The sequence below is a fragment of the Talpa europaea genome (genome assembly GCF_964194135.1).
Source record: "Talpa europaea genome assembly, chromosome: 10".
Lineage (NCBI taxonomy): Eukaryota > Metazoa > Chordata > Mammalia > Eulipotyphla > Talpidae > Talpa > Talpa europaea.
In genome coordinates, this window is record NC_140077.1 from 74,975,805 (window position 1) to 75,047,624 (window position 71,820).

At 43.5% G+C, this 71,820-nt stretch overlaps 3 protein-coding genes across 6 annotated transcripts in view; all 3 read left to right on the forward strand.

Annotated features, from left to right (window-relative positions):
* Window positions 1-1,573, forward strand: part of ADIPOR1 (adiponectin receptor 1) — a gene marked incomplete at both ends in the record, with an annotated part of 8,166 nt that extends 6,593 nt beyond the window's left edge. Inside the window, 2 exons of the mRNA XM_084245304.1 lie at window positions 896-1,089; window positions 1,445-1,573. Coding sequence (XP_084101430.1) covers window positions 896-1,089; window positions 1,445-1,573 — 323 coding nt within the window. The remainder of the gene's footprint in view (window positions 1-895; window positions 1,090-1,444) is intronic.
* Window positions 1,574-16,787: 15,214 nt separating this feature from the next.
* KLHL12 (kelch like family member 12) lies at window positions 16,788-45,061 on the forward strand (the record flags this gene model as incomplete). Of its 4 annotated transcripts, none has more annotated exons than XM_084244862.1 (11): window positions 16,788-16,982; window positions 21,969-22,122; window positions 23,164-23,381; window positions 30,003-30,152; window positions 32,519-32,633; window positions 40,898-41,004; window positions 41,805-42,000; window positions 43,081-43,239; window positions 43,531-43,629; window positions 44,572-44,758; window positions 44,935-45,061. In XM_084244862.1, the coding sequence occupies 11 exons, from the start codon at window positions 16,788-16,790 to the stop codon at window positions 45,059-45,061; spliced, it is 1,707 nt and encodes a 568-aa protein (XP_084100988.1). The 4 variants fall into 4 exon arrangements, with proteins under 4 accessions (XP_084100988.1, XP_084100989.1, XP_084100990.1 ...); XM_084244863.1 differs by having other exon boundaries at window positions 44,653-44,758; XM_084244864.1 differs by lacking the exons at window positions 40,898-41,004; window positions 41,805-42,000.
* Window positions 45,062-48,937: 3,876 nt separating this feature from the next.
* RABIF (RAB interacting factor) lies at window positions 48,938-57,469 on the forward strand (the record flags this gene model as incomplete). The annotated part of the gene is made up of 2 exons (XM_084246149.1): window positions 48,938-49,063; window positions 57,224-57,469. The coding sequence occupies 2 exons, from the start codon at window positions 48,938-48,940 to the stop codon at window positions 57,467-57,469; spliced, it is 372 nt and encodes a 123-aa protein (XP_084102275.1).
* Window positions 57,470-71,820: the final 14,351 nt, after the last annotated feature.

Consider the following 71,820-nt stretch of genomic DNA (forward strand, 5'->3'; position numbering starts at 1 on the left):
TGTCATTTTAGTGGCCTTAGTCCTAAGTATTCAAACCATGGGGTTAAATTTAAAACACCCAGAGTTATTTTACTAAGGGAATGGAATGCTTGGGTTGGTGAATAAAATACCTTGAGCATAAACATTGGTTAACGACTAAGACTATAGCTATAAGCATAAACATCTTTGTGTTGTCCAATCTAGACTCTTATTTTAAACTTTATTACTTCAAACAAAACACGAATTAAGTATTAATCTTCTACGCTTTAGGCTTTTTAATACCTGTTGTGTTTTACCCTTCAATGAAAAGAAATATTTATCAAAGACCATCTTCTAGGCATTGTGCCTACCAGGGGCTTCTACAGTGATAGAGAAGGTAGTCCTTACCTCCCTTCATGTAGAGTGTAGTGACATGGAGACAGGTGCCCATTCTTCCCTCATGCTTTATCTGTGTGTACCAGCAGCCACGGACACCTTGTGGATTGGGTATAGCTATCTACTCAGGAGGTTGGGGTCCTGCTTACTTAAGCCTACTACGATCTTAGCGGGAAACCTGTCCTACTCCTCACTGGCTTGCAAGACACCTGAAGCTTTGCCATCTAAGTTCTGTATCCAAGTCAGCACTCAGAGGATTGTGACATATTATTTTCGCCTAGGCTTCTTAACAGATAAATGAGAGTGGGAGATGTTTGTTCTTGGTGATCTTTAAAAGGTAATCGCTGTATAAGCCCTTATCCAGCCCTCTCCCCATTCTGGACGTTGAAACAACATCTGTTACCTATCTAAATTTCCTTAGCACGTTCTATTCACCGAAATGTAGCTAATTACCATAAACATTTGAATTCTGGAGTAACAGTGTCTTCCAGATAGTCTTTTCTATTTCCTTGCTTGACAAGCTTACCTTGGCTTTGTTCAGGAGTGTTCCTGGGACTTGGCTTGAGTGGCGTCGTGCCCACGATGCACTTTACTATCGCCGAGGGCTTCGTCAAGGCCACGACAGTGGGCCAGATGGGCTGGTTCTTCCTCATGGCTGTGATGTACATCACCGGAGCTGGCCTTTACGCTGCTCGGATTCCTGAGCGCTTCTTTCCTGGAAAATTTGACATATGGGTAAGAAAGAACTCCCCCCACAGGGCCCGTGATGGTGTGTGAGCTGCCCAAAGTTAAAGGTTGGGATAGAAGGTGGTGGGAGACGCAGGGAAGATGCATGTTGGGGGGTACACATGTATACATAGGGAAACGGAGGGAGGGGGGAAACCAATAGTAACATTTTGTGTGTCACTGACAAGCTGTCTCTGTAAAATTTTCTACAACAAATATATCACGTTTACAATGTAAAAAAAAAAAAAACACACATTTTAAGGAGAAACTAGAAGAGGTAAATACTTTCTCTGATTTATTTCTCCAATTATTCTGATCTCTCCTTGCCATTATTCTAAAGGCTCTTCTCTTGTTATTCCTACAGTTCCAGTCTCATCAGATTTTCCACGTCCTGGTGGTGGCGGCAGCCTTTGTCCATTTCTACGGTGTCTCCAACCTTCAGGAGTTCCGTTATGGCCTAGAAGGTGGCTGTACTGATGACTCCCTTCTCTGAGCCTTCCTACCTGAGAGGTAGAGGAGGAACTTCCCAAGTGCTTTTAAAAATAACTTCTTTGCTGAAGTGAGAGGAAGAGTCTGAGTTGTTTGTTTCTAGAAGAAACCTCTTAGAGAATTCAGTACCGACCAAGCTCTAGCCCACTTTCACACCTTGCCCAGTGGGTACTGGGCAATAAACTTTCCATTTTCCTAGCTGAGGAGAGTGGGAGTGGCCAAACTCAGCCATCCTCCCCTTAGCAGGCCCCCTCCTCGGCAAGGCAACTGCTGTCCCCTTGCAGAGACAGTACATTGAAGCTCATGTTGAGATTTTAGACCTCCAACCATTTTGGGGAAAGAATGATGGACTGGGACTCTTCAGAAGTTGTTTCTGGAGGAAAATGTCCCTTCCTTACCCCATCCTTACTTTGTAACCTGGCTTATAACAGGCCATCCATTTTTGTAGCACACTTTTCAAAAACAATTATAACCCGGTCCCATTCTTTCTAGAGCCTGGATCTGCTCACACAGCAGGAAGAACAAAGCCACCAACTTTTACATAGCCCGGCTAATCATGGAAGTGTCTCCAGGCTTCAAATAACTTGAGTTTTAATTTTTTTTTTTCTTGGCAGAGTAATGTAAAATTAAAATGGGGAAAGATATTTAATATTTAATACTAAGCTTTAAAAAGAAACCTGCTATCATTGCTATATATCTTGATGCAAAGACTATGATGATAATTAAAGAAAGTACAGAAGACACTTGGCATTCAAATATCTGATGTGTGGCCTCAAGTATTTTCACATAACACAAAGGATTAAGACCAGTAAAAAATTTCTGATTCTCTGAGGAACAAACTTGAACACAGGCATCGACAAGCTGACATGCACAGGCCAGTGAATAAGTCTGATTGAATACCTAGCATCTCAATATAGCTTTATTTTTCTCTGCATATTGCAGACGTTACAGAATTTAGAGTTTAGTGCTGTTAAAATGGCCTTGTGTAAGGTGGTCTCATAAAGGGTTACTCCATGCCTTTCTGTTCCTTTATGGATTGTACTCAACCTCACATGAGTTTTGTTCATCAGAAAGTATAAGGCCCACAGTAATCAGTTCTGAGCTAATTGGGTACTTAGGTGTCCTTTTGAGTTATAAAGTCAGGTATACTTCAAGGATCAGGTTTATTCAACTGGAAAAACAAAAATCCTCCTGAAAAACAGTCCAACTAGGCCAACAAAGGAAACATTTCTCAACCTCGAGTAGTAATCAGGGAGATGTAACTTAAAACCAGAGCGATAAACCATTGCACACCAACCAGACTGGCACACATTAAAAGCTCTGATACTGTGTGTTTGTGCGGGGGTAGGGGGTGGGGAGGGGCGGGGCCTGCACTTCAGCAGGACCACCATGTGGATGGTGGACAAGCGCAGAGCAGATGCACATGTGGCAATACGGTTCGTGAAGCAACACAGTGATGTGTATCTGAACTCCTACAAAAATGCTGGTTTTGCCCCACTACATGGTTTCATAACTCACTCATGGATCACAATTTAGACTCAAAAACACTGCCAGTGAGAAACCTGACTTGTACCCAAAGATCCACTGCAGCTCTGTGGTAGCAGCATTCTGCCAACAAGCCAAATGTCCAAAAGGGTTGAGCAGAAAAATCTTGGTTTATTCCTAGACTGAAACACTACCAGTGAAAATGACCTCATGGTAATAAGCAACAAAGGGAGGGAAGCAAGTTACTGAAGAATACATCTGCAACTGCATTTATGTGATGTTCAGAAATTTGCAAAACTAATGATAGTTTAAGGATACAAACGGTAAAAACTTTAAAAAGGAAATGTTAATTCAGAAAAATGACTACTACCTCTAAGGGGTAAGAACAGGATGGGAGCAGAAGGGCATGCTGCCTGAGGGTTCCAATACTATGATTATTTTTTCTTGTGTATAAGCAATGAGTACTTTATTCAATACCAAACAATCTTCCATTTTAAAAAATATTTCATTGCTGACAACAAACATCACAAACTTGTGACTTCCAGGTTGCAGCATTCACACATGTGTTTTCTTTGGCCTGCACCCTGGGGCCAATCAGCTGCAGCTCAGTAGCAGCCATGACCTTCACGGGCCTTGTGCTTTCCAGCTTTTAAGTCCCTAGATAGCTTGCTTCCCTCACTGGAGTCAGCTGCTTAAGCCCTGGAGGCATCTGCATTTGCAACCACATGTATAGGGCCAGAAAGAAGGGACTACAATGGACCCAACTCCATTTTCTACATGAGGAAATAAAGGAGATTCATAGCAACTGGTGAAACAAAGTGTGTAGGATTCTTCATTTTTCAGTAGTAGACAGGACCAGAGAAAGAATCTAAGAGGGAATGTTCATTGAGCATCTACTTTATACTTTTGCCTCACTTTTTCTTTTTATCTTTAACCCTGTGAATTAAGTAGCAATCCATTCCACAGATGAAATGGAGTCAATATCTGAATCCAGATTATTCCAATTTAAACCCCTGGTTCTAAAGTCTTGGATCACTTAAAATTTCTTTTCACTCCTGATTTCAGTATTTCCCTTTATCGGAACTGCTGCTTTACCAGAACAACAAATAAATACTAGCTTCTTTCTCTAACTGCAAACTTAAAAGTTGATTCACTTATTCCCTAAATCCAGGCCCTGCTGTATGCTAGGCACTACAGAAGAAGTAAACAACAAAAACAATGATGTGTTGTTGGCAAATAATATCCAAGAAGAATAAAAGCAAGAATCTGACTCTACCCCTTTCTATCAATAAATTTAAAAGAGACTAATTTATCTTTACCTATACTACATTCATCTTAGATTTAAAATATATAACTTTGGGAACATTGGTAAACTCTTAAATTAGCACAAATGGGTAATACAGTACAAAGAAATTATTGAATGCTGAGTTAGTCCAGTCCTCAGAGAAGATAAAAGTAAACGTGCAAGGATTTTATTAGGGGAAATGCTTACATGTAAAGGAAAATAGGAAGGGAGTGAGAGAAGTTTGGGACAGTGTTTAAATGAAGGAAAGGAAAAGTAGAGGAAAGTGTCCTGGACAGTCCTGTAGTCTAAGAAAGTTCGAGTAAAGCTCTTGGTTTGGAGGAGTCCTTGAGCCAAAGTCAATTAACAAGACTGCCAGGATCTGCTTAATATCTCCGCTATCCCAGTGAGCGGCTGGAGCCACCTCGGGAGGCCTGACTTGGGTCTGGTGCCAATTTAGCTGAGTCTCAAAGCTGCAGCCAGGCCCTGCTTTGATTACAGTCAGCAACAGAGAGCCGCATGCTTCTTGTTTACACTCTGCTGGTGTAAAATGCAAAGTATTCGGCCTGGCTGGTGTACAGATCAACATGTCCTCTACGCACTTGACGTAGAGTTACCAGGCAAATTCCCTGTTTTCCCTCACTGAAGCTCTCCAGTAACTGTGAACACCTATAATCACCCTGGGTGTCCAAATCATAAAGACGATATGATATCTAACCTTATCGAGACCCAACTCCAGAATGGACCTAGGAAATTCTGAGTAAGTTTGGGCTGTAAGACTGAGTCAAATATCCCAATGACTGGAAGTATTCTTGTTCTTGTAGGGAAAGGAGTGTCCTCATAACATAAAAACCCAGAACATGCTGGGACTGTAACCCTGAAAAAAAACAAACAAACAAAAAAAAAAAACAGAAGAAGCCTAAACTAGTTGTCTCAGTATGCTGACTTTCTAGTTAGCAGTTTCTTTGTCCTTTATTCTTTGGAAAAGGGGGGGGGGACATAGTTAAACAAAGCCTCTTTTATTAAGTTCCATTTCATATTTGAAAAATTTCTTGATTTAGCAGCCAGGAATTAAGCAATATCATTAAAGTGATATTTTACATCCAGAAAACAAGCGGTGGTTTTTACTTTTTCTTTAAATTGTACATTTTTTAATTCATAAGCTGCAAAGTTCAAAAGGTACAAAAAGATAATACGAGAAAAATCTCCCTCCAGCACTATCTCCCAACTAACCAGTTTCTCTCTCCAAGGAAACCAGTGTCAATGTTTTATTTTGTATCTTTCTAAATGCTTTATATATATTATATATATATATATATATAGTATATAGTGGATATATACACACACACACACAAATACAAAGAGTTAAGTATTTTCCCAACCTTATGCAATAGCCAACTACACACAATTTTCACAGATGCATGGTATGAATTGTATGGCTGTACCATACTTTACTGAACCAGTCCTAAGTCATGGACATTAATCGACAAACAACCTTATGCACATAAAATTTTAAATGTATACAAGTATATATGAAGAATAAATTTATAAGAATTGCTCAGTTAAAGGATAGCTGCAGTCATAGTTTTCATGAACTTTTCCAAAATGCCCCCATTTGTACCAATCCTGCACTCAATTTTAGATGGGAGATGAAAGGAAAGATGGAATCCGTGTCAAATTAGAAAGCTACCACTCAGCTATCGCTTTATTATCCCTAAAGAATCAAAAGTCCCATAGAAAACAGTATAATCAAACACAGTGGCTTGGACAGTCAGACAAGTTGATCACGCACCCATTGCCCCTTATAAGCCACTAAGATAAATGCTCCAAGATCAATTAGAAGCAAAATTCCCTAAACTGAAGGCTCAGCACCCACGAGCTGGTGGAGTCAGCAGAAGAGGAATAGGAGAGATGAGAACAGCTGAGACTTCTAAGAATACCCATTGCAATCTCCCTCAGTGTCCAAATACTGGTGAACACAAGTTCCTCCTACTTAATTGTTCTGGAGTGCAGGAAGCTGGGGAGACTCCCTCCTGAGGGAGTCAGTCCCCATTATGATGCAGAGAATGCTGAGGTCAGTGAATTGCAGGGTTCAGAGGATTTACCAGAGAGAGTCTGAAAAGGCCTCTATAGACAATGGACTTGTTGGGGGGTTTTGTTTTTATTTTTTGACCCTTTCTCCTTCCCTTCTGCATAACTTCAGAAACCTCATTTCATTAGTGCTCACTAGTCCTCATAAGTATTTTGTTTGGCCAATATGTCTGCTATGTAAATGTCCAGTATTTGTCTTTGTCATTCTGCCTTGCTTTATTACCACACATAATTCCCTTGAACTTCTTCCATTTATTGTAAATGGCAACACTTCCTCTTTCCATGGGACCAGAGAAACTTCCATTGTATGGCTATCCCACATCTTCCGCAGTCAATCCTCTTCTCAGTGGGCACTTGGGTTGTTTCCATGCCCTAGCTAGTATAAACAATGCTGCGATAAACATTGTAGGATGGTTTTAAGTTCTTTAGATGGACGTCCAGGAGAAGAACTGCTGGGTCATACAGTATTTCCATTTTTAGTGCTTAAGGTAAATCCAGATTGCTCGCCAAAATGGCTACACCATTTTACATTCCCATGAACAGTGTAATAGGTTTCCTCTCTCTGATTCCTCTTCAGATTGTTGTTGGGAATTTTTTAAATGGGTGTCATTCTCACGGGTGCGAAATGATATGTCATTGTGGTTTTGACCTGCATCTCCCTTATTAAAAGCAGTGATGAACATTTTTCCATGTATCTATTCACCTTCTAGATATCCTCTTTGGTGAACTGTCTGTTCACATTTGCTGTCCATTTATTAATTGGGTTGTTTATTGTTAAATTGTACAGGTTTTATATATGTGTGTGTACATATAGATATACAAATATATACGATATTAGCCCCTTGTCAGTTGTGTAATGTGTAAATATTTTCTCCTATTCAATAGGATGTCTTTGTGATCTATGTATATCTTCTTTTGCTATGTAGTTTTTTAATTTTTTATTTCAATTGTTTGTGCTTTTATTTCCCTTGCAGGAGAGAGAGATAGTCTCCAAAAACACTTTTATCATTCAGTCAGAAATGTATCACCAACATTTTCTTCTGTATAGTTTATTGCTTCTGGTCTTAATTCTAAGTCTTTAATTCATTTGGAATTTATTTTTGTGTACTTTTTAAAATTTATTTATTTATGCATACAAGAACTGGGGTGTAGGCCAGAGGTGTGGGGGATGAGAGGATTCACCAGAGACAGAGTGGGGAACAGAACAGGCAGATCTACTGAAATACACTGCTGAGAGGAGCCGCGGACAAGTTAGGAGAGGTCTGTAGTGCCATGTGGGTCACCCCCCTGGCCAGGGATCAAACTTGTGCTCCAGTGGCTGGCAGTAGCTTGATAAGGCTGAGTTTAACCCCTGCACCACCAGGGAGGCCCTTTTTGTGCATTCTTTTACATGTGTCCTTCTAGTTTTCACAGGACCATTTTTTTGTTTGTTTTATTTGTAGATTTGGTTTACATCACTGTTTTAGGGATTATAGGTCCAAACCTCTACAAATGTATGTTTCACAGCATGTCCACCACCAAAGCCCCAATAATGTTCCACCATGTTCCACTGGGCTCCCTTTCCCCTGCTCTTACCCCACCACCCTTTCCTTCTGATTGTCTCAGTTTTATAATCAAAGCATTTGTTATTGGTTTGGTTTTGTCTGACCCTTTCTTTTGTTTCTCTGCATTCCACATAGAAGTGAAACCACCTGGTATTTATCTTTCTTCCTCTGATTAATTTTGCTTAGCATTATCCTCTCATGTTGTCACAAATAGCTATAAATCTTTTTTATAGCTGAGTAGCTTCCCAGTTTGTGTGTGTGTGTGTGTGTACCTACATAAACATTTTTTCTGATCTACTCTATCTTCAGGCACTTAGGGTGTTTCCATAACTTGGCTATTGTAAATAGGGCTGCAATGAACATAGGCGTTTATATATCCCTCCCAATTAGTGATTGTGCATTCTTCAGGTAGATACCTAGAATAGAATTGCTGGGTCATCTGGTACATCTATTTTAAATATCTTGAGATATTTTAAACTATTTTCCCACAGGGCTCCCAGCAACATTTGTCAAAAGCTCTCCTAGTTGTATGGTTGTGGCTCCTTTATTGTGAATTAATATTAATGTATACATGAATCTACTTCTGGGCTTTCAATTCTCTCTCACTGATCCATGTGTCTATTGTTATGCTAATACAATATTTTAATCACTATTTCTTTGTAACATAATTCAAAATCAGTTAATGTGTTGCTTCTGTTTCCCTCCAATTTTTCTCAGGATTGCTTTTCCTGTTCAAGACCTTTTATGGCTCCATATAAATTCAGTCTTTTTGCTCAACTTCTTTAAAGATATTGTTGATATTGTGGTAAACATAACATTAAAATAGTGTGTTTCTTCTGGTAAAATCGTCATTTTGAATACACTGAGTCTCCCCATCCAAGAGCATGGAATGTCTTTCCATCTCTTTATGTCTTGTTGGTGTCCTTTAATACTTTGTAGTTTTCATTGTATAAGTTCTTGATCTCCTTGGATAAGTTAATCCTTAAGTATTTCATTGTTTTAGAAGTAACTATGAATGAAATTATTTTCTATTTTTTCTTTCTCATTCCTTGTACATAAAAATGCAGCATATTTTTGTATGTTGATTTTGCAGGCTGCCACATTGCTATAGTCATTTATCGTTTCAATAGCTTTATGGTGGCATCTTCAGGATTTTCTATATATAGTATCATATCAGCAGCAAATAATATTTTTGTTTCTTTTCCAACTTGGATTCCTCTTATTTCCTGTTGTTTTCTTATTGTTCTAGCTCAAACCTCTAATACTAAATTAAACTGAAATGGCGACAGTTAGAATCCTTGTATTGTTCCTGGTCTTAAAGGGAAAGTGTTCCATTTTTCACCATTTGATAATGGCCTTTGAATGTTGAGATAGTTTTCTTCTCATTTTGTTTGGAGCTTTTATCATAAATGGATTTTAAATTTTATCAAATGTTTTCCCTACATGGACAGAAATTATCACACGACTTTTATCTTTATTTTTGTTGATAAAGTATATTTTTAATACATTGATTTACACATATTAAACCATCCTTGCACCCCTGAGATAAATCCCACTTGACCATGATATATATTTTGTGTATTGATGAATTTGATTTGCATTTGTTGATAAATATTTGTATAATATTTATCAGGGAGATTGGTCTGTTGTTTTCTTGTGGTGTCTTGATCTTGTTTTGACATTAAGGTAATATCATTGTCAAACGTATTAGGGCACATTCCCTCTTCTTGGATTTTCAGAAATAATTTGAGAAGATGAGCCCAAGATCTATAAAGTTTTGATAAAATTACCCTGTAAAGCCCTGGCCCTGGCTTTGGTTTGGGAGGACATTTTTGTTGCTGTTTTAATTTCTATGAGTGTGATTGGTTTTTCAATTCTTCTGTTTCTTCCTGGTTTAGTCTTGGGAAAACTCTATTCTAGAAATCTATCCATTTCTTCAAGGTTATCAAATTTATTGGCATTAATTTGAGTTTAGAGTAATCTCTTACAATCTCTTGTATATCTGTGCTATTTGTGGTAATTTCTCCTTTCATTTCTTTTAATGTTTTCTCTCTTTTCTTTGTTAGTCTAGCTAGAAGCTTATCAATTTTATCTTCTCAAAAAATCAACTTTTAGTTTCATTGATATTTTGAATGTCCTTTTTTATTTGTATCATTTACTTCTGCTTCTTTATATCCTTTCTTTTACTACCTTTAAATCTGATTTGTTCCTCTTTCTCAAGTTGCTTTACTTAGTCTATGAGGACACATAGTATTATTGTGCTGTTGTCAGTATCTCTCTTTAGTTCTATTAATAATTGTCTTATGTATCTTGGTGCTCCGACATTTGGTGAATATATATTTATGTTACTTTTATTTTTTTTTTTAAGATTTATTTATTTATACAAGCACTGGGTACACTCAGAAGTGCAGGAGGATGAGAGAATTCACCAGAGCCAGAGAGGGGAACAGAACAGGCAGACAAAATACACTGCTGAGGGGAGCAGCGGGAGAGATAGGAGAGGTCTGCTGCGCCATGTGGGACCCTCGCCAGCGGCTGGGAATCGAACTGGTGCTGCAGAGGCTGCGGGCATCTTCACAGCCCAGTGCTCAACCGCTGCGCCACCAGGGGAGGCCCTCTTTTTTTTTTTTTTTAAAGATTTGTTTATTTATGCATACAAGAACAGGGGTACAGGCGCAGAGGTGCAGGGGGCAGAGGAGGTGAGAGGATTCACCAGAGACAGAATAGAGAACAGAACAGGCAGATCTACTGAAATACACTGCTAAGGAGAACAGCGGGTGAGACAGAAGAGGTCTGCTGTGCCATGTGGGTAGCTCCCTGGCCGGCCTGAGATCGAATTTGTGCTATAGTGGCTGTGGATTGCTTCATAGTGCTGTGCCTAAACCTTCGCGCCACTAGGGAGGCCCTTGTGTTACTTCTTCTTGTGTTAGATCCTTAATCACAATGTTCATCTCGCTTTTTTTAAATTGCAAAGCTATTTTATCTGATATATGTATAGCTATTCCTGAATTTGATTGCCATTTGCTGGTAGGATTGACTTGCAGTCTTTAATGTTAAGTCTGTGTTTGTTTTGTTGGTAAAATGGGTTTCCTGTAAACAACAGAAAGTTGGGCTTTGTTTTGAAATCCATTCCGTCACTCCATACCTTTTCTTCCCAAGATTTATTTATTTATGCATTGAAGAACTAGGGGGTAGGCCAGAGGTGCAGCAGGTGAAAGGATTCACCAGAGACAGAGTGGGGAGCAGAACTGGGGGGCAGGTCTACTGAAATACACTGCTAAGGGGAATAGAGGGTAAGACAGGAGAGGTCTGCTGCACCATGTGGGTTAGCCCCCTGGACAGGGATCAAACTCAGGCAGAAGTGGTGATAGCACAGAGACTTAACCCCTAGGCCACCAGGGAGGCACCCACTCTATACCTTCTTAACTAGTATATTCAAGCCATTTATATTTAAGGTCATTATAGAGATATAAGTGCTAATTGCCATTTTGTTACATTTTAATTTATTTTTAAGTTTGACCTTGTCTTTTTATTTGGACATCTTTTATGTTCTGTTTAGGTTCCATTCCTATTGTTTTATGTGATAACTGTACTGATTTTTGTATGAAGATTATATTGAAGTCACTTATGACGGACTATTTTGGGGTCTGTTGGACTGTCTGATTGCAAACTCATTCTGATGGGCCACATGTTTACTCTTCTCCAAATTGTAATTTAGGTTCAGTTATCTCTTGCCTTTCTTTTTGGTTGTTGTTGCTTTTATAACTCCTTTAGGGCTACTTTCATGTTTGGCTTGGAGCTGATACATTCTTTTAGTTTCTGCTTTTCAGTGAAGCTCTTTATACTTCCTGCTGTCTTGAATGTTAATACTCAAGTAAAAGATCCTAGACTGGGTATCTTATTCTCTGAGTACTTTAAATAGCAGGACACCAACCTCCTGCCTATAAAGTTTCCATGGTGTTCAAGTCTAATTAATGTTTAGTCTAATTGGTATTCCCTTATAGATTACTCTTTTTTCTCTCCATACTTTGTCGCTGATTTTCAACAGTTTTATTATAATGTGTCTTGGAGTGTGCAGGTTTAGTTATTATTTGTTTGGAACTCTTTGGGCCTTTTAGATCAGAATGTCTGGTCTATTTCCCACATTCCGATGGTTCTTAGCAATTATTTCTTTTTTTTTTTTAAGATTTATTTATTTAGGCATACAAGAACTGGGGTACAGGCCAGAGGTGTGGGAGGTGAGAGGATTCACCAAAAACATAGTGGGGAACAGAACAGGCAGACTGACTGAAATACACTGCTGAGGGGAGCAGCGGGGAGTCAGGAGAGGTCCTGCTGGGCCATATGGGTAGCTGCCTGGCCGGCTGGGGATCAAATTCATGCTGTAGCAGCTGTGGATAGCTTCACAGTGCTATGCTTAACCCCTTGCGCCACCAGATAAGCCCCAGCAATTATTTCTTTAAATAAATTTTTATGTCTTTCTCTTTTGTTCCCCTTTAGGGGTCCCACCCATAGAGATGTTATTTCTCTCTAGGTTATCTCAGAGAGTTCTTAACTCTGCTTTTTTTTAATTGTTGTTGTTCTCCTCTTTGTTGTTCTATTTGTCTGTTCTCTGCCACTGTGCTTTCAAGTCCACTAATTTTTCCCAAGACTATTTGTCTACTCTACTGCTTTCTTTATTATTGTTGTTCTTTCTTCTCTTTGTTGTTCTATTTGTCTGTTCTCTGCCACTGTGCTTTCAAGTCCACTAATTTTTCCCAGGTCTGCATTTGTCTACTCTTAAAGTCCTCCATTTTTTAAAATTTGATTATAGTATTTTTAGGCCACTAGTTCTGGTTGTAGCAGTCTCATATTGTATTGATCTTTGTTTTGCCCTTATTTTACATCATCCATTGTTTTTCTTAATTCAGGAAGCATGGCTCTAACTAAAACCTTAAACCCCTCTTCAGGCATATTCTACAGTTCTGCTGGATTGAGACTTCTTTTGGGGGTGTTTTGCTAGAGCACTTGTAATATACTCTTCTTTCCCTTCATTTTTACTCTTTATCAGATGTAAAAGAGAATTTCCTTTTCTTATCTTAGTAAATTGGCTTTATACTCCCCCTTAAGAAGCTAGGTATAATCTTCAATATTTTACCCAAAATCTTTAGGTGTATATTATTTCATTGACTTCTGCCTTTGCATTTAATTAGATGGTTAAGGCTCTGTTCCTGAGAAGAGGTAATAGGTAGAAGGCATTTAGGACTGTAACACACCAAAGGGTCACTTCCAATGAGCATTAAGGTCTCAAGCTTTCTGCTGCTCAGATACTTGAGTTATGTGTGGGGGATCCATAGTGACCCTCTCCCCTAAGATAACTCTGGTAGTCTCCTGCTAGCCTCAACTTTTAGGCTGCAGTTAAGCACGCTGCAGTGCTGGGTTTTAGCATTATAGTGGAAACAGTGCAAAAAGCCAGGAATTGTTCTCTTTGCTATTCAAGTAAAGGTTTACTCAGGGGAACTTGCTCTTGTTATTAAGGTCTAGGTACTTAAGCCTTGCATTCAGTTTTGGATTTGGTTTGGCCCACGGTGGAGTGGGGGTGGGGGTGGGGGGTAAGATAAGTGATTTGGATATTGAAAGGTTCGGCGCGGTAAAGACAAGGAGAGCCAGGCTACATTTCTCAAAGGGGGGGAAAGTTTATTGGGCCCGGGCGGACCTCACAGACCCAAGGTGGGGGTCAGTGAAGCCGCGCACGTTGTTAGGGGGAAGCAGGGTTTTATAGGGTGAGGAGAGGTCAGGTGGGTAGTTGGGCTCGTACGGCGGGAAAAGTTTGTAGGGCAGGTAGAGGTTCTTTGTCTGAGATGAGACTCTTAGTGGGAGGGGGGAGGCTCATTGTCTGAGTCCTCCAGGCAGGTATCAGCATTCCTGCCCCCCAGGTGGGCTTCCTGGTTGGCTCCTGCATTCCGGCCTGCTGCAAGGACCTTTCAGATATCATAGCCTCAGACTGTAAACAGTAGCCTAAGTCTATGAGCACACACTGGTATGTGGCCTGGTTCTCCCTGCTGGTTCAGGTTCCAACTATTCTAGATTGAGAGCCTCAGACAAGCTAGTAAGCATCAGCCTGCAGCCCTACTCCTAGAGTTTGCCAGTAGTACATCTTTCATTCAGCACAGGAATCTGTGCACACCCTTTTCCAGCACAGTGCCAGAACTTCAAAGTCCCCCCTGTGGGCATGGGCAGCCAAGTCAACACTAGAAGGGCTCCATACAGCCACCTCCCCTCCCTCTCCTGAGCTGTAGTGCCGCTATGGGGGCAAATAAAGTTTAATCACAATTTTTCATACCCCTTTCCGCCAGGCTGTTGCTCCTGACGTATGAGGCTGTCATCTGTTTATCTTCGGGGTTGTTATCTTTGCTCCGCCACAATATAGTCGTGACTCTATGGAGGTGGGGAGCCCAGCGTGGTCCCACTAGCACCCTCCTGCTGGACTCTCGGTTGCGGACGAAGACATGAGATGTTTCCCGAACACCTACCAGGTAAAAACATCTCCCTACTTACAATTTTTATCCTCTTCGGAAGCTGGAGAAAAATCTCAGCCTCACCAACCTCGGAGCTGGACAGCTGTACACCCTGTCCCTCCCTGAGCGACCCAGCCGGCCCTACCTTCCTCTTTCTGGCTTTCTGGAAGTCTACGGAGGCGCAGGACCCGGTACCTGCGGGTCACGTGACGCGGCCTCCACGCGCGAAGCGGCCCAGGCCCGGGAGGGGGGCGGTGCTCGGGCTGCATTACGTCATCACGTCGCGCGGCCGCGGGGACTGGAGCCGGCACGTCCACGGTGACGGCTCCAGAGCCTCCGGGTCGGGGCGGCGGCGGCGCTTCGGCTCGTCCTGAGCCGCCTGCTAGCCCCGCGCCCCACCCCGTCTCCCGGGCGGGGGACGCCCGGGCAAGGATCACCCCCGCGCGGCCGGGTGGGCTCGGAGCGGAGGTGAGTTGCACGGAGGTGGTAGCAGGCAGCCTTTTCCTTCCTATTTCCCAGCTCCCGCTGGTAACCCTGCCTCCCCACTCCCCCTCCCTACCCCGCGCTGGAATGGAAGAGGCGCTCAGGAGAGCTGGGGAGCCCCGGCCAGGGGGCCATCTGGCGTCGAGCGCCCAACCTCGCCCCCACTACCCCCACCTGGTAATAGAAGCCAACTCTATTGCTGGTGTTGTCAGGGGAGGTGACCTCCTTTCTTGTTCTTCTCCCACCTGGGATTTAGCCCTTCCAGAATTTGACGCCCCTTCCCCGCCCCACCCCGAATCTTCCGTGGTGGAACCCCTCTATTTGGATGTTAACGGAAGTTCTAGAATAGATCATCTCAGAAAGGTGAGGGTCTTAGAGGATGTGGCTGAGACTTTGCCTGATGAAGCAGGAATTCCCCAAGGAAGATGACCATCCTGCGATAGGGCCACTGTCATTTTTTGATACGGAAACCTTAAGACCCAGTCTTAGGCTGAACCCTGTGTTAACGCCCCAGAAGATCTTCAGAGTAATGGACCTTTATTCAGACGTTTCTTGCATCTCCGGAGTTTTAAAACTAAGTTGACTTTAGGAAAATTTTTTCTGAAAAACATCATTTACTTGGATGAATCACCTCCTTTTCTGAAAAATAGATGTCACACAGTTGGTGGGGTTATCTAGGGTGCTTATGAAATAATATGCAAACTATAAACAGAAGTAGATCAAAATTAGAGTCTCGATTTTGCTATTCAAAAGTTATGGTTGTGAGTCGTGGACTCTTGAAGACCAATTTGATTTTTTTTTCTTGGACCATTTCTAAAAGTTTTGGGTTCCAAATAATATAGACGCTCAAAACCACCCCCATTTCATTCCCCAGAAATTGTTCTTGGAGCCAAAAAAAAAAAAAAAAGTAACGCGGATAAAGCTTGTCAAGTCAAGAAAATAATATATTGATTTACTGACATATAATCTCTTACTGAGTTAATTGAATGCCACTAACTATAGTAGTAAAATTAGTAGAGGAATGAATTTTGACAGGTTTCTATCCTAGTAAGACTGTGTCATTATAAAAAAATTACCAATATTGATTTGTTAACTTTGATAGTCAATTACTAATAATGTAGAGTAGGAAAGCCCTTCTGTAGAAGAGCTTCAGTAACTTAATCAAATGGAAGTTTGTAGATAGCTGGTTTCCATCATTCATTGTAGGTATTTGCCCTCGCTTGAGGTTTAATTTTAAAAAGAAATCCAGATGTCTTTGGAAGCCATCATAATTCTTTGCATACTGATTTAGAAAAAGCTCATTTTCACTCACTTGGCCTCTCTTGCTCTAAGTTAAATACACAATTTTTATTTTCTTGCATTCAATTACTAAACATGGTTTGTACACCTGCTAGGATAGAAAAATATGTAAACCAGGATTCCCACCCTCTAAATATCTACCTGTTTAATCTACTATAGGTATTAAGTAATAGTGATATCATGCCTTTAAGAAATTTTAGATTTGAGACAACGGCCTTGTGAAGATATGCAAGATATGTACAGTTTCTACTTACAGTACAGTAAAGTATTGATTGTAACAAATGTCAAGTGGTAAAAGCAGTCAGTATCAGAATTCAGAGGAAAAGGAGATCATTTTTACTTGAAATAGTGACTAGATTGTGGTGATAATTCCAAGAACAAGAATACCATCTGCTAGTCCATGTTTTGGTCTGAGGAAACCTTAATTTGTAAAACTAATCAATTATGTTCAGTTTCCCCAGCCCTTTATATATGTTCATGTTTCTCTTGCAGTTTCAGAGTCCAAGGACTACTTTCATTCTTTCTCCATATTGCTTGATGGGAGGCATTATGGCCCCCAAAGACATAATGACAAATACTCACGCTAAATCCATCCTCAATTCAATGAACTCCCTCAGGAAGAGCAATACCCTCTGTGATGTGACATTGAGAGTAGAGCAGAAAGACTTCCCTGCCCACCGGATTGTGCTGGCTGCCTGCAGTGATTACTTCTGTGCCATGTTCACTAGTGAGGTAAGTGCTAGGCCATCTCCTCACATGTAACTAGTACTGAATAAAATAATCGAAGTTTGATATGACTGGATATCTGTAATATGGTGGCTAACTGCACATACTGGATAAGATCTGCCACCTGACTATACCTTAGTTTCCTCATCTCTAAATTTAAAAAAATATAAAGTAGCATGTAGTTATTGTGATAATTATATGAGAAGTGCTTAGAACTTCTAGCATGTAGTCTAGCATGCTTCTGTCTAGCATGTCGTAAAACACTAATGCTAGCTGTTGGATTTTACTTGTTGTTTTCTTAAATTTGTTTTCCTAATTTTGTCCTAAAGTTTCATACTTTCAAGTGAATACCAGGGAGATAGGGAAGAGGGGAAGGAAACAAAAGTGGGTATTAGCCCTCACCCCACTCCTAATAATATGTGAAGAAAGTCAGTATTCATTCTACTAATGTGGATTTTAGAGTAAGTGAAGTGAGAGCAAGAGGACTTAACAGACGATTGTGTAAGAATATGGAATATAACTTGGAAGAAGATGCTGCCTTTGGAGTATAGGCAGTTAGCAAAGGGAGCTGGGGAAAGACTGGCTTGACAAGAGAGAAGGTAGTGCTCATGAAGTATTAAAAAGGACCATTGCAGTAATTGCCTGGCAAAACACTTGAAATGTGGAGTGAAGTTGTTGAGTGTGTTGTGAGTTACTCTTAGAGAGCCGTGCAGAAGAGAGCTTTACAGCTGTTTACTTTCCAAGATCTCAAGTCTGATTTTCAAAATAGATTTAAATTATTTTGACTTTTAAAAAATTTGAACTGATGAATACATCAGCTTTTATTATATTTATTATATTTATTATACATTTTGATGTATGCCTGAAACATTTCATTATGGTAACACATAAAAAGAATTTTCTTTTAACTATCAATATTTTCTTTAGTTAGTCCCATCACCTTAGTGACTGTGTTGCTTACTGGAACGCAATAGGAAAGGTGGTATCATAGTAATGACAATAACTACCCTTCATGGGCCAGGTCCATGCTAGGTGATCACTAGGTCTCACTCACCATAGAGGTCAATGTTACCATCTCATTTATAAACGAAGAAACAGGGTCATCGATATTAAATGACAGCTTAACATCACATCACTTGTAAATAGTAGAGATGGCATTTAATCCTAAATTCTCTGACTCTAAAGCTCAAGCACCTTTTAACTACTTTACTCCGCAGCCTCTGAAGTATGGGTTTTTAAGTTCTGTAATCTCATTTTAAATGCAGTGCTCACTCACACAGCCAGTAAGAAAAACATGGAAACCTGAGAGATTGTTCAGCTACTCCAGGCTAATTCTAAAATGAGCTTGTGTAATATAACATTACAGACCCCTATTCTATATTGCCCTGCACAAGAGGATGTGAAGCAGTTGGCATTTAACTGAGGAAGGAGAGTGTCACCAGGCAGCTGCTGAACTTGAAATAATAATGGACTGGGGCTGCCTACTGCTAATTATATACTTTGCATCCTAGTCTTTGTCAGCTTGAAGAAAATTTTTTCTACACATTATCAGAAATTAATGTGGACTTTTTAAAAAGAATTCTCTTTCATTCTTTTTTCCTCATCAGTCTTTCTTTAAAAACTGGCATCAGGGGGCCTCCCAGGTGGCACAGCGGTTGAGCGCTGGGTTGCGAAGCTGCCCGCGGCCTCTGCGGCGCCGGTTCGATCCCCGGCTGCTCCCTGGCCACCGGAGGAGGGTCCCACATGGCGCGCAGACCTCTCCTGCCGCCCGCTGCTCCGCTCAGCAGTGTGCTTTGGTCCTTCTGCCTCCTCTGCTTACCGCTCTGGCTCTGGTGAATTCTCTCACCCTCCCGGCTTCTGACTGTACCCAGTGCATGTATAAACCAAACAAACAAACAAATAGATAAATAAATAAGACATGCCTCTAGAAAATTAAAAAAAAAAAACAAAAAAAAAACTGGCATCAGGGCCTCCCTGGTGGTGCAAGGGTTTAAGCACCACACTATGAAGCAGTCGCAGCCTCTGCAGCACAAGTTCGCTCCCCGGCCAGGGAGAAACCCACATGGTGAGGCAGACCTCTCCTGACTCGCCCGCTGCTCCCCTCAGCAGTGTATTTCAGCCATTCTGCCTGTTCTGTTCCCCACTCTGTCTCTGGTGAATCCTCTCACCCCCCACACCTCTGGCCTGTACCCCAGCTCTTTTATGCATAAATAAATAAATAAAAAAAATTTTAAAAGTATGTCTTCAAAAAAAAAAACTGAGGGCATCCCCGGTGGCGCAACAGTTGAGTGCTGGGCTGCGAAGCTGCCCACAGCCTCTGCAACGCCGGTTCGATCCCTGGCTGCTCCCTGGCCACCAGAGGAGGGTCCTGCATGGCGCGCAGACCTCTCCTGCCACCCACTGCTCCCCTTAGCAGTGTACTTCGGTCCTTCTGCCTGTTCTGCTCCCCACTCTGGCTCTGGTGAATTCTCTCACCTTCCTGCGCTTCTGACTGTACCCAGTGCTTGTATAAATAAATAAATAAATCTTTAAAAAAATAAAAAAACAACTGACATCAGATAAGAAAATGCCAAATGATTTTGTCTGTAAGACTAAGCATCCAGAAACCTGAATTCTTGGCTCAGTTCTCTTAATTCTTTGTGACCCTAGCAATCTTCTAACTACTGAGTTGATCTATAAAATAAAGTGATTGAACTAGATGGTTTCATTGTTCTCTTCCAGCCCTGAAATGCTTCTCAAATGTGACCCAAATTGAAAGATCAGGACTGAGCGGAGAAGACCTGAGTTTTATCTGTCTCTTACTAGTTAAGTGACATAATTAAGTCACATAATTTCTTTGAACTTTAGATCCTTTATCTCTTAAATGACAATAGTATCACACCTAACTACTTTACTAGGTTGCTATGGGAATCAGATGAAATAATAGTAAATGAAAAGCTCTCAAAACTGAAAAATTTTAAAACAAAATAAAAATGTGCAATGGTACTATAATTATTCTAAGTTATTACATAGTGACTAATGGGAATATAATTTATTGAATGAGAAACTTCTATAATAAATGTACTTTTTTGTAAATAGTTACACTATCAAATGTAAGTAAAATGTTTTTCCAAAATAATGTACTAGTGACTTTTTTTAAATGTTGGGGATTGATTTTGTTCCTGGCTTTGGTGGAAAATACTTTTTGATTCTTCTGGACTAATGGAGGGATCAAAAATGATACAGATGTTTAGTTCATAGTGGAGTTACAATATAGTTTTGTGAGTAAATGAATTTCTAAACTAAGGTTAAGGTCTAGTAAAATTTTAATTATGTAATCAATTTAAAGATAGTTTATTGGGACCTCCCTGGTGGCTCAAGGGGTTAAGTCTCAGCACTGTGAAGCTATCAGCAGCCATTGCAGCACGGAGTTTGAGCCCCAGCCAGGGAGCTAACCCACATTGCGTAGCAGACCTCTCCTGTCTTGCCAGCTGTTCCCTCTTCAGTGTATTTCAGTCAGTCTGCCTGTTCTGCTCCTCACTCTGCCTCTGGTGAATCCTCTCACCCTTCCCCCCGCCCCCACACCTCTAGCCTACATCCCAGCTCTTGTATGAATAAATAAATAAAATAAATCTTAAAAACATATGTATATAGTTTATTATCCTGTAAAATTGGAGATTTTCACCCTTAGCTAAACAATTTTCTATGATTATCTGGCCTCATCAATACAACTCCAAGGAGAGAGAGACACACACACACACTTACTCACACTCATATGCAGTTACATATATATACACATATACATATGTATATGTTGAGTCATCCCAGCTAAACAATTTGTTATATTCAGACAGTATTATAGCAGAAGCCCTTGGAGGATGACCTGCATGTTGCTTTTTATCAACACCAAGGTTAGTCTAAGGATAGATAAGACAGTGCTAGGTAGTCCTAGGGAGTCTGCAGCTGTGACCCACACGATCCTCATGCATGACATTTCATTGAAATTTTGTGGGGTTTATTTATTTATTTATTATTTACAGAGGCATGTTTTATTTATTTATTTGTTTGTATTGCCTGTTTTGTTTATACATGCACTGGGTACAGTCAGAAGCGCAAGAGGGCGAGAGAATTCACCAGAGCCAGAGCAGGGAGCAGAGCAGGCAGAAGGACCGAAGTACACTGCTGAGGGGAGCAGCGGGCGGCAGGAGAGGTCTGCGCGCCATGTGGGATCCTCCTCTGGTGGCCGGGGAGCAGCCGGGGATCGAACCAGCTCCGCAGAGACCGCGGGCAGCTTCGGAACCCAGCGCTCAACCGCTGCGCCACAGGGGAGGCCCTTGTGTTTTTTTAAAAAAGCTCATAGTCTCTAGTGGTATATTCATGGAACTTTTGCGCTCTATTTGGTAATACATTTCTTTGTAATATGAAAGAGGTGTTTTAAATTATTTACTAATAAAATTGATATTCAAGGAAAATGTCACCTCACTGTGTGCTCTGGAACTACATATATAGTTCCCTCATTTGAAAACTGCAAATATCTACCATATTTGTTTTTTTTTTTTTTATAGAGGCATGTTTTATTTATTTATTTGTTTGTTTGTTTGTTTTGTTTATACATGCACTGGGTACAGTCAGAAGCGCGGGAGGGTGAGAGAATTCACCAGAGCCAGAGCGGGGAGCAGAGCAGGCAGAAGGACCGAAGTACACTGCTGAGGGGAGCAGCGGGCGGCAGGAGAGGTCTGCGCGCCATGCGGGACCCTCCTCTGGTGGCTGGGGAGCAGCCGGGGAACGAACCGGCGCCGCAGAGGCCGCGAGCAGCTTCGCAACCCAGCGCTCAACCGCTGCGCCACCGGGGAGGCCCTACCATATTTGTTTTATAAAAATCAAACACCATGTTTTTTTTTAAAGATGTGTATCCAATTAACATTTAATATCTCTCAAGCTTTTAGATATGAGATTCTACCTTTATCCCATGAAATTATAACCATCATAATTTCTTACCCTTTGAATTTTCAGCTTTCTGAGAAGGGGAAACCTTTTGTTGATATCCAAGGTTTAACTGCCTCCACCATGGAAATCCTGCTGGACTTTGTGTACACAGAAACAGTACATGTAACAGTGGAGAATGTACAAGAACTGCTCCCTGCAGCCTGTCTGCTCCAGCTGAAAGGTACATGTGTTAAAGTTCTATTGGTGTCCTGTAGCCCTCGAAATGTTTAAATTAGTGATATAAACTTAATCATAAAAATTATGGAGAGAGAACATGGAGGCTCATTTATACTGGTAGCACAGATGATCACATTTCAATCTCAGTATAAAGGAACTTCTCCAAATGTATCTGTTGGTGCTTTAGAAGAGAGCATTTACTCTTTTTCTGTTTTTATAAAAATGGAAGAAAGGAATAATAGATGCACTTTTTACATATATGTACACACTAGTCCTGTAAGGGAGCACAGAAACTGATATGCATTGCCTCAGGGAAGGGAACTAGATGGCCAGGTGGGGAGGGAGTTTGGGAGACCATTCATGGTGAACCCTTTTTCAACTTTACATTTTGGAGCCATATAAATTATCTATTAAAAATTTAAATTGACACACAAAAATGAAAGAATAAAGTTTTCACAGGTTTAGATGATGGTCCCTGGACTCTCAGTTCCCACTCTGTCTTAACCTCCATTGTATTTCTGTAATTTTTAGCTTTTATATGCACCTTTTCAGTTTTTAATACATGAGGGAAAGTGTGAAACTTTTTGCATGAATGCACAATTATAAAAGTAAGTTTCTGCTCTGAATTTTTCAATTAGAGAAATAAGAGATTGTTATTCTTAGTATCTTGTTTTTCCTTCACTGTCGTATTTTAGTCAAGTTTTATGTAAAGTAGAAACTTAGGTACATTACATTATACTAAGTTATAATTGGTTTTATAGCTTGATTGCCAAGACTATTTTAGGCTTTTCTGTTTGTGTCACTGTCCATGGAGGCAGTATATCTCACTATGCTTGTTTTCAAGCTGAAGCAGGGACAGGGTAGGGACTTTGCTAAAGGTCGGAGAGCATGTAACACAGAAATGGGATTTGAATTCCTTAAGCATAGAATTTCTAATCTAATTCTTCCTCTGATGTAGCTTCCTCTGATGTCAGGATCCAAGAATATAGATCATTTCACGTCTGGCCAATATCCTGAAGCAGTCACTGTTTTGTATTTGTCCCAGGTGTGAAGCAAGCCTGCTGTGAATTCCTAGAAAGTCAGCTGGACCCTTCTAATTGTCTGGGCATCAGGGATTTTGCTGAAACTCACAATTGTGTTGACCTGATGCAGGCAGCTGAGGTTTTTAGCCAGAAGCATTTTCCTGAAGTGGTACAGCATGAAGAATTCATTCTTCTAAGTCAAGGAGAAGTGGAAAAATTAATCAAGTGTGATGAAATCCAGGTACAGACTTGGCTTGCTCTTATAGTTTCTTCAAGACTGGACTATCACAAAACTTGCAGAAAGCAAGGCGGAGTTACTGTGTTTCTACAGCAGAACTTCTTAATTAAGTGTCTATATTGACTGCAGAGGTTTTTTAACCCTCTGAAATGGTATGCCATGTTGTTTGTTTGTTTGTTTGTTTATGGAGGAGGGAGTTTATACTCTCCTCAGTGAAATATGTGATCCCAATGGTTAAGAATCACCATTAAACTGTAGAATAAGGAGAAATTGAAGCAGAACGCTTTCTACTTTAGTAGGATAGTTTCTGTAGAAACTTCTCTATTACCTAATCACTCTTTTACAAACTTTTGTTGAGAATATCTACCATGGATCTAAAAGTGAGTAAGGTACAATTCCTGTTTTCAGAGGATTCACAGAATAGTGGTGGAGACAGACATAAAGACTAAAATTATTATAGTAGAGTATGATGAGAATAATCAATCTAGTCAAAGTATGGAAATTACATATAAGAAATAAGAGTAAACCTTTGCCAAGGCATGGATCATAAAGGTTGGTGATGGTAAGCAGGAATCAGATCATAAGTACTTTATGGGTATATGAGGGGGTCAAAGGAAGGAACTTATGAACTGGATGTTAAAGTAGTAGTTCTTCATCTAGCAGAGAGGAATTGTGCCTGGACAGGCATTCACCAGCTTAACACCATAAGAAGAATCTTAGTAATTTTAAATCATAGTACCAATAGTTGAGCAATAGTTTTGTTGCATATAGGTTAGTGTAGGCTAACAATTTGAGTAAGAAGTCCAGTAGATACATGAACCAATAGTAAATGGTGAGTGTTAGTTGTTTACTATTATGTGCTGTTGAAGCCCATAGCATTAATCTCCAGTGGTCCAATTCTTTTTTTTTTTTTTAAGATATATTTATTTATTTATACAAGCACTGAGTACAGTCAGAAGCGCGGGAGGGTGAGAGAATTCACCAGAGCCAAAGCAGGGAACAGAACAGGCAGACTGACGAAATACACTGCTGAGGGGAGCAGTGGGCGCAGCAGGAGAGGTCTGCGAATCATGTGGGACCCTTGCCTGGCGACCAGGGATCGAACCAGCTCTGTAGAGGCTGCGGGCAGCTTCGCAACCCAGCACTCAACCGCTGCACCACCAGGGGAGGCCGCCAGTAGTCCAATTCTTTAACATAGTTAGTCGCTTCTAGAAAATACTTAGCAGAGCCAAGTGATAAAAGCCCACTCATTGGGTTTTATTTCCCCAGTTAGGAGAAATTCAATTCTCCAGAAAGACTGTGTGTCCTCCCCGCGCCGCCCCCCCCATTATTGTTCCTCAGAAAATAATAAAGAATTAATTTTAAATTGATGGATTCGCAGAAGTTAGTGGCACCTATACATGTGCACCTCAGATTAAGCTAGGAATATTGGAAAGAATCAAAGTTTGATTAATTTTTCTAAGTGCAATGGAAGGAATTTGTTACTTAAAGAAGTCCTTGAATATATTTTTATAAACCAAATGATCAGTCTCTGAGTTGTTTTGTTAAAGCTATGATCATCATGTAAAATAACATGTCTTAAATATATTTTTTTTTAAAAAAGATTTATATATTTATGCATACAAGAACTGGGTTACAGGCCAGAGGTGCTGGGGGTGAGAGGATTCACCAAAAACAGAGTGGGGTGGGCCTCCCCTGGTGGCGCAGCGGTTGAGCGCTGGGCTTCGAGGCTGCCCACAGCCTCTACAGCACCGGTTCGATCCCCAGCCCCTGGCGAGGGTCCCACATGGCGCGCAGACTTCTCCTGCCGCGCCTGTTGCTCCCCTCAGCAGTGTGCTTCATCAGTCTGCCTGTTCTGTGCCCCGCTCTGGTGAATTCTCTCACCCTCCTGCGCTTCTGACTGTGCCCAGTGCTTTTACAAATAGATAAATAAATCTAAAAAAAAAAAAAAAGTGGGGTATAGAACAGGCAGCCTGACTGAAATACACTGCTGAGGGGAGCAGCGGGTGAGACAGGAGAGGTCTGCTGCACCATGTGGGTAGCTCCCTGATGGAGGGTGGAACTCATGCTTCAGAGGCTGCCAATAGCTTCACAGTCCTGTGCTGAACCCCTTGCACCACCAGGGAGGCCCATTTGAATATATTTCTTTTTTTTAAAAAAAGATTTTTTTATTTATGCATATAAGAACTGGGGTACAGGGGCCTCCCTGGTGGCGCAGGGGTTAAGACACAACCTATGAAGCAATCCACAGCCACTGCAGCACAAGTTCAATTCCCGGTCGGCCAGGGAAAAACCCACATGGCGGGACAGACCTCTCCTGTCTCACCCGCTGCTCCCCTCAGCAGTGTATTTCGTCAGTGTGCCTGTTCTGTTCCCTGCTCTGTCTGATGAATCCTCTCACCCCCGCATCTCTGGCCTATACCCCAATTCTTGTATAAAAATAAATAAATCTTTAAAAAAAAAGGAACTGGGGTACAGGCCAGAGGTCTTGGGGGTGAGAGGATTCACCAGAGATGGAGCAGGGAACAGAACAGGCAGACTAACCGAAATACACTGCTGAGGGGAGCAGTGGGTGAGACAGGTGAGGTCTGCTGCGCAATGTGGGTTGCTCCCTGGCAGGCCAGGGATCGAACTTGTGCTGCAGAGGCTTCAGATTGTTTCATAGTGTGGTGCTTAACCCCTTGCACCACCAGGGAGGCCCCCCCCATTTGAATATATTTAGTATCAAATTTTAGCCAACCTTTTCTTTGTGCCTTTCCCTGCTAACTTTTCAAAGGGAATAGTGAGGACATACTTGTGACACTTCCCTACTAAAGAGAAGTTATTTTCCAGTTTGTTATGATGTTTCATATCAACCCAGAAAAGCTGCTGTTACAAATACTGCTTGGCCAAGTATTTGCTAAAGTTCTGTTCTCATACTCCTGGTGTGGGACATCGTGTCTTTGTGCTGTACTTTGCCAGGTATGGCTGAAAGACACATTCTTCAGATTTGGAAACTAGTAATTTGGTAGACTGTGTCCATACATTAGGAAACATAGCAAAGAGTATGAGCACTACAGCTTGAAGTTTACTGCATATAATAATAAAACAACTAACACTCAGCATTTACCATGGGTTCATTTACCAACTATTGAGCATTTATTGTGTGCTCAAAATAGTTCCAAGTGCTGAGAATCCAGGTGTGAAAACAGACAAAATCCCTGTAGTATAAAGTCTCCATTCTAATGACACTATTCTTGGTGTTTTTAATCTTATATAATTCTCAAAACTGTCCCATTTTTCAGAGGTGGAAACTAAGACTTCCACCAGCTTTTATACCTGGGCATTCTGGCTTCAGCATCTGTTTTCTGAACCACTAAAACTGTGAGTTAATCACCTAGTTAGTTTGTTTCTATTTAACCAGGAAGCACTCACAGAAGTCATTTAATTTTAGGACTCTGTGGACTCGGGAATAAAATTAGAGGGAAGAAAAAGCACAAATAACAAACCTGTGTATTCAGAAGCTGAGATGAAAATAGTCTGAGAATTCTTATGTAGTCTTTCTTTAGTGTCTGTCAAAACTGGCCTTTGCTTTTTTTCTGTTCCACATACCAGCCCCAGAAATAGGAGCCAGATGTCTGCCACTCTGTTGCTAACTAACGCTTCCTCTCATTACATGAAACAGTAATAATTAAATCAATAGGAAGCAATATATCATATTGGTTAAAACAGCTTGGACTTTAGAATCTGGGTTTTAGATTTGTCTGGGTGACATGTGTTACTTAACCATTAATCTTTAGTTTCCTGTTCTATAAATGTAGATAATATTAGTATTTAGTACATAGGGTTGTTTTGAGCATTAAATAAGAATGCCAGTGGCTGATACTTGAATTCTCTATAAAAGTTTATTATGGAGGAATTTTTCTCCATGGTGAAGCATTAATATTGGTGGGGTTTTTTTTTTCTCCCAGTTTAACTGTTTCTTTTTCTTTTTTTTTTTTTTTAAAGATTTATTGATTTATTTATACAGACACTGGGTACAGTTAGAAGCTCGGGAGGGTAAGCGAATTCACCAGAACCAGAGCGGGGAACAGAACAGGCAGAGTGATGAAATACACTGCTGTGGGGAGCAGTGGGCGGCAGGAGAGGTCTGAGCGCCATGTGGGACCCTCACCGGTGGCCAGGGATAGAACCGGTGCTGCAGAGCTTCGCAACCCAGCGCTCAACCGCTGCGCCACCAGGGGAGGCCCCCCCAGTTCAACTGTTTCTCTGCAATTCTGTCTTCAATAAGATCAAAGATCTTTGCTCATGACTGAAAAACCCCATCTTTAAATCTTTAAACTTGAATGTGTCAGAATCTGGCATGCAGCTGTTTAAAACTATCAGTATGTCATCCTCATCATTAGCAAAAATTTGTTTAAAAAATCATGGACTCTTCTGCAACCTTCCCTGAATCTACTTCATCAAGTAGGCTGGGTTAGTTTGACCTCAAGAATATGTCTCCAGTGCATATATTTCTATTACCACCATCACAGCTATCATCTAAGCACCAGCACCTTTTGCCTAATGTACCAGAGTACAGAGTAGCCTCTAACTTGCATGTCTTAGCCCCTCTAAACTGTTCTACCTATGATAGTCACTGTGATCATCACAAAACAGACATATAATAATTTCACTAGTCTGCTTGACACCTTTTATGATTTCCATTTGCCACTAGAGTAATACCTAGTTTCTAATGCTCTCTGTGATTTGGCCCTTCTTATCCTCTTTAGCTTCATCTTTTACCACTCTCATTCATTTCACTACAGCAGCCTTCTGTCTCTTCTGAAGCTGCTAATTCTTTCTTACTCTAGGACAGTGCTGTCCAGTAGAATATTCTGTAAAGATGGAAAGGACCTATATCCAGATTGCTAGCCACCAGTCATATGTGGCTATTGAGCACCTAAAATGTGACTAATGTGACTAAGAAGCTGAATTTTTATTTAATTTCAGTTAATGTAAATAAACACACGTGGGTCATGACTACCATATTGGATCATGTGGCTATCTTCTGTTGGAATCTCACTGCACATAATAATAAAATAGTAACACTCAACATTTACTATTGGTTCATTTATCAGATATTTATTAAGCACTTACTATATGCCCGAAATAATTCCAAGTGCTGGGGATCTTCTGTCTGTCCTGGAGTCTGCTCTTCTTAGTCTCCCTAACTAGTTGCTTCTCATCCATCATAAGTCAGTCTTTTGCTTCTGCAGGAAGACCTCCCCTCACCCATGAATATAAATTAGGAAATCTCATGTTATTCCATCTCAGAACCTCTGTACTTTACTCACATAGTAGACAGTGGAAATTGGATTGTTCATTTTTCCAGTTTAACAATTACTTCTCCAATTAAGAGCGAGGTTCATATCTGATTTGTTCACCATTGTATAAATAACAGCCTCTAGCATAATGCTGGCACTTAGTACGTATTCAATTAATCCATCAAATAAATGAACTTTCTAAAACATTTTCTATATTCTCATTTCTTTTTTTTTTTAGTTTTTTTAGTTTTTTTTTTTTTTTTTTTTTTTTTTTATAGAGGCATGCTTTTATTTATTTATTTATTATAGTTGTTTGTTTGTTTTGTTTATACATGCACTGGGTACAGTCAGAAGCGCGGGAGGGTGAGAGAATTCACCAGAGCCAGAGTGGGGAGCAGAGCAGGCAGAAGGACTGAAGTACACTGCTGAGGGGAGCAGCGGGTGGCAGGAGAGGTCTGCGCACCATGTGGGATCCTCCTCCGGGGCCGGGGAGCAGCCGGGGATCGAACCAGCGCCGCAGAGGCCGCGGGCAGCTTCGCAACCCAGCGCTCAACCGCTGCGCCACCGGGGAGGCCCCTATATTCTCATTTCTTGGAAAAAGTTCACAGTATGGTTTCTTTAGTCACAGTCATACTGTGAAAGCTATCTCTCAGAACAGATGCATTCTGGGGGCTGGTAAAAGGGACACTGTACCTATACTTTGGTGTCTGTCTTTGGGACGTCCTGGGTGTTATTATACCTAGTGCTTTTTCAGGAGTATATTGTAGGTTTTTTTATGATGTGTCTTACTTTATCCAGTTTTTCATATATAAATTTAGAACTAAATTCTTCAAATGATTAATTATAGATAATTTCAAATAGCACAGTGCCTAATACATAGCAGTTGCTCAAATACTAAAGAAAAATGCTTTGAAAATGGCAACACTCCATATGACAATGTGAAGCAATTCCTGGGGTGGAGGCATTGAGGAACATACCTGGACATCATGCGACAGCACTTATGAATACAAGTTGTTATCACTAGGGCAACAGATCCTCTTTCCCCCATAAAGTTTCATAAATGACCCAAAAAAAATTTCAGGATGGAGAAGGGCATTGAGGTAAAAACTAACTTGCAACTGATGGTTTCTCAGGCACTACCAATCTTCTTAGTTTCTTTTTATCTGGTTTAACTATAAATCTTTTCCTAATCTTAGTAAGTTGTATTTGAAAAGATTGTTTTCCCATGAGCCTACCTATTTCTGGTAATGGTGGCAGGGGATGGGGAGGAAGAAGGAGAAAATAGCCATGATTGCTTTTTGAGGTTGAGAGATCCCTAATGTCTGAGTATAATTTACAGGTGGATTCTGAAGAGCCAGTTTTTGAGGCTGTCATCAACTGGGTGAAGCATGCCAAGAAGGAACGAGAAGAATCCTTACCTGACCTGCTGCAGTATGTCCGAATGCCCCTGCTGACTCCCAGGTACATCACGGATGTAATCGATGCTGAGGTAAGTCATGTAGGACATACAGAATCTAAAAGCTTGAATATCTCTTGTAGCTCAGTATTGTGTACTCCATGCTGGTCATTTTTTTAAAGATATATTTATTTATGCATACAGGAACTGGGGTGTAGGCCAGAGGTGCGGGGAGTGAAAGGATTTACCAGAGACAGAGTGGGGAGCAGAACAGGTGGATTGCCTGAAATACACAGCTGAGGGGAGCAGCAGGGAGACAGGAGAGGTCTGCTGCGCCATGTGGGTTGGTCCCTGCTGGTGGGGGATCAAACTCATGTTGCAGTGGCTGGTGAGAGCTTCATGGTGCTGTCTTTAGCCCCTGCACCACCAGGGAGGCCCCTCCACGCTGGTCATTTTAATGTAAACATGCTGTCTCCTGGGTAGCCTCTCTGGGAATGCCAGAGGGGCTGGTGCTGGGGGTGGTCTCCTGACACCCCCTAGCTGGCAAGTCAGGCTCCTGATACAAATGAAAATCTCTGTTTTGTTATGTTGTCTTTTTGTTTTACATGCCCCTGATTATCATACATAGGTAACATAAGATGATAAACTTTTTCCCTCTCTCCATTACACATAAATTGTTTCTGATTGCCTTGAGAAAGACACTTTACTTATCAAGTCTCTTTATTTTTCACCTCCGGTGAAGCCAGCATAAAAGCAGTTTGATGCATTTTAATATCAACTTTGGTGACATGTTAAGTTTGTTTATGAAAGTGTCTCCAACTTCAGTGTTTGTAGTATGTTTTCATGATTTTTACCACAAACATCATCTATATTATTTGGACTGTACTTTGACGGAACGCTTGTTTGTAACATGTAGGTAAGGCTCAGGTCAGTGAATGTGTTCCTTTTGCTGGCTCAGCCCTAGATCTCTTTGTGCATTAACTACAAATATAGTTTTTCCAGTTGTTCACATTAGAAAAGTTGCAGGCTGGGGCCTCCCCGGTGGTGCAGCGGTTGAGCGCTGGGTTGCGAAGCTGCCCGCGGCCTCTGCGGCGCCGGTTCGATCCCCGGCTGCTCCCCGGCCACCGGAGGAGGGTCCCACATGGTGCGCAGACCTCTCCTGCCACCCGCTGCTCCCCTCAGCAGTGTACTTCAGTCCTTCTGCCTGCTCTGCTCCCGGCTCTGGCTCTGGTGAATTCTCTCACCCTCCCGCGCTTCTGGCTGTACCCAGTGCATGTATAAACAAAACAAACAAACAAACCAGCAAACAAATAAATAAAGCATGCCTCTATAAAAAAAAAAAAAAAAAAAAAAAAAAAGAAAAGTTGCAGGCTGGTTAGTATCACACCTCAAACCTTCTCCTACTTGCACTCTTTTGTACAACCCATCAGTATATCCCTCATGTCTATTTCTTTGTATTGTGGCTAGGAGCCAGGCTCCGTAACCAGACTTGGAGGACTGAAATCCAAATTCACACACTGAGTGTGCCTGATCTTACTACTTCTTCCCTCTCAGCTCCTGTTAGGATCCCCCATGGTTGAACCCAACCAGAAGGTAGAGGACATGGGAGCCCTATTGACATAGTTCATGTAGACCAGTCTTCTGGGCCAGAGAGCAGAATGGAGAAGGGTGCAGAGTGAATTTGGAAAGGCAAATGCAAGATGTTCCAGTACTGAACTCTATTAGAAATCGACATAGGTATATGTCAGTGTTGTGAACCTTGCAGAAATTATTTCAGACAAGTTCTTCTTCCTGTCATCCCAGAAAATAACAGAAATCTTTTGATTTTCCTTTAAATTCTTCTTATTATATACTTGTATTTGCATAATCATTGGAAGGATGTACAAACTAATGTTAGTTGTAAGTGCCAAGGTGCATGGGAAACACTTCTTAATATACCTTTTCCTAGCATTTGCAGCATTTGATTTTTTTTTTTTTATAAATTTTATTGTTATATTCCCCATACAATTGCAGCCCCCCCATTCTGACCCCAATCCCTCCCCTCCCGCCCCCCTAAAAGTGTCTCTGGTTCATAGTTTTTTGTTGATTTTGATTTTCACTTTCTTATATTCATTTTCCTGGTCCCTTATTTAAGTTTTCTAGATTCCTGCTATGAGTGAGACCATCCGGTATTTTTCTTTTTCTTTTTGGCTTATTTCACTGAGCATGATCCCTTCCAGCGCCATCCATGTTGTGCAGCATTTGATTTTTGAACCATGTAATACATTATCTATTCCCCCAAAATTGTTTTAATCAGTTGTAGAAGCCCACAGCATAGCCATTACTCACAGCCCTGGATTCACAGGACTTTGGAAACTGATGTTCAATCTTAAGAAGTTAGTTCTTTGTATGTGCCATTTATACTCTTACAATATTAGAGGTGGCCTCTGTGGCTCACTCTATTGTCTGCTGTATTTCAGCCTTTCATCCGATGTAGTTTACAGTGCAGGGACTTAGTTGATGAAGCAAAGAAGTTTCATCTGAGGCCTGAACTGCGAAGTCAAATGCAGGGACCCAGGACAAGGGCTCGTCTCGGTAAGTTAGCCTCTTGGCAGAGTGAATGAAGGGGTATTTGAAGATGGCATGATAGAGTGGGAGAATACTTTCTCTAAGAAAAGTACTATCTCATTTCAGACCTGCTTTTATTAATTGTGTCATCTCAGACAAGTAATTTTCTACCCTGAGTGTTCTTTCCTGTAACACAAAGACATCTTCCCTATCTATTTCACATAACTGGAAAATTGAATGACATAGTGTGTGAAAGCTCTTTAGAAATTGTTGAGTATCATGCAGTGTAAGTTATAATTTTATTTCCACACATTTGGAGCTATGAATTAGCAATCATTTTGAATGCCATGTGGTAAGTGCTATACCCTCACCTTCCACTTCCTTCTCCTCATGTGTTTTTTCCAGTCAAGAAGGAAAAAATGGCAACATGGTTAAAAGTACAGGGAAGCATGGGGGTTTGGGCAGTGATGTCCATAGTTAAGAGCCTGGGCTCTGGAGCCAGACTGTGGGTACAGATCTCAGTTTACCACTTACTAGGTGTATTGACTTTGTCAGGAAAATTCACCTCTCTGTGCTTTGTTGCCTTATCTGTAAAATGGGCATCATCTTAGCTCCTATCTCCGAACTTGTCAAGAAGACTAAACAAAGTATATTATGTATAAGATGTAGAACAGTTTTGGGCCATAAAAAAATACTATTGATATGTGTCAGCTATTATTTTAGCAAACTGACCTAGGTTCAGAAGTCAGCCCCATCAGTGACCTTGGGCCAGGTAGCACTTTATCTGAGCCTATGCTTCTGCCACTAATATGAGTCACTACATTCTTATCTCACTGGGGTATCATGGAAAATAAATGAGATAATGTATCTAAGATGCCTAGCATTGTAGCTGGCTTGTAATAAGTACCAGATATTACTTCTCTTTCATTTCCTGTCTTTCCAATTTTGCTGTCCCAAGAGGAAAATCATTTTGTAGGTTACAAATTACTGTCTCTGTGGAGTGGTATTTTGTTTTTTATCATTCCTATTCTTGCTCTTCTATGTAGATTCATACATGGTAAGATAGTAATTGACAATTAACTTATTAATAGGTTGAAGTAGAATGATCATTTATCCCCTACACTTTTTAATAGTTCAAGTACTATGTCTTCAATGTAGAAATTTTACAAATACAGAGGAGCAAAAACTAGATAAATTCATGCACAATCCCACTACCAGAGATAATGCCTTTTTGTATAAGGGGATTCCTAGAGAAGTAACAGATGATAAATATTCTGTTTGTTCCTGCAGGATGACAAAATGTGATTCTTACCTCATACTGTATACAAGGACATATAATCTAATTGAATTGATTGAAGGATCAAGTGTGAAAAAACTATGAAAATATTAGAAGAAATTATAGGATAATAATTGTATACATTCTGGGTAGGAGCCCCTTTCTATTTTTAATTATAAAATATATGTAACTTAAAATTTATCATCCTAAAACATTTTTAAGTATACAGTTTCATAGTTTTAATTGTATACCCAGTTGTACACATCTGAAACTCTGTACCCATTGAATAGCCTTCCCCTTCCTCCTGATCTTCCCCTCCTACCCCTAGGAACCTTTGTAACTAATACAATAAAACCCAGAAGCCTTCCTCACTCATTGATTACATCAATTTTTTAAAAATTGTCAAAAGATATAGGCTGGGAGAAAAAACATTTGATGTGTATAGCAAAAGGTCAATATTTCAAATAATGAAATAAATATATATCCACAAGAAAAAAAGAAAAATAACCCATAGAAGATTGGCACGGGGCAGCACATGGAAGAGAGATGCAAGTGAATAATAAACATTGAAAAATATGCTTCAGGAGCAGTTCTGGAAGTGAAGATTGGAACAAGATGTTTGTAAAAGTATAAAATGGGCACACCCTTCATGTCCCACCTCTGGGAGTCTATTCTATAGAAATAAACATATATAAGTAAAGATGTATGCATAAGAATGTGAATCACAGGGCCTCCCTGGTGGCACAAAGGGTTAAGTCTCAGCACTGTGAAGCTATCCACAGCCACTGCAGCACAAGTTCGATTCACAGCCACGAAGCTGACCCACATGGGGCAGCAGACCTCTCCTGTCTCGCCTGCTGCTCCCCTCAGCAGTGTGTTTCAGTCAGTCCGCCTGTTCTGCTCCCCACTCTGTCTCTGGTAAATCCTCTCACTCCTCTTCCTCTAGCCTATACCCCAGCTCTTGTATGCATAAATAAATAAATCTTTTTTAAAAAAAAAAAAGAATGTGAATCACAAATTGCTAATATTGCCAGGGGAAAAAAAAAGGATTCAACCTGAAGTCAATCTGAAGGGGAGTGAATGGTTGACTAAATTATAGTACTACTATCCTGTGAAAAAATTAAAGCATTGAGTCAGACTGGCGAGACAGAGAAACCTTTTCATTGATAAAATAGAAGAGGCAAAGTCTCCTGTGTATGTGTATATGTTTGCATGGGCTTAAACAAGAAGATGTATGCAAGGGTACATACTAAATCTTTAACAAGATTACTCCACGGGGCAAGGATTGTGGGAGAATATTGAATGTTAATGTTTTAGCTGTGGACCTGTATATTATGTTATCACTGTAAGCACATAGATACTTTTGCTATTTAAGAAATAATAAGGGCCTCCCCGGTGGCGCAGCGGTTGAGCGCTGGGTTGCGAAGCTGCTCGCAGCCTCTGCATCGCCGATTCGATCCCCAGCTGCTCCCCGGCCACCGGAGGAGGGTCCCACATGGCGTGCACTGCTCCCCTCCTGCCGCCCACTGCTCCCCTCAGCAGTGTACTTCGGTCCTTCTGCCTGCTCTGCTCCCCGCTCTGGCTCTGGTGGATTCTCTCACCCTCCCGCGCTTCTGACTGTACCCAGTGCATGTATAAACAAAACAAGCAAACAAAGAAACAAACAAACAAATAAATAAAGCATGCCTCTATTAAAAAAAAAAAAAGAAATAATAAAAAGCATATGTATTTTGCATACAATGTGAGCCAGTGATGCGGTAGAAAGAATCTGGCACTAGATAAGATATTTTGCCTGCTTTGATTTCTCTCCCAGTTCAGTCACTCACTCTAGTACGTGCTATTTGAATTTGAACAAGTCCTTTAACTTTTCTGGATTACCATTTCTTCTTCTATATTAATTAAGATTTTTCCAATACTGAAGATCTTTTTTCTTTTTTGCTGAACCAAACATGTCCCAGAGAGTACGTGCTAGCACTCACTAATTGCATGCCAGATTGAACTAAAGCCAAAAAAAATTCTTCGAACCAGCAAATCCAGAAGATTCTTTAGAGGTACATTCCCTGCATTTCCCTGAACAGGCAGCAGAGGTCCTGCTTCTTCAGAGAATTTGCTTATTACCCTGACCTTGTAAGACTCGAGTATGATTCTACATGCCATCATAGTTTTGAGGTTATTTTTCAGAAGTTCTAGAAAAGAAATTCTGCAGCTATTTCTGACTAGATTCTTAATTTAACATCTCCTTGTCAGTGCCTTAAAAGTAAACTGTTCCTGCCATCATGTCCTCTACCCATCCCTGTTCATAGGATTTGCTAATGCATAATGACTCTCCTGCACACAGAAGGAAATTAAATTTATAGTTGAGTAAAAATAGCATGCTAAATAAAGTGTGGGGGCTTTGTTTTAGTTATTAACCTTACTCATATTCTCTCACAGAGATAAAATGGATGTTACTCTTCCTGATTTTTAGCTATCTTCTGTGCTAACAAAAATGAATGCATATGGAAATGCAGGTCTCTGAACCCTGTTATTTTAGCAGCCTGCAGTCTGCCTGCCTCTTCTCTAACCACACGGCATGCTCACATACGCCTTCCCTACTCCCACTCTGCCACCCCTGGCAAAGATAGTGCGGGGACACGGCCAAGATGCCTCCATTTCCTCACTGTGCTTTTCCACACTTTTCTTGTCAGATTTTTAGATACATTTTCTTCAGCATAAAAATAAAAATCTAACTAAACAAGAACATTCTTTCCCTAGGTCTTTTTTACACATTAGATTGTTGGAGTAGTGGTTCCCAACTTTAAAACCTTAGGAGTTCTTAGGAGTTCAGAGCAGAAATTTCCTAGGCACAAATGGAAGAAATCACAAAGAAAAAGGTAGGCGTATTTGACTAAATAAAAATAATGCACATTATGAGACAAATCAGGAAAATTGACTTACTCCACACAGCAAAGGTTAAACTCATTCATATGTAAAGAGCTCATAAAAATGCATGAGCAAAACACTAAAGTCTTGTGCATACAGTTCATGGAAGGGGAAGTACAGTTGGCTACAAAAATAAGGGGGGGAAATGTACCCTAATTGGTAATTGTTTTACTAGTAATAGAATAGTAAAGCAATAAATGCAATTTTGTCTACCAAAGTATCAAAGATTAAAAATACAGTAATTGGTGCTATAGCTAATAGAATGAATTAGTGCCCCTGTAGTGTGGGTAGGAGTATAAATTGGTACACCTTCAGGAAGTAATATTATGGTATATATCAATTTTTATAAATTTCCAGCAAAGCACCCATTTCTGTTTTAAGTAAACAACTGGGAAAAGTTTAATATGCAAGGATCTTCATATGTGATTATTTATAACCAAAATTGTGAACTCCTAAAATGCCTAAAACATTAAAATCACATATTAAAAGATTTAATATCTTAGGAAAATGAAGTTTTAAAAAAAGCAGGGTGCAATAGATCCAGTACCACTTATATTTTATAAATGTTGGAAGTTTTACAAAGTTGCAAGAAAATAATCTGTTACATTTTGGTATTTCTTTGTATTGTGGAATTTTGGATACATTTTTTTCATAATAACTATATTTTCCAGGTATTTTAGCAGTGAAAATGTATTTTTTTTTTTAATTTTCTAGAGGCATGTCTTATTTATTTATTTATTATTTGTTTGTTTGTTTGGTTTATACATGCACTGGGTACAGTCAGAAGCGCGGGAGGGTGAGAGAATTCACCAGAGCCAGAGCAGGATGCAGAACAGGCAGAAGGACTGAAGTACACTGCTGAGGGGAGCAGCGGGCGGCAGGAGAGGTCTGCACACCATGTGGGACCCTCCTCCGGTGGCCGGGGAGCAGCCGGGGATCGAACCGGCGCCGCAGAGGTCGCAGAGGCCGCAGGTAGCTTCGCAACCCAGCGCTCAACCGCTGCGCCACCGGGGAGGCCCTGAAAATGTATTTTGTCTTAGAATCACAAGAAACAATTTTTAATCTTTTTAACTGGGTGGGAGGAGACTAATATGTAAATAAGGATAGCAGTTATTTAAGCCCTTAAGTTATTTTTTTAATTTTCTAAATCATGTTGTACTAGGAAAAACTACACAGGCTAAACAAAGACATCAGAATTGTCTAAAATTGTATCTATTTAATGTGCAAACACTGGTGCTATGATACTTATCAAAAGCTCTCTGGGCACATGTATTTAACTCCGGCACCAGCGGGGAAGTTAATTACTTGAACAGGACTTGGTAGAGTGTTTCCAAACACAGTGTCTGTCAGGGGGAAATGATGAAAAGAGACCTTTGTGGCTCTTGTCAAACTTGCAAAAAAAGTTCGGGAGTCAATGGTCTAGGACCCCAGATATTTAGAGTCATAAAACTCCTGAGATCTGATACCTTTGTCCAAATTCTACTGTGGATATACAGTTACCAGAGTGTTACAGAATGTCAGCCAGTGGGAAGTACTGTCACTTAGGTTCTACTCTTTGGGCTTTGTAGCATAATCTCAGCGTTTCCTATCTGTTTCTGTGTCCCCATCCTTCATAAATCATACCATCAACGAAATCGTATTATCAAGAAAGAGGTGATTTTCTTCCCTAACCTTTTTTGCCCCCTGAGAGTTACATAAAGCAACAGATACTGTCACTGAAAATCAGTGGAAATTTTCATGGTGGGCAAAGTACTGAAAATAACCTCTCAGTTGTTGTGGTGTTTTGTACTTTCTTATCCAGACAGTTATCATCCATTAGCATCATATTCATCTGCAAAGGGAAATGTGTTCGAATGGCTTGCCTTCTCTGTTCAAGCGTGAAGGAGAGAAGAGGTGGGGTACTAAATTAGGGGCAGATAGATAGTGGCATAGTGCTGCCAAGGAAGAGCAAATAGTTTGTCCCAGCCTCTCCTAGCTTGAAGGAATTTTATGCATAGATAAAATTAGCATAATATAAAAGGGCTCTTTAGTCAAATGCTTTGCTTTTCTGGAAGGAACTGACTGCTGAAACGTATTTGCTGGCTCACCTTGGGGAAGGGTCCACTTATTTGGCAAATATATAAAGACAGTTGTGTTCCTAGAAGATGAGATTACGCTCCACAGCTTATGTGTGCATACGTGTATGTTTTAAAGAATTTTTTCAAGCATGTAGACAGAATAGTAACCCACCATCCTACTGCAACAACTATCAACACCTCCATGGTCTATCTATTTTTTTTTCTTATTTTTTTTATTTATTTATTTGTTTTTTTTTTGTTTGTTTGTTTTGTTTATACATGCACTGGGTACAGTCAGAAGCATGGGAGGGTGAGAGAATTCACCAGAGCCAGAGCGGGGAACAGAGCAGGCAGAAGGACCGAAGTACACTGCTGAGGGGAGCAGCGGGCGGCAGGAGAGGTCTGCGCGCCATGTGGGACCCTCCTCCGGTGGCCGGGGAGCAGCCGGGGATCGAACCGGCGCCGCAGAGGCCATGGGCAGCTTCGCAACCCAGTGCTCAATCGCTGCGCCACCGGGGAGGCCCGGTCTATCTATTTTAAAGCAAATCCCAGCTGGGGGATAATTTCATCCATGTATATTATGTTTTTGTATGGATTGCTGAAAAATAAGGATCCTTCTTTAACATGTCTAAAGTGCTAGTATCACTCTTTGAAAAAATTACACACAACCAATTACCTTCTTTGGATATCAAGTACGTGTTACATTTTCCATGATTTTATTTAATTCTGAACATTTAAGTTGCTCCAGTCAGGATCTAGACTAGACTCACACATTGCATTGAGTTCCTCTCTCTTTAGTTTCTTTTAACCCATAGAAACCGGTTTCCCCTCCTGCTTTGATTTTTCCTTGCAATGAATTTGTTAAAGAAACCAGACTGTTTGATTTGTAGGCTTTTCCACATTCTAGATTTTGCTGCTTATATCCACACAGTCGTTTGCCATGTTCTTCCTGATGCATTTCTTGTACATGGTGTTTAGACTAAAGGTGTGGTAGCACAGAGGTTCAGTTTTTTGGTATGACTATTTCATAGGTGATGGTGATGTGCTTCCTACTGAGCCACATCAGCAAGGACTCAATGTCTGATTATCCATCCATCCATCACAAAGTACTATTAGCTTCTCCCTAAAGATTAAAGCAGCCATTGATGACACTTATCAGAACTGTTACTTCATTGGGGTTTATCTGTTTCTTGTCATCTTAAAGGCACTATGTTTTTCAAGTCTAGATTATTTATAAGATATTTTAAGATTGCTTTGCTCTTCCAAATACCCTCCTGATGATTCACTTATCCAAAATGCCCCTGCTAACATTCTCTTTGTGAGTTCTAGTAAAGCAGATGCACAGGGGATTTCCTCAAAAGATTGCTTTTCAGAAAGAGACAAGGGAGAACATATCAGAATGAGGCCTTATGTGAGAGGGGAAATAAAAGTCTATCAAAATATCTTCTTTGGGAAAATAGCAAAGAACAAGACTCCCAGTCTTATGAGTATACCTGGCAGTCTAGTCTTATGAGTACCTGGCAGCTTTGATAATTGATAGGGAACATGCTTATATAATTGGCTGAACTGGAAAAGATCATAGTTCATGGGAAAGAGGTTTCAAAAATCTATCTCTTGTTTCCTAAGCCACAGATCTCAACTTTTTTGAAACAAGGTTAGGAGAGCATTTTTCCCCTTTATTAAAAAAAAACTCCCATTTTGAGTCTTACAGGCTGCAGAGTGCAGGGAACTCCTCCACCCTCACCTGTTCTTGGAACTTCGCTTTATTAGATCAGAGTCATTTAGGTAGCTTGAAATACTGCAGTGGGATGTTCAAATTTGCTTCTAGAATTTTAATGTTGTCTATAGAAATTTAAATTTCAGAGATCAGGTTCTCAAGAGTTGGGAATAATTTCCTGTTCAGACACTTGATATGAGTCTCCTATTTCAAATCACTTTCTTGAAAGTGTTGCCGCATGCAACAAGATATCCTAGAACTCTTTCTGGTTATGCCACAGATGGTGAAGTAACATATCTTTTTCTCCCTTTCTTCTCAGGAGCCAATGAAGTGCTTTTGGTGGTTGGGGGCTTTGGAAGCCAGCAGTCTCCAATCGACGTGGTAGAGAAATATGACCCCAAAACTCAGGAGTGGAGCTTTTTGCCGGTACGTTATGGTTGAACCAGTCATGGGGGAAAAGGCTGAAGTGTTTCCAGTCCCTCATATTAGAATATAACTAACCCAACCCTAAAAGTAGAAAAGCCTACAAACAGCATTATGTGCTTATAATTGTGCCATGCACACAGTAGGTAGCTAATAGTTATTGACTGTTCAGACTAGACTTCATAAATACTGATGGTCCTATGTCAAATGAACTCGGCTGGACTTTTCATCCCTCCCTGAGCTGTCTGCATAATCACCTGCATGCTCCACAGAGCATGCTCCCTGTTAAATTGAAACTCTGTAAAATTGTGATACATTGAACTCAAAATTTTGTATCTTTTCCTTTGACTTACCTCTATTTCAGTGCAGAAAAGAGCAATAATAATTCTGAGAAAATATGGAAATCTTTTGCTCAATCCTCTAAACTTTTAGGGTCTTTGAATCCTGGTTCTTTGATTAGCAGTGCGGGAATACCCTTCCACTGGGTGGAAGACTGTCAGCCTCCTACTTAGCCCAGTGCCTGTGGAATAGAAAGGAATCAGATGCTGGATGGTAGAATGACACTAAACCTTTTGGAAGCCTCATAAAGAGGTAAATGTGCAGAAGATTTACGTCATTAAGAGAAACACAGCAAGCAAGAGAGTGTTCACTCAGTAGACAGATAGTGGAGGCCACATTAGAGGAATGGTAACAAGTAAAAAAAGCAGGGGTGTATAGAGATATAAGTAGGAAGGAAGCAAAGGCAAAAACCTAAGTACTCGCCTGACTGAAGTACCTGTATCTCTTCTCCCCCAAATCCATAGAGCATCACTCGCAAGCGACGTTACGTTGCCTCAGTGTCCCTACATGACCGGATCTACGTCATTGGTGGCTATGATGGCCGTTCCCGCCTCAGTTCAGTGGAGTGTCTAGACTACACAGCAGATGAGGATGGGGTCTGGTATTCTGTAGCCCCTATGAATGTCCGGCGAGGCCTTGCTGGAGCGACCACCCTGGGAGGTAGGTTTTTGTTTTTTTTAAAGATTTTTTTATTTATGCATACAAGAGCTGGGGTGCAGGCCAGAGGTGCAGGGGGTGAAGGGATTCCCCAGAGACAGAGTGGGGAGACGAACAGGCAGATCTATTGAAATACACTGCTGAGAGCAGTGGGCAAGACAGGAGGGGTCTCGGCACCATGTGGGCAGCTCCCTGACCGGGGATTGAACTCGTGCTGCAGTGGCTGAGGATAGCTTCATAGTGCTGCGACTTAGCCCCTTGCGCCACCAGGGAGCCCCCAGTGAGAGGTAGTTTTGTGTGAGGTTGCTGTTTCCATTTTGTTGTGACTGGGTCAGATTCATATCACTCCCGTTGTCTGGCAGGAGCATGAAATGTGGAGGATAATGGTAAGGTCAAATACTCCTTTCTGCTTTCAGAAAAATCAGTGTCATCAGAGCTGTTCAATATTCATCGCTATTTCTACAGTTGACAATGAAGTTAGTGACTCATGTTCTGATGTGCTGAATGGGGAATTCACACTAGTTATTGTTCTTTTAAACTCTGTCTAGTCTTTGACTGTTTTTGAATATGCCATTTTATTCCAGCCTTTTTAGCTATCTTCTGTGCTGCTTTCCTTATAAAACTTAATTGACTTGGGCCTCCCTGGTGGTGCAGCAGTTGAGCGCTGGGTTGCAAAGCTGCCCGCGGCCTCTGCGGCGCCGGTTCGATCCCCGGCTGCTCCCCGGCCACCGGAGGAGGGTCCCACATGGCGCGCAGACCTCTCCTGCCGCCCGCTGCTCCCCTCAGCAGTGTACTTCGGTCCTTCTGCCTGCTCTGCTCCCCGCTCTGACTCTGGTGAATTCTCTCACCCTCCTGCGCGTCTGACTGTACCCAGTGCTTGTATAAACAAAACAAACAAACAAACAAACAAATAAATAAAAACATGCCTCTATTAAAAAAAAAGAAAAAACTTAATTGACTTATCCCACAAAAAACATGGTTTTTGCTCCCAAACATTTGAAGGGACTGTGGTGAGTTTGTAGAGAAAGGAGTTATTAGAAACCTCTCATTCTCTAATGGTCTGGATTTGTTTGTTCTGTGCAGATATGATCTATGTCTCTGGAGGATTTGACGGAAGCAGGCGTCATACCAGTATGGAGCGCTATGACCCAAACATTGACCAGTGGAGTATGCTGGGAGATATGCAGACAGCCCGGGAAGGCGCTGGCCTAGTGGTGGCAAGTGGAGTGATCTACTGTCTAGGTATTTGGTCTGGGATATGAGGATATGAAAGAATTTAGTGGGATCCCCTTTTAACCAAAATTAAATTCATAGACTTCCTTCAGTTAAAACCCTGCTCTGTCCTAAAATATTTCGTTAACTGGGGATATCTTTTTTGTGGTAGCAGAAAAATAGTATATCAGATTTGTTTGGGTATTGGCACACTTGAAGGAGGGCTGAAACTAAAACAGTGAGTTGAAACACACAGAGAAAGGCAGACTGGCCGTGAGGATTTGCCATTCTTTCTGGAATGGTCTCTATTTTGTCTTTCAGGAGGATATGATGGGTTGAATATCTTAAATTCAGTTGAGAAATATGATCCCCATACAGGACACTGGACTAACGTCACACCGATGACCACCAAGCGCTCAGGTAAGACTAGGCATTTATCGGGGAGTGGGCAGCAGTATTGTTGAATCACACATATGCGTAGGTGGTATGGTCTCAGGACAGAGTCTCGATAAGTCAGAGTTGTATTTCCTTCCTCACTGTAGACTTAATGTGAAACTGTAGACTTAAGTCAAATTACAGTCCATGGGATATTCCGTGGGATAATTAATCTGTGTTGGGCTAGATTTTTCTAGGCTTGTCTATATGCCCTTCCTCACTGTAGACTGTAAAACTGTTGGCTTAAGTCAGATTCCGTTCTCCTTTATGCTTCTAATTTTTCTAAATAGTGAGGATAAAAACAACTTAAATTTTCAACCAGAATGTAAATTTGAGGGCAGAAGTCTTCTTGTTATATTCATTTTTTTATGTCTTTATTCCTTCCCTGCATCCTCTAATATCTTGTAAAATTTTGGATAGATGTCATGCATGTTAAGTGAATGTTTGTTGCATAAAATCTGTAATGTGCAAGCACGGAAGAGCACCTGTTTCCCTTCAATGAGCGCGTTCTTAGGTGGAGCAAGCTGGGGTGAGAGTGGCGGAAGGACTGTGCTAGCTGCTCTGTGTACTTCCTCTGGGTAACAACTCTCCAGAACCGTGATCACAACTCCTTTCCTTCCTTCTACTTATATTGCCTTCTTTTTTCTTCTTCCTTCTTTTCTCCTAATGAAAAAGGCTGGGCTCTGAATTAATGGAAGTGAAAATGAGAACCATTTCAATTTATCTTTTCTCATTTCAAGTCCTGGCCGAAGAGTTTACAGATGTGATAACCTGTGCTGGGCTAGATTTTTCTAGGCCTCTCTGGCCCCAGTCCACGTTCCTCAGCTACCCTAGAATTCAGATAGACATCAGTGACCATGCTTTGTTTCTAGAATTCAGATCCTAAGCTTAGTAGTATTCATTTGCTATATTGTCTTTTTCCCCTAGGTGCAGGAGTAGCCCTGCTGAATGACCATATTTATGTGGTGGGGGGATTTGATGGTACAGCCCACCTTTCTTCCGTTGAAGCATACAACATTCGCACCGATTCCTGGACAACTGTCACTAGTATGACCACCCCACGATGCTATGTAGGGGCCACAGTGCTCCGGGGGAGACTCTATGCAATTGCAGGGTGAGGATTTGGAAACCAGGCTAGTTAGAGTCATCCAGGGCAGTGTGATCCAGTCTGTATTTTTGATGGAGATGGGGTTTGGTCGGTGGAGACATGTCCAATGGCAGCCTTAACGTAGGTCTTGTATGGAAAGGACTAGAAAGCTCATTTTCGTCTTTTGCTTCTTCTCCACTCAGATATGATGGGAATTCTCTGCTGAGTAGCATTGAGTGCTATGACCCTATCATTGACAGCTGGGAAGTCGTGACATCCATGGGAACCCAGCGCTGTGATGCTGGTGTGTGTGTTCTCCGAGAGAAGTGACCATTGCTCGAACACCATCCAGAGCTAGCGACCAGTCCAAGGGGCAATTTGCGAGAGAATCAAGGATCCTTTCCAGAATGTCTATTTCTCACTGTGTGCACAGGGAGATTACAGGCACCGGTGCAGTTATGATTGTACTTTTTTGACACACATTCCCCCTCGCGCTAGTAGTTGTCCCCAAGGAGGGTGGGTAACAGATGCTCAAGGAAAGAAAAAAACATGCTGACTGGATGTCAGAGATGAGACCATCGCTCCTTCTCATCTAGCGAGCACTTATTTGTCGTTTCTAACTTACCATGTGCTTGGGAGAGTATGTATACACACATATATATTCGTTGTGCCTCACAATGCAGAGAATTAAGGTGAGTATGGCCTATTCATGTGGGCAGTGTTCAGCCTAGATGTTTAGAAAGATACCAACTTGAGTCGGCTTGGTGAAGCCCAAGCCATCTGTTTTTCAGGAATAAATATCTTTCTAAGTCTACAGGTAGCTAGGGGCAACACAGTTCCACTCTGGAGGGAGACAAAGAGCCCTGTCAAACCTTTGGGGGCCGAGGAAGAGATCTGTCTGACACTCCTTTGGGGGGATGGATTTGCATATCAGAACAAAAGTTGAAAAAGTAAATTGAATTTGATGGAATGTGACTGAACCTAGAATACCACTGAGGTGTAACCTGCAAGATTGAAAAGAGTGTGTTATTTGAAGATCCTTATTTCCCCATGGTCTTTCTGAAGCAGAACGTGCATCTTGGCACTGGAGACTGTGAGAGAATAACAGAGTGAACAGACCTTGGAATGAATGGAGATGGAATAAATGTGGAGTTCAGGATGACTGGGGACAAACTAGAAGTACCTGTGATTTTGCAATCGTCTTATTCCTGGCCAAGGTTCATCCTTCCATGGCAAGGTTTACCTTGAGTGGGTGAAAGACTGTCTTTTTTTTTTGTTGAATCAAATACTACTACACTTTTAGATGACCACACTATTTATTTGGGGATGGGGTAGGGTGGTGGCAGTCTGGGAGCTCAGTTACCTGATTACTGCCTAATTCTTTCAAGGACACACTCTGCTAAGGAGTGGTTTTTACTGCTGTGTTTGGTACCTTTAGGCTTTTTCCTACTATAAGGTTCCCATACCTGTCCTTAGAGTGGATTTTATATTCATCCTAGGGCAGCATAATTAAGGATAACCAAAATTCTTTTGTTAGTTCCAGTAACTCCTATCACCGAGGTATTTTTGAGCTCTACCAATCAGGGCTCCTCTGTGTTAGGGAGTAAAATTCTTACTTTTTGAGTATGGGGAGTGTGGGAATGGGATAATCCAGACAAGGATATTCTTTTTCCATTTTTCTTGAGTTGTATTGATCTAAAGAGTTCATTTACTTTGTATTTTTTTAAGAAAATATTAAAAATCAACTGTCTCAAATGCCTATAGGAGTGTTTGTGGCTAATCAGCACTGCTTTCAGCAGATATTCTGGGAAACCAGGCATGGAAATCAGCTTAGGTCCTGTCTCTTCAACCCCGTGTGTTTGCAAAGTAACTGCTGTTTCTTATACTCAGGTAAGAGGTAGCTACTTTGCCGTGGCGAAGATTCCCATCAGTAAAATTTTATCCAGACTTGCCTTGTCATTGGCCCCACACACGTGCACTTGGAGTTTACCTGAAAACCAAAGAGAATAAGGGTACTGTTGACCTTAGTACCCACTTGAATTTTATTTTATTTTTATTATTTTTAAAGATTTATTTATTTATTTATACAAGCACTGGGTACAGTCAGAAGCACGGGAGGGTGAGAGAATTCACCAGAGCCAGAGCAGGGAACAGAACAGGTAGACTGACGAAATATACTGCTGAGGGGAGCAGCGGGCACAGCAGGAGAGGTCTGTGTGCCATGTGGGAGCCTTGCTGGTGGCCGGGGATCAAACCAGCACTGCAGAGGCTGCGGGCAGCTTCGCAGCCTAGTGCTCAACTGCTGCGCCACCAGGGGAGGCCCACCCACTTTAATTTTAGAGTTTCAGTCACCCCAGGCCTTTTTCTATTTGCTTTGATTTATGGCCTGTGATATCAACAGCTATGCAGAAGTCCTGCAAAACTGCAAAAATTCCCAGAGCAAAGGAAAGCAAGAGACACACGAGGAAGTCATTTGTACTTAAGAAGACTGCTAGCCTCTCTTTAATATATGGATGTGCCTTCTGATTAAACCACAGCTCTGAAAACTATGGCTCATTCTGTCTCAGGAGAGATCTGGGGGAGGTTGAATGGGAGGGCAGAGGTGGGATAAAGAACTGATGGCTCCCCAACTATCTTCAGTGCTAACTACCAGAGTTTCAGACTGAATTCCCAAATGTTCTTATGTTCTTAATTATTTTAAGCCTCTGAAAGCTATTTGACTTGTGCCACCCGCATCACAGTTTCTAGTTCAGATCAGTTTTATCTTTCATTGTTCCATGTCCATTCCATTATCTTTATTCCTTCTACAACCACTTAGGTTAGGCCTTAATCCCTTGCCCAATTTGGAGTAATAGTCTCCTGATAATCTTATCTCTATTTTCCTGTCTTCCAATCCAGCCTCTGCCTTTTGCATGTTAGTTTTCTAAAGCACAGATAGGATTGTTACAATACCCAACCTACAATAAATTTTCAATACTGAACAGTTAGTTTTGGCCCAAAATCCCATAGGTTCCCACTGCCCATATTATGAAGTTCAAATTCCTTAGCATGACAACACAACCATGGTAATGTGGGCCCATTCTACATTTCTGATAATACCTTCCTCACTTCTGTCTGAAATAATCTGGCTTTCCTGACAAAATCCTACTCACCCTTTAATACCTAAATCAAATGTCACCCAGGTAAATGGCACCCAACTTTCCAGAGAGATTCGCTTTCTAATCCAGGCCTCCATAGGGTCACTGTGTGGGTCTTCCTGTTTAGATTAAGTTCTCAAATACCAAATTTCTATAGTACCCTCCAGGTTTAGCATATAATCACTAACATAGTTAATGTTTAATTAATGGATATAAGGAAAAGATAGGATGGTGGGTAGATTAGACTAATGAAGTGGCTTAATTCCCCTTCATATTCTGCTTCCCCTGCCCATTTCAGGAAATCCATGATGTTGCACTATAAGCTGGAACTCTAAAGACTAATCAGATGGAATGAGAACTTTCAGTGTAATGAGGAAATCAGTGGTGATAGAGCCTTGCATGAATGATGCCTGGAAAGCAGCCTTTCCTCTGTTTTCCCCATTTTGCAAGGGAGTACTGAATGTGACAACCGTTAAGGAAACTGATGATTCAATTAGTTTCTAAAGCACTCCAACACAGTATTTTGCCACACAGTAAATACTATGATTAGAACTGAGCCCCAAAATTGAAGCTTCCAGGAATTTTTTTCCAACACCACAAAAAAAAAAAAAAAAAAGGCACTGTTCCTCTAAGTAGTCTCCCACAGAACAATCCAATGTAGTTAAAACTTGCTGATGGAGAGTCCAACGGAGATTGCCCCCATATTGCCCCGGGTAAGTCCCCATTCATGAGAAATTCAACTCTCACACTAAAGAGTTAAGATCATCTTTAATGACTTACTTGTTCAAGTGTTACTCCTTAAGCCCAGTGACCAGGTTAGTCTGGAGAGGATTTGTCACGTCCTAGGAAGTGACCCTGTCACAAAGCCGCGCTGACACCGAGCCTCTCAGGTTAGGCAATGAATGAGCGCGCTTGCGCAGTAGAGTCCGGAGCCGAGGAAGCGGGCGCCTGCGCAGAAGGGAGTGGCGGTCCGCTCCCCGCCCTGCGAGCCGCGCCAGCGCAGTCGAGAAGACCGAGCGGCGACAGCGCCTGCGCGGTGGTGGCCGAGGCGGCTGTGGCTGTAGCGGCGATGGAACCGTCGGAGCAGCTGAACGAGTTAGTGTCAGCCGAGGGCCGAAACCGGAAGGCGGTGCTGTGCCAGCGCTGCGGCTCGCGGGTGCTGCAGCCGGGGACCGCGCTCTTCTCCCGCCGGCAGGTAGGGAGCAGGTCGGCGCGGGGTCCACCTGCGCGCTCCCCGCGGCGGCCGAGGCGGCGGAGTCGCGGGAGACCTCGCCCCGCGCCCCGCGGCTCCGGCGAGGCCCCGCCCCCAGGCCGCCCGCGGGGCCCGCCGGGTCCGGCTCGCCGCGCCCAGCCCCGCCCGGCCCCCCAGCCCGGGGAGGCTGCTGCCCCGCGCGCCAGGGGAGGGGAACCCGAGCCCGCGCGCTGGCCAGGGCCGCTGCCCGCGCCCCCCCCCCGCAAGTCGGCCTTTCGTTCCCCGCGGCTGAGTTGCGGGGTGGCGCTTGGGCGAACTTGCTTCTTGGCCCGCCACGCCCGCGCCCACCTCCTCTTTTCCGAGCGCCTCTCGGTTCCAGAAGCAACGGGGTGGGACAAAAAGAACTCCTGTAACCAGGCTTACCAACCGACGGAACCCAGTTTACAATGAATCATATTTCCAGTGAGCTGAATACCCCAAGTCCTGAAAATCAAGCAAGACTTAATTTTATTTTCTCCAAGTTAGGCATTTTTATACCCTTCATACCGCCGTCACCGCAAGCGAGAAAGTTGGGGAATTTTATTTCTATGTGATTTGCCCACAGAAAATGCAACGTGTAATCTCATCCAACCATGCAGTGCCCTAGTGCTCAAAATTACTTCTAAAAGTATGCCCTGCCCTCAGGGGAGCTAGGTTTCGACATGAGAATGGGAACAAACGTTCAGGCTACAGCGGGGTGCTGCTGGCATCTAGTGGGTAGAAGCCAGGGGTGTTCTGAGCATCCTCCAGTCATCTACAGTCTTCCCCCTTCTGACTCCCCAGCCAAAGAATTCTCCAGCGCAGCAAGTCAGCAGTGCCAGGATTGAGAGTCTGTAGCCTAAAAAGAGCACTCTCATCTGTAATCTCTTGGCCCTGTGAAATTATTTTGCATTTCTTCATACCAGGAGACCGTGGCATCCTGTGATGTATCCACTTCTGTATCTCCTACCCCTGGACTGTGCACAGAGTTAGAATTTAGTAAATGTTTGGGCTTAAATCAATTAACAAGCAAAAACGCCCAACGTAAAGGCGGTTTGCATGGGTGTTTGCTTGGCACCATGACTCCACTATTTGAGCAGCTTGTGTTTGTGTTCTTTTTTGGTCATAGAAATGATTTTACATATAAAATGTTCATATCCTTGAACTTGTCACTTCTCAAAAGTCTTACTTAAAGACTTTGACCTTGTGGCAGAAGAAATTAGGATTAAGCTCGGTAGAGGCAGGGTGAATTGTTCTGTATTTGTGAAAGAAAGAGTGTGTGTGTGTGTGTGTGTGTGTGTGTTTTCCAATTGAAATAACATTGGTGTATAACATTATATAGGATCCAGGCATACATCCTTATAAATCAACATCCAGTTTCTATCCATCACCATACATTTGACCTTCTTTACCTGATTTACTCACCCCTCCCCCTTCACTTCTGGTAACCACAGTTGTGTCCCTATAGTCTCAAAGGTTGTTTTTGTTTTATTTTGTTCATTTGAGGAATGAAAATGTTCCTTTTGGTCAGAATATGAAATGTAGTAAAAGTGAGAAGAAATGAGGCCAGGTGGAGTTAACGGTGGGTGATTGGAATAGAGGAGGTGAGGGGCTTATAGGGATGTTCTGCCCCCTTGGGAGTAGAAACTCATGACTAGGAGTGAGATGTTGGGTCAAAAGGGAGACTAAGCCAGTTGCCACCAGCTGTCAATGGGCAGTGATTAGAGTCATCTCAGATGGCGGTGAGGGGTCCCCTGATGTCAGGAAACTTAAAGGAGCTCTGGTGTTGACTTAAGGATGGAGCAGTATTATAATTCAGGAGCAAGGATGCTGGTTCCCATCTTCATATCCTGAAGCATGTGGAATGTCCCAGAACGTTTTGAGGAGCCTGTGGTGGTGGCCTCAGCAAGAGCCTTATTTCCATGATGACAAAGAGAAAAAGGAAACATTCACCAAAGAGTTTGAGAATGTAGGAAAAGGGAGATGCCGATATAGAAGCTGTTGTCGCTGCAGTAGGGTGAAGGAGGGTTGTCTCCTGAGAGAAAGCTTAGAACAGTGTTTGCATGAGTAAGGAGTGAGGGCAAGGACCTGAGGACAATAACTAGCAGTTTCTTTTCAAACTAAACTGTGCGTAGCATACCACCTAGCAAGTATACCCTGGGACCTTTATCCCAGAGAAATGAAAACTTATGTTCGCTCAGAAACCTGTACACAAATGTCCATCCACCTTTATAGCCCAAAACTAGAGCCATCCCAGCTGCCTTCAACAGGTGATAGGTTATACAAACCGTGGTGTGGCCGTACCATGGGGCCAAGTGTGATACCACAGCTCAGATAAACTGCCAGGGAGTTGTGCTGGGTGAAAAAAAGCCAGTTCTAAAAGCTTATGTAGCTGTGATCCCATTTATATAACAGTTTTGAAATAACAAAATTTAAGAAAGGGGGAACATATTAGTGATTGTCATCACTAATGGGTTAGAAATTGGGGGATTGGCTATATAAGATTGGCTACAGAAGGACAAGAGATCCTTGTGAAATAGAGGTCTTCAGTGTCTTCACAGGTATATAAGCCTGGGATAAAATTGATAAAACTATATAAAACTGCACACAGACAAATGAGTTAAAGTAAGTGGGAAATCTGAACAAAATCACTGGATTATATCCATGTCAGTATACTGGATGTGATGTGCTGCAGGTTTTTTTGTTTTTTGTTTTTCAAAGATTTATCCATCAGCGCATACAAGAGCTGGGGCACAGGCCAGAGGTGTCGGGGGTGGGGGCGGCAAGAGGATTCACCAGAGACAGAGTGGGGAACAGAACAGGCAGACTGACTAAAATACCCTGTTCAGGGGAGCAGCAGGCGAGGCAGAAGAGGTCTGCTGCGCCATGTGGGTTGCTCCCTGGCCAGGAATAAAACTCCTCATGCTGCAGAGGCTGCGGATTGCTTCATAGTGCGGTGCCCAACCCCCTGCGCCACCAGGGAGGCCTGTTCTGCAGTTTTATAAAAGGTTACCTTTGAGGGGGGCTCCCCGGTGGTGCTGCAGTTGAGCGCTGGGTTGCGAAGCTGCCCGCAGCCTCTGCAGCCCCGGTTCGATCCCCGGCCACCGGGTGAGAGTCCCACATGGCGCACAGACCTCTCCTGCCGCCCGCTGCTCCCCTCAGCACTGTATTTCGTCACTCTGCCTGCTCTGCTCTCCCCTCTGGCTCTGGTGAATTCTCTCACCCTCCCGCGCTTCTGACTGTACCCAGTGCTTGTATAAATAAATAAATAATCTTTATAAATAAATAAATAAATAAATAAATAAATAAATAAAATAAAAGGTTACCATTGAGGGGAACTGAGGATTCATGTTATTTCTTAGTATAGAAATAATCATTGTACATCTGTATCTTTGTTTTTTTTTTTTTTTTTGGTTTGTTTTTGCATGAGAATCTACAATAATCTCAGATTTTCCATTTAAAAAAATCAGGTCATCATGCTAAGTGAAATAAGCCAGTAACAAAAAGACAATCACTGTATAATTCCATTTACACGACACACCTAGAGTAGTCAGACTCACAGAGGCAGAAAGTAGAATGGCGCTTGCCGGAGATCAGGGAAGGGGGCCGTAGGGTTTAGTGTTTAAGGGGAGCTAAGACAGCTCTGGAGAGGAATGTGGTGATGCACAACACCGGAATGCCCTTCGAGCCACTGAATTGTACCCTGAAAAGTTATTTAATTTTTAAAAATCATTTAATTTTAAAAATTATTTAATGATATGTCTCACAATAAAAAAAGTTGGGAACCAAGTGGAACATGTGCTTCAGCTTTGTTCGGCAGTGTTGATCTAGTTATCTTTTGCAGCATAAGAAAATCACCCCAAAATAGAGACTTAAAGCATTAACATTAACAATTATTCTTTTTTTAAAAAAAAATATTTATGCACACAAGAACTGGGGTACAGGCTAGACGTGCGGGGGGTGAGAGGATCCACCAGAGACAGAGTGGGGAACAGAACAGGCAGACTGACTGAAATACACTGCTGAGGGGAGCAGCGGGGAGTCAGGAGAGGTCTGCTGCGCCATGTAGGTTGCTCCCTGGTTGGGGATCAAACTCGTGCTTCAGAGGCTGCGGATAGTTTCATAGGTTGTGTCTTGCGCCACCAGGGAAGCCCTAAAACATTAACAATTATTCTGTTGACAAACTTGGGGTCTCTCATGTGACAGCCATCAGAAGGGTCATCTCAAAAGCCATTTCATGCACCTGTCTGCCTGCGGACTGGGAGAGTTCAAACCCCTGAGCACCGGACCTCTCAATGGGCCTCTCCACCTGATGTCCCTGTGTGGTGGCCTCGGAGTAGCTGAAAGAACCCAGATTAAGTGTTCCACGAGCAACCAGCAAAAGTACACGACCTTTCCTGGCCTCGCTCCTCAACTTCCATGCACCAGTCACAGTGCCTTGCCCAGGGTCAAGAGGACAGGCCTGGCCCTGGCACTCGGTGAAAGATTGTCAGAGAGTGTATGGATATGTCTTAAAACCACCACAAGTGCTTACAGAAGAGGGAAAATATCCCAGGAGGATTAACAGGAGTTTCCTCTGTACTGTAGCAGTTTTTGTTTTCATCTCTAATTGTAGCATGCTTGCCAAGCTTCCTGTAATAGAAATATATTGTTACAGGGCCTCTCTGGTGGTGCAGGGGGTTAAGCACTGACTATGAAGCAGTCCACAGACTCTGCAGCACGAGTTCGATCCCCGGCCGGCCAGGGAGAACACATGGCAAAGCAGACCTCTCCTGTCTTGTCAGCTGCTCCCCTCAGCAGTGTATTTCAGTCAGTCTGCCTTTTCTGTTCCCTGCTCTGTCTCTGGTGGTTCCTATCACCCCCCACATCTCTGGCCTGTACCCCAGCTCTTGTATGCATAAATAAATCCTTAAAATATATATATATATATAAATATTTACAAAGTGAAAAGAAATATTTCATTTTCAAAGGGTGCCATTAACAGTTTTTGAAAAGGCAAAATGTGTCCTGAGACATCAGCATCTGTTGGATTGTGTTCCTGTCACTGAGGGAGCTGGCCAGGGCCAGGGATGGCTGGGGTCCTGACAACAAAGAGAACCCACCTGGTGAGGGATCTAAGTGGCAACTCTGGTCCCTAAAATTAGGTATTAACTTCTTGATTTCCACTCTGGTGGTCTCTCCAGAAAGCCTCAGAGTATTCCATGTTTCATCCTGTAGTCTTACATGGCAGTTGTCCTCTGCAGTGCAACGTCTAGGTGAGGTACCTGTGCATGCACATCTCTGTGCTTCTGTACAGATTGCTTCCTGGGGGACAATGGAAATGTTGAGGAATACGGCCCCATGTGATTCCTTGAATGAGCAGTTAATCATACCATTTCCTCCCTAATCAAACAAGAGACGTCAGAAGTGGCATTTTGCACTATAAGTGGGAACAGTGCGTGGGGTGCCAGTGCTCCTTTGTTAGACATCTCTCCAGAGCTGTTGCTTAAGTGCTCTTTGATTTTCCCTCTGCATATTTAGTTAAGATGTGACTTCATACTGCCAGTGTAGAGGATGGGCCAAGAATAGTTTTCGGGAAATTTAAGCCCACAGAAAGTTGCAGTTAGAATTGGAATCCAGGGCCTTCCTGGTGGCGCAAGGGGTTAAGCACCGCACTGTGAAGCAATTCGCAGGCTCTGGCAGCACAAGTTCGATTCCCGACCGGCCAGGGAGCTACCCACATGGCACAGCAGACCTCTCCTGTCTCGCCTGCTGCTCTCCTCAGCAGTGTACTTCGGTCGTCTGCCTGTTCTATTCCCCACTGTCTCTGGTGAATCCTCTCATCCCCCACACCACTGGCCTGTAGCCCAGCTCCTGTATGCATAAATAAATAAATATTTAAAAAAAAAAAAAGAATTGGAATCCAGTTTCCTGATTCCTGATTTAAAAAAAAAAAGTTTTAAGATTTATTTATTTATGCATACAAAGGCTGAGGTACAGGCCAGAGATGCGGGTGTCAGAGGATTCACCAGAGACAGGTGGGGAGCAGAACAGGCAGCTCTACTCAAATACACTGCTGAGGGGAGCAGCGGGCGAGACAGCAGCGGGCGAGACAGGAGAGGTCTGTTGTGCCATGCAGGTAGCTCCCTGGCCGGGGATCGAACTCTCACTGCAGAGGCTGCATATTGCTTTATAGTGCGGTGCTTAACCCCTTGCACCATCAGGAGGCCCTGATTCCTGATTTTGATTCATAACGTTCTTTACCACTACCTGTGCCCATTTTCACCTAGGGCAAAACAAAGCATTAGGGATATCAGATTAGACAAAGAGTGACTAGAATAATAGGAGGATGGACTATCACATTTTTGAGTCCTCAGATAACAGCTCAGGTGACACAGCAAAGGGCAGTGCGCAGATACCTGTTTTAATAAGCCAAGTACTTGGAGAATAAGAACTAGTAATGTTTTGGACCAGTGCTGCCTCCTTCCTGCCAGGGGCGGCCCTGCTGACAAGAGGATGGCCCAGATGGGATCTCCAGCATAGCAGCTCTATGGACCCCTAGCTGAAGTGCAGTGGGTGAGGCGCATTCTACTGAAATACACTGCTGAGGGGAGCAGCAGGCGAGCCAGGTGAGGACTGCTGCGCCATGTGGGTTGCTCCCTGGCCAGGGTTCGAACTCATGCTGCAGTGGCTGCAGATAGCCTCATAGGTTGCTTCTTAACCCCTGATGCCACCAGGGAGGCCCTTAAGTGTTCTTTTCATAAGATAAATCCAGTATATTCCTAACAGTGATGGCTTAGATCAAAGCCACATACCTTATTCTTTTGAGTTCCTGCTGTTAGTTACTGTTCTAGGCACTGGGGTGTGGTAATACACAAGAGGTTAAAGCTCCCCGGTCCATAGGAGCTTGAATTTTAGTAGAAGTGACCATGTTAAATATGTAATCCAATATATTAATAAGGCAGTTTCATAGAATAAGTGTTAAGTAAAAAGATAAGGTGGGAGTAAGCATGAGGAAACTTTTGGAGTTGATGATATTCTTGTCTTTTTTTTTAAAGATTTATTTATGCATACAAGAACTGGGTACAGGACCTCCCCGGTGGCGCAGCGGTTGAGCACTGGGTTTTGAAGCTGCCCGCAGCCTCTGCAGCGCCGGTTCAATCCCCGGCTGCTCCCTGGCCACCGGAGGAGGGTCCCACGTGGCACGCAGACCTCTCCTGCTGCCCGCTGCTCCCCTCAGCAGTGTACTTCAGTCCTTCTGCCTGTTCTGCTCCCCGCTATGGCTCTGGTGAATTCTCTCACCCTCCCGCGCTTCTGACTGTACCCAGTGCTTGTATAAATAAATAAATAAATCTTAAAAAAAAAAGAAGTGGGTATAGGCCAGACGTGTGGGGGATGAGAGGATTCACTAGAGACAGAGTGGGGAGCAGAACAGGCAGACTGAAATACACTGCTGAGGGGAGCAGCAGGCAAGTCAGGACAGGTCTGCAGTGCCATGTGGGTCAGCTCCCTGGCCGAGGATTGAACTCATGCTGCAGTGGCTGTGGATAGCTTCATAGGTTGCATCTTAACCCCTAGCACCACCAGGGAGGCCCGATCATCTTGTCTTGACAGTGGTAATGGTTGATTGGTGTGCACATGTGCCCAAATGTATCAAGTTGTATACTTTAAATGGGTGCAGTTTATGTGTCCATCATAATTGACAGCTGCTTTAAACAGTAAAAATATAATGGATGGTATGGGAAGTTAATCAGATTGTTCAGAGGGAAAAACTCCCGAAGAGCTGATGGTCAGTGTGCAGTTGAGCTGAACATGAAGAAAGAGCTGCACAGACTTACTCTGTTTGAGGAAAGCAAGAAAGCCTATGGCTGCACCATGATGAGCTAGAGAGAGAGTGGGGCAGGGAGGGCTTTATGGACCACCGTAGGGAGAACAGTGGAGCCTAGTCACCAAAGATCCTCCCGTGTAGCCCTCAGGAATGAGGGCAGGGAACAGAAGCAACGGAGGAGCCACCCAGCACCCTAGTCTATAACTTAGTTAGGTCTCCTCCCTTTGTGTTCATTCCGAGAAACCGCTAGGAAGCAGTACAGAGTTCCAGTAGAAAGGGGTGGTGACATGACTGGGCCGGTTCAGCTTCTGTATTCTTTATATTCTCTGCCCTTGCAGCTTTTCCTTCCCTCCATGAGAAAGAAGCCAGCTCTGGCTGACGGCAGCAATCCTGATGGCGACCTCCTCCAGGAACACTGGCTGGTTGATGACATGTTCATCTTTGAGAACGTGGGCTTCACCAAGGACGTGGGCAATATCAAGTTCCTGGTCTGCGCAGACTGTGAAATTGGACCGATTGGCTGGCACTGCCTAGATGACAAGAACAGTTTCTATGTGGCCTTGGAACGGGTTTCCCATGAGTAACTAAGGGGAGGGGGACTCACTCCACCCCTGCCCCAATTATAAAAGCTATTCCCCACAAGGACTGGCATTTAACCTGGTCTAACTGTTCCACTGCTGCCTTTTCTGTACTGAAATAAGGGATGTGACCAGCATGTCCAGGTAATTTCGGAGGGCTGGTCCCGCTTCCCTATAGCCGCGTGCATGCCTCCTGCTAGCCCGGTCCCACTGCAGCATCTCCTCATCTCCCTTCTCCCCCAGTTCAGGACACTGGAGCACTTCTACAAATCTGCTCTCATCCCTGGATTCTGCCTGGGTTCTATTTTACCCAGAGGCTCCCTGTGTCTTACTCTGGAAGAGCAGCGGTCAGCCTTCAATTCAAATTTCAACAGCACATGTCAAATGATGCTCATGTGCTGAGAGCTGAGACTCCACGTGTATCTCTCATTGAGGAAAGCGTGCAAGTGTCTGAGGGAGACTTTGTTGTATGGCTAAACTTTAAGTAGTTACTTATTTTTAAAAGTAAAGCATTTACAAATTTCAGCATTTAAACTACTCATCAGAAGCACATTAATTTGGACACACTTGTGGTACCATGCTTGAGAGCCCTGCTCTAAATTGATAGTGACTCTTCATTGTGAATTTGAATTTGGTCCCTCTTCCCTTTAAATCTTGATGTGGATTCTCTTTATATTGCGTTCTCACTGGCTGTTCTAAGGAAAACTCAGCCCTGAATTCCCCAGGATCTCTTGGAGTCAGAGTGGAGGATGTGGAATATAGGCGGGCTAGGCCTTTGACATATTATATATGAGTTTATAGGCTTGTCTTACCTGGTGGGTGACCCTCCCTTCATACTTCGGAAGGACTTCTTTAACAAAGTGTCATTTGCTGAACCTCCAGACACAGTCCTCACAGAGTTGGTTCAGTTGTAATCTCTCTAACAACCGAGAATACAAATTCCCCATCTAAATGCTTGTATTTCTGTAACTGTGGGGATACTCTAGCAACCACATGTTAGCAGACTTGTTTAACCTCCAATCTGATCTTCAGTTCTGTCATTTCTCATCCTCTAAAGAGTCTGTATAGCCAGGTTTCAGGTATCCTCCCATCATCCCTACTTCTAAGATTCAGAAACCTCAAATTAAAATAAGGACTCACTAGAGACCTGACCATCTGCAGTCCATTCCTTTGCTTCTGTTGTCTGGTTGCTTCCTCCTTCCTTCTCCCCAAAACTTATTCTAAGGGCTTCTCAAATAAAGCACAGGCCTTGGGCAACTAACCTGCTTCCCTAGAAAGGTGGCTTATGTCCTATTTGGAGCCTGAATGAGCCCTTGTAGAAAATGAGATAACTATTTTCCAGACAGATGGTCAAATGTAACCATGGTTGTGCTGTGAGAATTACCCACCTGGGTCAGAAGGAACAAAAACAAATAGATGCCTCTTGGGGCATGTGTCCCCTCACGTCACAAGCCAAAACCTAGACAAAGCATTTTTTTTTAAACTAGACTTTGACTTGTTCCTTTTTTAAGCACAGAAATAGTACACATTCATTGTAGGTAAGTTTAAAACTGAGTATAAAGTTTTTAAAAATCACTCCTACCATCCAGAGATGGCCAATGTGGTATATATATCCTTCTCAAAAAAAAATGTATGATTTTTAAAAGACAACTGTGAGTTCATAGTGTACTCCTTTATAATTTGCTTTTTCCATTTAACAAAACTCAGACTCCCCATGTCAGTAGACACCGTGCGTGGACACCATTGTCTGTGGTATGACATAGCTCTATACTGTAATTTATTTAAGCAAGCCACTATTAGATTGTCTCCAGTTTCTTACAAAAAGTATGATGTAACATTTAACCTTATAGTTAAATCTGTACACACATTCTTAATTATGTCCTTGGCATACATTTTAGAAGTGGAATTGCAAGGTATACACGTTTTCAAGGCTTTGGTGTACTGATACACATTCCTCTAAAACAGCTGTGCTGACTTAGCCTCCTGCAGCCATGTGAGAGAGCACTCAGTTCTCTGAACCCTGCTAACTCTGGGTCCTTATTAAGAATATGTTGTCACTTTAACAGGAAAAAGAACCTCATTGTCTTAATATGCATTTATTTTATTTCTAATGAAATTTTTATATACTTATTGGTCATTTGTATGTTTTTTTTTTTTTGAGAATTCCCAAACTCTTGCTCCTGTAGCCAAAAAATACCAAGTTGTTAATCTGTCTTTTCAGTTTGATTTGAAAGAAATAAAGGCATTTAAACAGTGGAGATTAGGGCTTAGGGGTTAAGTCTCAGCGCTACCACCATTAAGGCCCAAGTTCGATCCCCCCTTAGGGAGCTGAACACATATGGTGCAGCAGACCTCTCCTCTCTCACCCGCTGCTCCCCAGTCTGTCTCTGGTGAATCCTCTCACCCCTGCACCTCTGGTCTACACCCCAGTTCTTCTATACACACGCACACACACACACAAAAAAATAGTGAAGATTAGATTCCTATATATCCCTGAGAAGAATATGAAATTTGTTTTTTGGGGTTTTTTTTTTAAGATTATTTTATTTATACGAGCACTGGGTACAGTCAGAAGCGTGGGAGGGTGAGAGAATTCACCAGAGCCAGAGCGAGGAACAGAACAGGCAGACTGATGAAATACACTGCTGAGGGGCACAGTGGGCACTGCAGGAGAGGTCTGTGTGCCATGTGGGACCCTCGCCGGTGGCTGGGGATCGAACTGGTGCTGCAGAGGCTGCGGGCAGCTTTGCAGCCCAGCGCTCAACTGCTATGCCAGCAGGGGAGACCCAGAATATGTAATTTGAAAAAGCAGAGGGTAGCCAAAGCCTGAACCTCAAGTTTTATCTTGAAGTTGTCAACTAATTAACCAATTAATTGACTGCTCTGAAATGAGAATGGCGTGTCTTTGTTCCCCTCACACATAACAGGCGTTCAGTAAAGACCTGTGAGTCAGTTAACTGACTTGCCATGGGCGAATAGAGGGAACTGAGGCTTGCCGTTCTGTCTACAAACCTGCCGTTCCTGCTGGGGACAGCAGCTGATCTTTCCAAAGCCTACTCATTTCTACAGAATTCTTTTTAAACACAGGATCACAAATGGGCAATGGTGTACTCACAGTTTACATAGTGCTACCATGCCATGCGTGAGGCTACACAGGCTAACCCTGACACAATTAATGAGAACTTCTGCTCCTGGTAATGGTAGGTAGGTAATTTGGACTAAACTTCCCATGGAGGGGAGCTGGAAAGATGGAACAAAATATCTTTAAAATCCAAAGGCATCCCAGAGCTCACGTGAGTTGGAAGAATTACTGTGCCACACCACTGGAAGATGGAGGTCCTGAGGGAAGGGTTGTGTTACCTGCCACTGCTTTCCTTGGGGGCATTTGCCACACTTGCAGGAGACCATTGAGAAGGAGGCTGATCAGTGACAGGCTTCCTGGAGTAGGGGACAGGGCCTGTGAATGGGTGGAAACCTGGTGAATGTCCCTCATGTTGAAATGAGGTGCTCAGCCCTTTACAGCACAGAAATAAGGCCTAACCAGAAGTGGGAAAGGGTTTCTCAGGGGACTGCAGCTCAACTTTCAATTATCTCAGTCCTTGAAGTTAAATTTAGGTGATCCCAAAGTGGCAATTTTCCCAAATCTTTGGTGTAAGCAAATAAAAACCCTCTCTAGAGGAATTTGAAATAAACTAAGTGCTGTATCATTTTAATGGAACTAATTTAAAGTAGTTCATGAAAATGTTTTAAAGTGGAGTTAGGGATTAGAATGACATCTCTGATGCAGAAATAGTGGGTTAAAAATTAGAGTGGGGGGGCCTCCCCCGTGGCGCAGCGGTTGAGCGCTGGGTTGTGAAGCTGCCTGCAGCCTCTGCAGCGCAGGTTCGATTCCCAGCTGCTCCCCGGCCACCAGAGGAGGGTCCTACTTGGCGCGCAGACCTCTCCTGCCGCCCGCTGCTCCCCTCAGCAATGTACTTCGGTCCTTCTGCCTGCTCTGCTCCCCCTCTGGCTCTGGTGAATTCTCTCACCTTCCCACCCTTCTGACTGTACCCAGTGCTTGTATAAATAAATAAATAAAAACAAATCTTTAAAAAAAAATTAGAGTTACGGGTACTGCACTTCTTTCCAATGCCTTTTGATAAGACGAGAATGGTGCAGGGTCATGCAGAAAATAGGTGAGCATGGCGCCTCCCTGGTGGTGCAGGGGGTTAAGACGCAACCTATGAAGCTATCCGCAGCCACTGTAGCATGAGTTTGATCCCCGGCCATGGAGCTACCCATATGGCGCAGCAGACCTCTCCTGACTCGCCCGCTGCTCCCCTCAGCAGTGTATTTCAGTCAGTCTGCCTGTTCTGCTCCCCACTCTGTCTCTGGTGAATCCTCTCACCCCCCCACCACCACCTCTGGCCTGTACCCCAGTTCTTATATGCATAAATAAATATTTAGAAAAAAAAAGAAAGAAAATAGGTGAGCATGGCCATGACTGGCTAAATCTTTGGATTTAAGGAAATAAGGATGTTCACTGGTGCCAACCCTGTGACCAAGGTTTCCTTGTGTTTGGAGAATTAAGTTTCTGGAATGTATGCATGAATGTCAGAATTTAGGGGTAATGTCCGTCAAATTCACTTCTAGTCAATTGAGACTTAAATGCATTTTGCCCCTTTAAGCAACCATGTTATACAATCGTTTGTAACCTGTAACACAAAACGTGTTCCCAAAGCAAAGGTTAATGGTTCCAATTTTGGATGCCAGCAACAAGTCCTTTGCTATAGTTGAAACAGAATCCGTCCCAAATCCAAACTGGTAACCACAGAGTCTATTTCATATTGGGGCTAAGATGAACCATATCTGACCTGGAAGAACTAGTAAGAAAGTAGAATGTGGGCACTGAGGGGCCCAAGAGGTAATGGGAGAGTGATCGACTCCCATGGGTTTTTCTATTTTCCTGTCTTCCCTTGTCCTGAATAGGTTCTGGTATGAGAATTGAGTGGTATGGGAATTGGGTGAAAATGTGGGGATCCATACCTCCGCTGTCCTAGGGGAGGTAAATTTCAAGGTAAGACAGTAGGGAAAGTGAACCATGGAGACCCCCCAGCTTGGGCTGACCAGTGTAGGTGACCATCGTGTAACAAGTCATCATGTGAAAGCCAGCACTGCCTGTACAGCCTTGGCATTTACTCAGAAAAGAATATGATTCTTCACTGGATGAACAGCTTATTCGTGTCACCACGAAACCTCTGCATCCTCTTCTGCTCCTCCCTTGCCAAGACTGCCTGTACTTGTCGGTTCAGTTCAGTGTCATTTCATTACTTTGTAGTGGGGAGAATGGGAAAGGCTGTGTTTAGGGAAAATGTGCAGGTTTATCAAGATCCTTTGAATTGCTTAAAAATGAGAGTTGACTTTGGTCATCTGAACATTAAAATATTTTCAATTCCTGAAAGAGTTGTGTGAAAACGGTATGTCTCCAGTGGCCCTGCAGTTGAGATCAGATTTATCAGTGAGAGAGAGAAAATGCTAAGGAAAGGCTAGGAATAAAAATCTAAATTGGAAGCAGTATAGATAATAGAAATAAACCCAAATACCTTAAATACTTGCTAAGAGTACTGAGTTTACTGGGTGGGATATAAAGAAGCATAATGTCAAGAGAAGGGGATTGTGTCATTTCCACCAACAACACTAAGGATGTCTCTCTTTCAGATGAATATACAATTGCTGGGTTAGGGTTGACTCTACTCAGTGAAGGGACCGAACTGGCTGACTCCACAAGCAGCTGAAATGAATGCCTAACGGGAGGCGCAGGGGGAGTGTTGATGGTGTGACTTTTTGAGTTTATTACTACGTAGCTTCATTTAATCGTTGATACGTCGCCTACAGTAGGAGGCAACATTACATTTGTTTTGTTTGTGGCACTGGCACTCACTGTCTCCACGTACTAGACACAAGCATTTCCACAGCTCTTACATGAGGGCTCACCACCCACTCACTCCTCGAGTCCTTAGGCAGAAGCATCCACCTTAGAGCTGACAACTGGGTGAGACCAAAGTACACGTTCACAGTTTGGAGTTAACCTCTGCACCCTGGACTTAAATCACCTCAGCCACCTGCACAGGGTTTAGTTTCAAAATCCTCCAAGACGCTTTGAATGACAGGGCTAGAGTCTGGTGGCAAACCAGGTGCAGGAATCCAGGGGGCAGCTTTAGCACCTGGCCAGGACAGTCCTCTGACTTCCCGGGCAGTAGCAGTAGCACGTCCTGGCAGTGCAGGCTGTTCCAAGGCAGGGCACAGACTCCAGGCCCCACTGGGCACAGTTATCTTCCCCTGGGAAATGCGGGGATCGAGACGGTGCTGTGGCTTCCTCTGGAACGTGCTGCTCTAGGCTTTGGGGTAATCACTGCCTGAACCTGGTAAAGCCACATGAATGATGGACACCCCATGGCGCTGAATCCAGTTCACCCTCCCACTCTAGCCATGGGGCTAACTTGTTCTGCTCAGGAATCCACCTCAGACCGTAAACACACAGTTTGGGGAGAGGGACAACGTGTGTCTGCTCTTTTCCCCCAGAGCCCACCAGGAGAAAAAACTACTCCCGTAACGCCTGCGTCTGCCTCAAAGCTGCTCCGTCACATCACTCTGAAAGCCTTTGTTTTCAAACTGAGTAGATAGGAAAGAAGACTGGGAGGGACAAAGGCTGAAAGTGTGGAAGGGCCCAGAAAGGGAACCCAGTCTTTTGGGCTCCAGACCGCATAGGCACTGCTAGTCCTCAGCCTGCAGGGAGGAAAGCAAAGCCGTCTCCTGGGGAAGCCGCACCCCCTCATGTCACCCACACCACATCCTGCTCTGCTTGTCCCAACAGTGGCTGGAACCTCTCTGTCCAGGAGGGCCAGGCAGGGTGCAGACAGACAGAGCCTGCTGGGAGCGCCACTGCCTGGAGCACAACATCCAGCCCGGTGGGCCTACTCAGCAACGGAGGCAGAGAGCAGCAGTGCCTGCATCAGCACCTTCACCATGAGACCAGGGCTGTCAGGCTCGGGCCCTGCATGGTGGCCTGGACAGTGTCACAGGTGAGCGAGTTTGGGCAGGTTCCCCTGCCCCAGCCCATCCATTTTCCTAGTGCCATGTCAGGGGAGCTGTACTTGGAAAAGAGTGGATTTAGGGTCTGGTCTAGACGGTCTTCAGGAGGGCTCCTCAGGGCTTCCTGTGCTGAGAGAGCCTAGAAACTGTCAGGTGTTCCATGGGGTCAGACCTGGCAGGAAGACTGCAGAGGACAGTGGTTTACAAGCAGGAACTTTTCTATACCCTGAGACTTTGGAAGTTCCCGTTGCCTGAGGCACTCCAGAACATTCACAGTGGGCCCTGTTCACCCGCAGGCATAACAGGCCCCTTAATAGGATGTGGGCCTGTGTGAACTGGGCTGGTGCTGGCTCCCAGGTGTGCTCCTTCCTCCTTTCTGCATGTGAACCCCTCAGTTTCCTCTTCCTGAAAATCCTGCGGTCCCCTCCACCTTAATGACATTGTTGTAGATGTTAATCTTTTCTCTACATTACTGTGTATTCTTCTCCCTATCCAGAGTCCAGTGAGACTCCCCTAGCGCCCCTCCAGTTCCTCACCAAGCAGAATGAAGTGGCTGTGGGCCTTTATTTTATTTTTTTTTAAAGTGTTTACTTTTATTTATTTTTATTTATTTATTTATTTATTTTTATTATAATTTTTATTTTTATATTCCCCATACAATTGCGGCCCCCTTATTTTGACCCCAATCCCTCCCCTCCCCGCTCCACACCCCCTTTATTTTTTTTTTAAGATTGATTTATTTATGCATACAAGAGCTGGGTACAGCCAGAGGTGGGGGGGGGAAGGGTAGTGAGAGGATTCACCAGAGCCAGAGTGGGGAGCAGAACAGGCAGACTGACTGAAGTACACTGCTGAGGGGAGCAGCGGGCGAGACAGGAGAGGTCTGGTACGCCATGTGGGTCACATTCCTGGCCGGGGATCGAACTCGTACTGCAGTAGCTGCAGATAGTTTCATAGTGCTAACGCTTAACCCCAGCTGTGGACCTTGAAATAGGGCTCCAAATCCCCCCAGACGGGCCCAGACGAGACTGGCCTTAAAGTGACCCTGGAGTGTCCTGTGCTCCTCTCAGCCAGTTGTGCGGTTATGCACCCAGAGTTGGGGAGGCTCAGCATGTAGGTCCCTGTGGGGCTAAGACCAGCTTTTCATCTTTGCATGCTTTCTTTCTCCTGAAGATGAGGCAAGAACTGGCGCTTCAACAGCTCCCACCCTGGGCAGCTGACACCTGGCACCAGAGACGCTGCCAACCGCTGTGCCCCAGGCACCACTCTGGGTAGGGAGGGCATCCCCTGATGCGGGAGCCATTGATCACAGGGGAGAGGGCCACGTGCCCTGGGACCTCCTGAGGTCAGCGCATCCTTAGCCACCCCCCACCCCTTGGGAGACTGAATCTGGCTGGAGGAAAGAGGACCCCGGGCCCATGGCAGTGACTGGGGCTCTCTGGCCCGCAGTTCCTGGGCTTCTCTGGGCGCTCCACTTCCCTGGGCAGTGGGGTATTGAGCGTTGATCTCGCTGAACAGCCGGAATCTGCCCTGCTGTGCCCTGAGTTTTGGACTCAGGTTCCTGCCCCCTTGTTCTGATGCAAGTTGCCTTTGAACTTGCTCCATCTCTGGCCCAGCAGGTAGGAGGAAGCTGCCTCAGCAGCTCAGCCTCTTCTAGACTCCAAGGAGAACCCCCAGCTGGGAGAGGCTTCTGCTTAGCTCGTATCCACTTCCCAGGTGCCCCCTTCCTTGCCTGAGGCCCTGGGAACCAGGGCATGGGAGGGAGCCATCTGAGAGCCAGGGCTTTGGTACTGTTCCATTGGAGGCATGGTCCCGACCTCCTCCCTGTTGTCTGTAGAGACTGAGAATTGCAAGTGACCTGAGAATGGGCCTCCCTGGTGGCACAAGGGGTTAAGATGCAACCTATGAAGCTATCCACAGCCTCTGCAGCACAAGTTCGATCCCTGGCCAGGGAGCTACCCACATGGCGCAGCAGACCTCTCCTGCCTCCCCTGCTGCGCCCCTCAGCAGTGTACTTCAGTCAGTCTGTCTGTTCTGCTCCCCACTCTGTCTCTGGTGAATCTTCTCACCACCACCCCCAAACACCTCTGGCCTTACCCCAGCTCTTGTATGCATAAATAAATAAATCTTAAAAAAAAAAAAAGGGCATGAGGGAAATGTCCCAGGTAATGGAAATTTTTCTGCCTGATTGGTGTGACGACTAAATAAATATATACACTTGTGAAGTCAGTCATTGGCCATAGAGTAAAATGTGTACACTTAAGTATAATTTTTTTAAAGATTTATTAATTTATGCATGCAAGAACTAGGGTACAGGCCAGAGGTGCAGGGGATTGAGAGAATTCACCAGAGACAGAGTGGGGAGCAGAACAGGCAGACTGACTGAAATACACTGCTGAGGGGAGCAGAGGGTCAGGCAGGAGTGGTCTACTGTGTCATGTGGGTCATCTCCCTGGCTGGGAATCGAACTCGTGCGCAGTGGCTGTGGATAGCTTCATAGGCTGCATCTGAACCCCTTGCGCCACAAGGGAGGCCCCCACTTAAGTATAAATTATGCTTCCATGTTGTTTGAAGCACTGATGTAAAGAAGGTTGTGGTTAGGTCACAAGAGCTCTCCACGGAAAAGGGGTCTGTCAGGAGAGGACTGGGGGCTGGGGCAGGCCATCTGTGACCTTAACAGACTTACTTCCTACCCTAAGCAGAGCAGAGAGAGATCAGGACTTCCTGATCTTCAACAGCTGTGGGGAGGCTCTGACCCGGCTTCACCTCCGGGATCATGGAGTGACTTTCTGTGCTATATAACAAGAAGCTCAAGTTGCAGTTTGTTCTCTCCCCAGACCCCTCAGCATCCACAGCAGTTGTAGACCCAACAACTCCTCTTGACCACCCTGTCACCCTGGATCTTGTGAGCTGCATCCTGATGTGGGGACTGAGGCCTTCTGTGATGTGTCACTGAACCTGGATGTGAGCAGCCTCAGCCCACCAGCCTCAGCAGCTTCTCAGCCAAATGGTTTTCCACCACTGCCCGCCTGGGTTTCCATGGTGCCCTCAGTGTGGACACTCGGAGTCTAGGCCAAGCTGCTTCCCTGTGGACAAGTCTACTTCTTCCTGGTGAGCTGTTCACCTCAACCCAGAGGCACTTTGAGCCATTCTCAGTGGCCAATCAGCATTGCCTGTTTCGAGCCCTAAAATCAGATGGTCATGTTCAGCCTCGTGGCACATGACTGTCAGAGTCACCATGAGGAATGGGCTCCAGGGATGCAAGGGTGGCTGATGCTTCTCTCCAGGCTGGGCTCAGCATCTACTTTGTGGACTGGTGTCCCATGAGCAAGTTAGGTGTAAAGTAAGGGATTGACATGTGGCCTCTGTGCCCATGAAGGGCTGGTGCTATAGTCATGCCAGGGATGGGGAGAGTCAGGCAAATAACAGCTTTTGTATCACAACAGAACTCAACTGCTCTAGAAGTCAAGCTTTTGGCCTATACAGCAAAGTTGATGCTAGTTGAAAGCTTGTGTTTAGAAAGGAAATGTGTGTTTCATGTGACTTAGCCTGTCAAATAGGCATTCCCTTTCTCGCCAGTCCCGCTGAGGGAAATGCCTTAGTCATGCACATGTGCTAAGCAGACAGCAACTCAGTCTGTCTCCTGCTGAGAAGGGAGAGTTTTGGAAGCCAGAAGGGCCCACCATCCAGATAGGGGCAAGGCATGGGTCAGAAGGTCTGTGATTACAGCTTCTTCCTTTTGAAGTGATGAGGCGGCCTCGCTTTCTGCCCCAACCTGTTATCAGTTCATATTCCCACAGGGCACTGGGCATACAACCTGGATGATGTTTTATGGGTTTTGTTCCAGGCAGAGTCTTGGAAGATGAAAGGTGGCAGGTCGGCATATAGGAATCCCATACAGGTTCCCCACCCTGTTACAAGGCGGCGGTGCGTGCCCACAGAGGGAAGGAGGCGGGTTCTCTGGGTCATAAAGATAATAATAACTGCTTGCTGGGATTAAAGACTCGTCCTGTGGCTGAGACCTAGACTCAAAGGTAGGATGTCGGGAGGCTGACTCTCTTTTCAGCTCCATGTGAGGAAACGCGCATGCATGGAGCAGGCTGCCTGTCAAGCAGCTGCCTCAAGAGCTTAAGGGGAAGTGGAGCCTTCATGTATCTGGAATGCTGACTGTGAAATGTGTTCACACATGCTAACTAGACCTGTGTCTCAAGCAGGTTAGGTTATATCCAGTCGGAGATCCCCACAGTGTTTGAAACTTTTTTAAACTATTCATTTCCTAATCTAGAAAAAACTGGGAGGCTGCAGAACCAGACTGTAGTTCAACATCTGCTTCTTCTGTTTTTCCTTTGATGATCCATTTAAAACCTCCAGTCCAGTGTGCTAGCAAAATGAGTAGTCTCCAAGTAACAATACTCAGTGAGTTTTCCATGGTCTGTTATGAACATCAAGGTGGAATCAAAGGCGAGAGATTGGTTTTTTTGTCTCTTAAATTTAATGAAAACCGGGCCTCACCAGTGGCGCAGCGGTTGAGCGCTGGGTTGCGAAGTTGCCCGCAGCCTCTGCAGCGCCAGTTGGATCCCTGGCTGCTCCCTGGCCGCCGGGGGAGGGTCCCACATGGCATGCAGACCTCTCCTGCCGCCCACTGCTACCCTCAGCAGTGTACTTCGTCACTCTGCCTGTTCTGCTCCCCGCTCTGGCTCTGGTGAATTCTCTCACCCTCCTGCGCTTCTGACTGTACCCAGTGCTTGTATAAATAAATAAATAAATAAATCTAATAAAAAAAGAAAGAAAAAAATTTTAATGAAGGGCCTCCCTGGTGGCGCAAGGAGTTAAGACACAACCTATGAAGCCGTCCGCAGCCTCTGCAGCGCGAGTTCGATCTCTGGCCAGGGAGCTGCTCATATAGCGCAGCAGACCTCCCCTGGCTCCCCGCTGCTCCCCTCAGCAGTGTGTTTCAGTGGGTCTGCCTGTTCTGCTCCCCACCCTGTCTCTGGTGAGTCCTCTCACCCCCCCCCCCAACACCTCTGGCCTGTACCCCAGCTCTTGTGTGCATAAATAAATAAAAAAAAATTTAATGAAAACTGTCCACCCTTTTTCTTGATTGTAATTTCGAAGGGACCAGTCTCCGTGTCCCACGTGCATGATTTTTATATGCCTTGAACTTGCTCCTCTATCCCTGTATTTCTTAACAGTTGGCAAATGAAGAAGTTCCCCTCAGGGAGGTCCTTGTGCAGACTCTCTCAGGGACTCAGAACCAGGCACTTACCCTGTGACTATGCTTTTTAGGTTCTCATCAACTGCCAGCACCCACAGTGGGGCCTGGGGGAGACCTGGCCAAGGTGCAGCATGCTGTTCGCATGCTCAGCAGCTCCAGAGCCAGGGCTACTGAGGCCTGGGACTTCCTCAGCCACAGTGTGACCTTTGTGTGCTGCGTTTGTGTGCTGACATCTGAGCGAAGACATGGAGCCATGGGGTTTCTCTGAGCCCTAGAAGACCTGATCGCCCTGGAGAAGGAGTATGAGGAAGTAGCAAAGACTCTAACAGTGGCGTGGATGGATGTGAGGGGTTCTGGGGCCCTGGCATGTACAATGTCCCGTCTCCCCAGTTTTGTGTGTCTCATTTCTCTGTATCCCTTTAACCCTCACAAATACAATTGGTGTTGCACGTGGTATGGAACTGTGTGATGTGAATCCTGCCCAGGCAGTGGCCTTGTCTTCCCTCCTAAGCCCTGACCCTCCTTGTAAGTGCAGGGGCAGGCTGGGCTTGCCTGTCTCAGCTGCAGACCGCCCTGACCAGTGTGCACGGTCTGTGGCCTTGGCCGTGGTGCTTTGACTTCACGGTGCTGCCTTTGCCTGCCTTTACCCAGCCCAGCTCAGGAAGGATAAACCTTGAGCTTCTGGTGAGATGTGTCCCCTCATTCTGGGACACAAAGCCCATCTCAATTTCAGTGCCAAGAGGGAATCCAGCCTTTTTCCCTTCCTCCCTCCTCATGGCCAGTAGAGGGCGGTGGGGGTTGAATTCCCAGGCCTCCCTGCAGCCTCCATCTTATTTAGGGCTGCAGCTGATACCTCACACAGAAGGAACAGAAAGGGTCAAGAACAGGGACTCCGCTGGACAGGAGTCTAGTCTGGGGCTGTGTAGTTCTGAAAGAACTTTCAAAGATGTCTGTGAGCCTTTTAGGCAAGAAGTTCAAGGACATTTATCTTCCCTTTCATGTAAAGGAATACAAAGGTGATGTGGGAAAGAACTACTGTTCAAGGGTCCAGCCGTTTGTGGTCATGTGTGATCTTAGAGATCAGTGTCAGGCAGTGAAAGTAGCTCAGGTTAAACTGAAGGGTTCCCTCTAGCACAGACCAGGTTGAAGGAGGTTTCTCTTCCATGTCTTCAAAAACCTCCTTTAGCCAGGTGGGAGTGATAGACTGGTGCTCCCGCAAAATGTGGGGACTACTCATGGGATCAGTCTTCGCCCCTGGCCATGCCACTGAGCAGAAACGAGCCCAGCCCCCACAGAGCTTATGGCCCATTCTCCTGGCCTGGCCCTACCTGCTTTAACATTCAGTTCTAGCCTACGACTCAGGATCTCTCTGTTTTTTTCAAGCACCAAGGAGCCTTGTACTGATGGAAATGTCACCAGTGGCCTTGTTTTCAGTTCTGATGCTAGATGCTAAACAGCTCATCCCCACCTTCTGAGGATGGAGTGAAAGAAGGCCAGGGCATGTGATATGGTTTTGGTCCTGAATTCTGCCATCAGGTACTAGCATCATGGCAGAGGCAGTGGGCATTGGTCCAGATACACTTGTAAGTGGGCAGTTGGAATTTCTGGCTTCTAGTTTTTACTTAGATAGAAAGTTCATCTTTTATCCACTTAGGTGACTGACAAGAAAGGAGTAAGAGGGGGGCCTCCCTGGTGGCGCAAGGGGTTAAGACACAGCATTATGAAGCTACCCACAGATACTGCAACACGAGTTTGATCCCCAGCCAGGGAGGTGACCACATGGCGCAGCAGACCTCTCCTGGCTTGCCTTCTGCTCCCCTCAGCAGTGTATTTCAGTCAATTTGCCTGTTCTGTTCCCCACTCTGTCTCTGGTGAATCCTCACCCCCACACATCTCTGGCTTTTACCCCAGTTCTTGTATGCATAACTAAATAAATCTTTTTTTTTTTAAAGTTTTTTTTTTTAAGATTTATTTATTTATTTGTTTGTTTATTTATACAAGCACTGGGTACAGTCAGAAGCGCGGGAGGGTGAGAGAATTCACCAAAGCCAGAGCGGGGAGCAGAGCAGGC